The sequence below is a fragment of the Lynx canadensis genome, chromosome C1, assembly GCF_007474595.2.
Source record: "Lynx canadensis isolate LIC74 chromosome C1, mLynCan4.pri.v2, whole genome shotgun sequence".
Taxonomy (NCBI): domain Eukaryota; kingdom Metazoa; phylum Chordata; class Mammalia; order Carnivora; family Felidae; genus Lynx; species Lynx canadensis.
Window position 1 is genome coordinate 154,431,579 of NC_044310.1, and position 72,089 is coordinate 154,503,667.

At 37.2% G+C, this 72,089-nt stretch overlaps 1 protein-coding gene across 4 annotated transcripts; it reads right to left on the bottom strand.

The window, feature by feature from the left end:
* Window positions 1-5,582: 5,582 nt before the first annotated feature.
* Window positions 5,583-50,111, bottom strand: GALNT3 (polypeptide N-acetylgalactosaminyltransferase 3). 4 transcript variants are annotated; one of them, XM_030326490.1, is made up of 12 exons: window positions 49,362-49,623; window positions 39,132-39,222; window positions 29,799-30,422; window positions 25,543-25,715; window positions 20,840-20,989; window positions 18,957-19,191; window positions 18,355-18,472; window positions 16,644-16,844; window positions 14,327-14,458; window positions 14,014-14,115; window positions 8,278-8,430; window positions 5,583-7,181 (listed from the first exon to the last, which is right to left on the bottom strand). In XM_030326490.1, exons 3-12 carry the CDS (start codon window positions 30,311-30,313, stop codon window positions 7,059-7,061), a joined length of 1,902 nt encoding a protein of 633 aa, XP_030182350.1. In that variant the 5' UTR covers window positions 30,314-30,422; window positions 39,132-39,222; window positions 49,362-49,623; the 3' UTR covers window positions 5,583-7,058. The 4 variants fall into 4 exon arrangements, with proteins under 4 accessions (XP_030182350.1, XP_030182353.1, XP_030182352.1 ...); XM_030326493.1 differs by lacking the exons at window positions 39,132-39,222; window positions 49,362-49,623 and adding an exon at window positions 49,681-50,111; XM_030326492.1 differs by lacking the exon at window positions 39,132-39,222.
* Between the last annotated feature and the right edge of the window lie 21,978 nt (window positions 50,112-72,089).

The window sequence follows — 72,089 nt, forward strand, 5'->3', positions numbered from 1 at the left end:
TGTTTCCCAGTATAAAAGTCCCATCAGGTCACCCTGTAAGAAAGACCACAGTCAACAAGTCCTCTCCATATACAGATCTTTCCAGTAAGCATTCGATATTCCTTTGTTAAAGATAAACAGGCAAGAAACACCAGACATTTGAGGAAAATATCTATTATGAAATTCAGAGAGTAAAACAGATAGGAAAAAACTGCAGGTCAGAAGAAACAGTTATGCAAATTGATGAAAACTTTAAAATAAAATTTAAAAAACTACCATTAATATCCATACAAAGATGAAGGAAAAAAATTACATTCATATAGTATAACAAAATCTTATACAGGAAGCATTCAGAGAACAAGAATGTGTTCATGGGAATTATAAATGATAAAAATTTTAAAATTCAATGGAAGGCTTAGAATAATATATCAAGAATACCCCCTAAGAAATAGAATAGGCAAAGACATGGAATAAAGTGAGCAAAGGACCCTTCCAAGTATATTAGAAGATCAATATATTAGAAGTCTGATGTAATAAGATTTCCAGAAGGGAGGAGTTAAGATGGCAGAGCAGCATGGAGATCCTGAGCTTGTCTTGTTCCTGAAATGCAACTAGATCAGCACCAAACCATTTTGCACACCTAGGAAAGGGATGTAACAAAAAGCCACAGAACTTGGCAGGTATGCAGTGCAGAGGTGTGAACTGGGAAAACTGGGGGAGAGAAAAGCCACAGAGGAAGGGAGCTGCTTTCGCAGAGAGAAAAGAGAGAAAAAGAAAGGAAGAGAGTGCAGCACATCGGGACCTTGCAAGGAAAACACTCCGCACTGACAGTAGCTGGGAAAGAGTGAAAACACTCGCAGGGGACTGAACAAGAAATCTGTTTCCCAAAACCATTGATGGGGAGAAAGGAGAGGGTTTCAATGCCACCAGGACTCTATAAATAGTGGAGTGTAGAGTCTGAAGTTTCGGAGCTCAGTGCCTGGTGATGCTCTGATGAAAAGTAGGGCAAATCTCCAGAAGCAGTGAGTCTGATGGATCCGGATCCATGTAGCACACAGGGAGAAGCCAGTCTGCTGCTTAGAGTACATTTGGTAGAGGCCATACGGCCTCAAAAGATATAAGGTGACAGAATGGATAAGAAAATAAGACCCATCTATATGTTGCTTACAAGAGACTCATTTTAGACCTCAAGACACCTGCAGATTGACAGTAAGGGGATGGAGAACCATCTGTCATGGCAATGGTCATCAGAAGTAAGCTGGAGTAGCCATACTTCTATCAGACAAACTAGATTTAAAAAAAAAAAGACTGTTAATAAAAGATGAAGAAGGGCATTGTATCATGATTATGGGGTCTATCCACCAAGAAGATCTAACAATTGTAAATATTTATTCTCCCAATGTGGGAGAACCCAAATATATAAATCAATGATCAAAACACAAACTCATTGATAATAATGCCGTAATGGTAGGGGACTTCGATACCCCACTTACAACAATGGACAGACCATGTAAGCAGAAAATCAACAAGGGAACAATGGCTTTGAAAGACACACTGGACCAGATGGACTTAACAGGTGTATTCAGATTATTTCATCCTAAAGCAGTAGAATACACATTCTTCTTGAGCGCACATGAAACATTCTCCAGAATAGATCACATACTGGGACACAAATCAGCCCTCAACAAGTACAACAAGATTGAGACCATACCTGACATATATTTTCAGACCACAACACTATGAAACTCGAAATCAACAACAAGAAAAAATTTGGAAAGACCATGAATACTTGCAGATTAAAGAACATCCTACTAAAGAATGAAAGGGTTAACCAAGAAATTAAAGAGTAAATTAAAAAGTACATGGAAGGGGCGCCTGGGTGGCTCAGTCGGTTAAGCGTCGGACTTCAGCTCAGGTCACGATCTCACGATCCAGGAGTTCGAGCCCCGCGTCGGGCTCTGGGCTGATGGTTCAGAGCCTGGAGCCTGCTTCCGATTCTGTGTCTCCCTCTCTCTCTGCCCCTCCCCCGTTCATGCTCTGTCTCTGTCTCAAAAATAAATAAATGTTAAAAAAAAAAATTAAAAAAAAAAAGTACATGGAAGCCAATGAAAATAAAAACACGACAGCCCCAAACCTCCGGGATGCAACAAAGGAGGTCATAAGAAGGAAATATATAGCCATCCAGGCCTTCCTAAAGAAGGAAGAAGAGTCTCAAATATACAACCTAACCTTACACCTAAAAGAGTTGGAAAAAGAACAGCAAATAAAGCCCAAAGCCAGAAGGGAAATAATAAAGATTAGAGCAGAAATCAATGATACTGAAATTTAAAAAAGAGTAGAACAGGTCAATGAAACCAGGAGCTGATTCTTTGAAAGAATTAACAAAACTGATAAACCCCTAGCCAGGCTGATCAAAAAGAAAAAGGACCCAAATAAATAAAACCAAGAATGAAAGAGGAGAGATCACAACCAACACTGTAGAAATAAAACAATAATAAGAGAATATTATGAGCAATTACATGCCAACAAATTTGGCAACCTGGAAGAAATAGACAAATTCCTAGAAACATACAAACTACAAAGACTGAAACAGGAAGAAATTGAAAATCTGAAATGACCCATAACCAGTAAAGAAATTGAATCAGTAATCAAAAATCTCCCAATAAACAAGAGTCCAGGGCTGGATGGCTTTCCAGGAGAATTCTACCAAACATTTAAAAAGTTAACACCTATTTTGAATCTGTTCGAAAAAATAGAAATGGAAGGAAAACTTCCAAACTCATTCTACAAGGCCAGCATTACCCTGATTCTAAAACCAAAGACCCAACTAAAAAGGAAAACTACAGACCAATTTTCCTGAAGAACAAGGATGCAAAAATTTTCAACAAAATACTAGCAAACTGGATCCAACAATACATTAAAAGGATTATTCACCATGATCAAGTGGGATTTATTCCTGGGATGCAGTGCTGGTTCCATATCCATAAATCAATCAATGTGATACATTAATAAAAGAAAGGATAAGAACCACATGATCTTCTCAATAGAGGCAGAAAAAGCATTTGACAAAATACAGAATGCTTTCTTGATAAAAACCCTCAAGAAAGTAGGGATAGAAGGAACATACCTCAAGATCATAAAGGCCATATATGAAAAGCCCACTGCTAATATCATCCTCAATGGGGAAAAACTGAGAGCTTTCCCCCTAAGGTCAGGAACACGACAGGGATGCCCATTATCACAACTGTTAATCAACATAGTGTTGGAAGTCCTGGCCTCAGCAATCAGGCAACACAAAGAAATAAAAGGCATCCAAATTGGCAAGGAGGAAGTCAAAATTTCACTCTTCATATACGACATGATACTCCATGTGGAAAAACCAAAAACTACTAGAACTGATACATGAATTCAGCAAAGTCACAGGATATAAAATCAACGTACAGAAATCGGTTGCATTTCTATACACCACTAGTGAAGTAGCAGAAAGAGAAATCAAGGAATCGATCCCATTTACAATTGCACCAAAACCCATAAAATACCTAGGAATAAAGCTAACTAACCAAAGAGGTGAAAAATATATACACTGAAAACTATAGAAACCTTATGAAAGAAATTGAAGAAGACACACAAAAAAATGGAAAAATATTCCATGCTCATGGATTGGAAGAACAAATATTGTTAAAATGTTGATACTACCCAAAGCAATCTACATATTCAATGCAATCCCTATCAAAGTTTCTCTCCAAAATATCATTGGTACAAAACCTCATTTCTAGCCTGTAAACTTCTTGAAGATAGGGACCATTTTGTGTATCATTAGTCCCTGGTGCCTACTACAATCACATAAACACACAAAACAATTCCTAAATATTGTTGAATATTAGAGAGCAACAGTGTCTACATATGTGTGCAGGAAAAAAACTCTTCTCCAGTGCAGTTAGACTGATAAGTGATGCATAATTTGAAAAATGTAGTTAAAATAGAAGACCATAAAAAAGATATGTATCAAATATTTTTAATTTAAAACACATACGTCATTCCTACATTTGTATGCATATTAGTTTCTTCACAAACATTCTATTGTAAGGCCTTTTGTGTATATTAATTTCTTCACAAACATTCCATTGTAAGGCCAAGGCCTTTTATTTGAGTATGAACTGGCTTATGAGAATTATGCAACATCTTTCATGCACAAACCACACTAAAAACGCATCATTTGAAGATACTTTGTTTTGTTTTTTTAAAAGTAAATTGGAAGCAATTTGAGTAGACTCTTCTGAGATTTTTGTTTTCTCTAATTCTCATCCAAACATAATGTAGCAGCATTTTTAAAATAATTTTATTATTTTTTAGTTTTCCCATTCAATCTTGTTTTCTTAGAAATAACAGTTCCCTATATTTTCGGATGGTGTACACAGTATTTATAATTAAACTGCCTATCAACAGTAAGGCCAATTCTCTGGTAATCTAGTGTCTTAAAAATTCATCGTTATTGATTGTAGTAATAGGCAAGTTTAGTATATTGCTTATTTTCTCTCGTGGCTACTCACATCCAGTTGTAAGTCAGCTCACCCAACAGGTTAACCCTGGCAGGTTTGACAGTGTAGAGTTCTTGGGACTTGGTCCTCTGGAAAAAAGGCAGCATGCCAGGTTTTGTAAAGCAACTATACCATTTGCCATGGTCACTTGAAACTGAACAAAAGCTCCACAATTTCACACTTGTGTATATTCAAATCTCTCAGGTAGATGGCAACCAGACTCCATAAATAAATGCTTGTTACCACTGTTTCAAAACTGAGACTTTTAAAAGCAACTACCTCTATCTTGAAGGGTAAATCCCTAATGAAATTAGTTATGTGACACCTGAACAACAGTCTAAGGCTTCCAAATTAGGTAAGAAGGACTCTCCTTTGATGCATTTAATACAGCCATAATAAAATCAACTAAATAGATTTTGGGTGAGTCTTGACATGACAACACATGACTAATACACAGAGTGCACTCAGATTTTTCTTTTTAATTTCAGATTTGTTTTGTGAGATATAACAAAATAAGAGCAGTATTTCTTACTCTAGAATAACAAATTGAGAAATTGTGCATTTAAGTGGGCATCAGTGTGTACTTCACAACACATATTAGTTGTATTTAGCTACAGTAATAAAAATAGATTTACTTTTTAAAGAAATATCAGATATGAATGGCAAGCTGTCACATCATGAAATATAAGTAACAATGTCACTATGCTATTTCAAAATTATTTGTCTGTCTTTCTGCTCCACAAGATCTAAGCTTAAAGGCAACATAAGATTCATTCTGCCTACCTTAACTTTGGGTACAAAGTTAGATACATGATAAATATTAGTTGAATTGGAATATAAGTTGCCATTGTAATACATTAAAGAGTGCAGGTCTTTTTTTTTTTTTTAATTTTTTTTTCCACGTTTATTTATTTTTGGGACAGAGAGAGACAGAGCATGAACGGGGGAGGGGCAGAGAGAGAGGGAGACACAGAATCGGAAACAGGCTCCAGGCTCTGAGCCATCAGCCCAGAGCCCGACGCGGGGCTCGAACTCACGGACCGCGAGATCGTGACCTGACTGAAGTCGGACGCTTAACCGACTGCGCCACCCAGGCGCCCCAAGAGTGCAGGTCTTTTAATGTAAGTTCAAAGTTACAATGAGGTGATGGGACCAATAATTTTAAAACATTTTCTTTTGTACAATTGAGGCTCAGTAAGGCTTAAAATATGCAGCCAATCATACTTTACTTCTTAAATAAGAACATAGGAGATCTCTATATAAAATGACTGAAAGGGAAAAAAAAAGTGTTAAATCTCCTAAGCAGGCATCACATTTTTTTTAAAAAAAATTACTCTATCAGATGCTCAAGGAAAGTTATCAGAAGTTAGTACAAAATGTTCGAAATATCTAACATAGAATCTTCTCCATTCCCCATTTTTTATACGATTACCATGAAATATTTGAGTATTCCTTAAAAATATCTGATGGCTCTACGATAGGTACTTAGAAATTAAATATACGAAATTCATGCCCTCCCCCATCCAATATGAATTATATATTTTATCCAAAAGAGGAAAGACATTTAAATCAAATAATTACAACAGTGATAAGGATTCATTTTATTGTGTTTTCCATATAGACAGAGGTTTTTTTGATGAAGAAAAATCTTTACAAAGATCATCTATAATTGAATCAGCACCAAATAAAATTTAGCTTTTAAATGAGTCAGGTATTCTACATTTGGAATTCAATTTCACAAACATTCAAGGTTAGTGACTTTTGGTAAGAAAAAAAGACTAGCAGAAAGGAAAAAGACACCTTTTCAACAGATAGTAACATAGTTTTTTTTTTTAATTGCTCTGGGAAAACACAGTATAGTTATTTAAGAAATGTCTTTTAAGCAATATTTAAGTGCTTCAAGTCAAGAGGTCTTCAGACTAAAAAATATTTTAAAATTTGCCAAGATACTGCAGCATCAAAAATATTCTCCTTATTCACTTAATTTCATGTTGAAGGAAACATTTGACAGATAAGTAAACAAAAGGCGAAAAAGGTTACCTGCATTTTTATATAATAAATTTTAGATCTATAAAAATTTCCTGGTTTGTACACAAAGGCCAATGCTTGACCTTCATTGATCCATTTCTATGTAGTTAAAAAAATACAGTATCAAATCTTTCTCCCTCCCCCCAAAAAACTAGAAGAAATATTTTAAATTGTGTGTGAATGTAGCTATGCATATCTTTAAGTGCACAAAATACACAAATATCACTTTACTTGGAAAATTATTTTCATCATACTGTAAACATCTCTTTCCCTAAATCTGGACATTTCAAAATAGTCTTTGGTATTCTTAGCTATTGTGCTTTGAAATGGAAACTTAAAAGATTTCTGTAGCAGTGCTACATAGACATTTTAAGATATAAATAAGAAAAATGCACTTGGAATAAGTTATAATTAGCTGCTTTTGCATAATTTTCAACAACTACAGTGTATGCTCAGTCACAGTTTTATGAGAAAGAATATCTTCTTTTTCAACTCCTTAATTTTAAGGAACACTTAATCATTTTGGCTAAAAATCCATTTTTGCAGTGGATCTGACGGATTGCATGACACTAAGCTTGGATGCTCTCCATTTGCTGAAAGGCACATTTTTAAGAATGGATTATATAGAAGTTGATCCTACAATAAAAGGAAACACAATAGGCATTAAATTTCAAGACTCATAGCTAACTGATAAATATGGAAACTACATTATGGTCTCATGGAAGCTAAAGGGAGACTCACATACCAAATGTACATTGTTCTTAACTTTTAATCTTCCTTAGATCAACTATGTCATAAAATCTTGTTGGTTTTTGGCATTTTGGCATTTATGCCACTACTGTTCAATTCACAGAAGGTATTACATAAATAAAGAGATGTAGACAGAGTGAGGGCTGAATCAAGTTTTCAAACAAGAAACATTCCATTGGGATATCCGTAAGTGACAAACTCTTTTAAAATATTATGTTATAAAAATCAGTCTCTTATAGTGTTCTGGTAGGGCACAAAACACTTTTTAGGTAAGAATTGCTATGTTCTAGCTAAGCCTTAAAACAAAAACAGAGGGGCACCTGGGTGGCTTAGTCGGTTGAGCATCCGACTTCGGCTCAGATCATGATCTCACAGTTTGTGAGTTCAAGCCCTGCATCAGGCTCTGTGCTGAGCTCGGAGCCTGGAGCCTGCTTCGGATTCTGTGTCTCCCTCTCTCTCTGCCCCTCCCCCACTTGTGCTCTGTCTCTCTGCCTCTCAGAAATAAAAAATTAAAAAAAAAAACAACAGAAAACCAGAAAAGATATTTTATATATTCTTTCAATTCTAAATTCATAAAAAAGTTCTAAAACAGGTGAAAAGAATTAATTACTGTAGGTGAGGAAAATATAATGATTTTTTTTCTTTCTGTCAGGATAAAAAAAATGTGGCTGTTGTCAGAAGCCTTATAAGAAACTCTTAAAAAGACAGATATGGGCAACTATTATTAATAATTCACAAAAGTGTTGATCTGTATAAATCATGCTTTCACTAAGCAACTTTACTATTATTTTGCTTCTAAGAGTATTTAATTCCTAGATATATTCTCTTTATCACATTGGTAGATATACACAATAACAAAGTTAACAAAGAGAAATTCTGATAGATAACATTAATATGCTATGTTTCATTCATTTTCTCAGATAAGCAATTAGAGCTAATCAAAGTAATTACATGGAGAGGTGAATTAATTGCACTCAGTTACCTTTTGGATCTCCCATATCTGTTCTCCACTGGCCACTGTCTTGTGACCTTTGTAGGCACATGCCCTCAGCTGAACAAGACCTTGAGCAGCATGAAGACATAATTCCTTCTGGATGTTATGGCGAATTTCACGTTGAGCCGAGTATTCAAAATACTGTGAAAAGAAGAATGCTATTACTGACTTGTATCCTCAGTTGCAAAATAATGGTCCAATAGTAATAATAATAATAATAATCATCACTGAATAATGAAGTCATGTGTACTGAACAAAATAATACAATAAAAGTAGGCATTAGAAACATAAGCTGAGCTTTTATGACAGAAGATGCTAAATGCTTTTCCAGCGTATCAGCAATAGGTAGTTACTTAAGAATGTATTGTCTTCCTCTCATGTCAGAAATAGGAGGTTATCAGGTGGGATGGAGGCTAGCTAGGACAGGTACAGCATGGAAAAGGATCTGGAAACTTCTAGCAAGCATATTAATTGCCTCTTCCTCTCTGCAAAGTGTTCCTTTTCTCTTATTCCTCTCAATTAATGGCATTTTCATTTACATTAGGAACAATTCTCCATGTCTCAGTTTCCTTGCCTGTAAAATGGGTAATTTATTTATATTTTTTTCTTTTTTTAGAGAGAGAGAGAGAGAGAGAGAGAGAGAGAGAGAGAGAGAGAATCCCAAGCAGGCTTCACACTCAGCATGGAGCCTGACACAGGGCTCAATCTCACGATTCTGAGATCATCACCTGAACCCAAATCAAGAGTCGGACGCCTAGCTGACTGAGCCACCCAGGCACCCCTAAAATGGGTAATTTAATAGTTCCTACCCTACAGTGTTATGAGGATAAAAGGGATAATAAGTGTAAAACACTCAGAACAATAACTGGTACATGGTAAGCTTTTAATTCATTTTAGCTGTTATTACTAGGATTGATGTTTCTCTCTCCCCATATGTCCAGTTACATAGCTTCTTAGCTCTACCAAATTTCCTTCTCAGACGTCACCATCCCACTTTCCTTGGTACATCACTTCTCTTATTCAGGCACTCAGAATCTTTACTGTAATACCTCCAGAGACCTGCAGTCTCTGCCCCCATAATCCAATTCACCCTGCTGCCAGTCTCTCATAACACTGATTCAATCTCCTACCTCCCTTACTTGAGTGAGTCACTAATGCTGCTAAGAGAAGTCTACACTCCTTAACTGGTACGTGAATTCTTCCGTTTTCAATCTTATATCAACCAATGCCTGAACTGTATGCTATATTCTTTCCACACAATTCTACCAACGCAGAGCATATGCATCCATAACTCTAAGACTGCTTTACTGTGCTGTGCCTGAAATATCCTTCTGGATCCTTCTCTGCCTAGCTAATTCCTTTTTAGCCTCAAAAAGCCAATTCAAATGTTACTTTGCTTCTTTAGTTTCCCTGAACTTGTCCTACTGAACAAAATTACACCCGTTTCAGGGTTCCCGTGGCATATCAGAAATAACTTGTATTGCACTCTATCGGAATTGTGTGTGTAGCTAGCTGGCTTCACAGACCAAAGTCAGGCAGTGTATCCAATAATAACATCCACTACAAATCAAATATTTCACAATGTTGACATTCCAAAGATAAAATAAGTGAACATAATGGATTTTTAATAATGAAGTGATTAGTCTTAGCACTAATATTTATTGAGCCTTTATTATGTGCTAAGCAGGGGCTGTTTTAAACCCTTTATGTGTATTAGACTAGGCACTTCACAAACATTAGCTGAATTAACCTTGAGTTCCCCTGATCTTGGCCTCATGCTTAATTTAGCTCCTTCCATAAATATATCCATCATTTTTATAACTGATAGTTCTTCAGATGGAGACACTGAAAGAATAGGAGTATAGATCATGAAAATAGTACTTTGGCTAACATTCCTCAAGAAAGATAAATCTTAGAATTTCAAAGATGGTGTGAAAAGTTGGTCCAGTATCTTAGTTTACCCATGTTATATATTTTTTAATCATTAAAAGGTAGTTATAAAGAATAGGAAAGAGTTGAAGATACTTAAGCAACCAAAAGAATGTATAATTAGCTAGCTGGGGATAGTGGAGAGACATAACTTGGAACCAGGACAAATGCCCTGGAGTAGAAAGTAGCAGCAGCAAAGCATTACGTGTTACAAAGCCATAATGACTTACACGGCATTATTGCACCAGTATATTTGATCAATATAGTCACATTATCAAATTACTTATTTTTAAAATTTTTTTTGAATGTTTATTTATTTTTGAGAGAGAGAGAGACAGAGCATGAGTGGAACAGGGGCAGAGAGAGAGGAAGACACAGAATCCTTAGCAGGCTCCAGGCTCTGAGCTGTCAGCACAGAATCCAACGTGGGGTTTTGAACCCACGAGCTGTAAGATCATGACCTGAGCCAAAGTTGGACGCTCAACTGACTGAGCTACCCAAGCGCCCCTCAAACTATTTATTTTTACTTGGCATACACAAATACTGTTATAATGGAGTTTTTATGTTATAAAATTGTCATTATCTGGTCAAAATAGTAGAAGGGAGCATGAAGAAATGATTAAGTTGGATGACAGATCAAAAACACTTAGCACTAAAGGAACTAAAATTTGCAATGTAGTTTAAATGCAATGCTTGACTTAAAATAAAATTTAAAGGAAAGAAACCAAAATAAAATCGACCACGGTGTTACAGTGCTAGAAATCAGAGTCATCTTCTTAATATTTAAACCAGGACCCACACCTGGGTGGCTCAGCCGGTTGAGCATCCAACTTTGGCTCAGGTCATGATCTCACAGTTTGTGAGCTCATGAGGCTCACTGCTGTCAGCACAGAGCCAGGTTAGATCCTCTGTCCCCCTCTCTGCCCCTCCCCCACTTGCATGGTTTCTCTCTCTCTCTCTCTCTCTCTCACACACACACACACACAAATAAACATTTAAAAAAATGAAACCAGGAAATATTATTCTCCTTCTCAAAACTCTCAGATGGCCTCTGTCATATTCAGAACTAAATCCAAGTTCCTAGGGGAGGTCTGCAAAACCTTCAATGACCAGGCCCTTTATCAATGTCTCTGACCTCATTTACTACCCTGTCTTCCTGGACCACTCTGCTGCAGCCACACTGACTTGCTGACCGCTCCATTTACCTGCCACTGGCTTCTAGCCTTGCACCCCTTCTGCCAGGATGCCCCCTTCCTGGAACACGGTTCCTCTCCAATTCCTTTAGGCCTCTGCTCCAACATCACCTTTTCAAAGAGGTCTTCCTGAACCTCTGAAAACAAATCCCCCCTCCACCCTGCTCCTCACATTCAAATCACCCATCCACCTCACTTCATTTTTCTTTATGCCCAAAATTACATATGTTTATTTCTTCTCCTTCAAGAACACAAGATCCACAAGGTAGGATTTTTCATACAACAGTGCTAGTTACATTATAGGCTCTAAACAAATATTTATTGAAAGAACATGTGAACTACTTCTCCATCCCCCAAGTTTTATGATTTTTTAAATTTATTTTTATTTTGTTAAGATTATTTATTTTGAAAGACAGAGACAGTATGAGTGGGGGAGGGGCAGAGAGAGGGACAAAGAGAAACCCAAATAGGCTCTGTGCTGCCAGTGCAGAGCCCAATGTGAGGCTCAACTTGGGAAACTGTGAGATCATGGCCTGAGATCATGGCCAAGAGTCTTATGCTTAACCAACTGAGCCACCCAGGCACCATGCCTTCCATCTAAATTTTTAAAATACATCTATACTGTATTTATAATTTACAAGTTATTTCAGAGAAAAGACTATAAAAACATCTTTATGGCAAGGACAAGAGAAAAACAGATAAACAATGTATAAGATATTTTCAACTCTTATGATAAAATAAATGTAATGGTAGAGGAAGCTTAGGAAAATTTGTAAGTATTTACATTTAGTGATAAGGTTTTTACAAATGACTAAATACTTATTGTCCAAAAACTTAATTTTAACTAGCATGGTCCAGTATTATTTCCAAAAAAAAAAAAATACAATTATTTATTTTTCTTCTAATATATAGAAGGCAATGTTATTTTAAAACGTGTGTGTGTGTGTATAATATATATATATATATATATATGCATGCACATATGTAGATATATGTGTGTATAGGTATATATGCATGTGTCTATACCTGTGTATATGTGTGTATGTGAATCTCCATCACATTCTATAATTATATCTCAATCACTAGCTATGACTTCTGGGCTTCTGTGTTCTCTACCCTCAGTAGATTAGTTGGTTTGATGAGAAGGGATTAGAACTAGAGTAAGCTGAGGTTAATGACTAGGAAGAAACATGGAAGAGGATGGACCAGGAGATAAACTGATAGTTTCTTAAAGCTGACATCACCAAAGTTCCATCCGCTTAAAATAAGACATCGTGAGTATTTAATAGTATGAAAATCCTCCACACACATCTTGAACTCTACACCAAAATACCTGCAATTCACAGAAGAAAGACATACCAGCTCTCCTCCTTAGAACCCCCCTTCACATTCTTCCCATCCTGTTCTCACTCCCACCAGCCATCTCATAACTCCTATGTACCTTTCAAAAAATGTTTTCAAATGTCATCTTTCCAAGGAAAATGTATGGGCACCCAGTCTAATTCATTCAGATGCCCTCCCCCATACTCTGGAAGCACTCTGAATGCTTTATCCCAGACCTTATCATGCTGACGGTAACCATTGGTTTTGAAATATAGATTTCTTGAGGGAGACAGAATCTAAATTTCTTGAACGCAGCAGAATACCTGGCATGGAGGGGTCACTCAATGAATTTGTTGAATGAACAAATGAGAAGAGTTCAATCCTTCCAGGAGTTAACTTGTAAAAGGCAAGGCAAAGAAGCTAAATGCTAAAATTGTATGTTAATAAGTTCTCTACCCATAGTAGGCCAAACAGTGACACTTGACATTTGTCTTAATTGCTAAAACAGTCAAAGCGTGGTAACAAGCAGATAAATCATCAGTCAAGGATAATCAAGAACATGCCTTTTTTTATTAAAAAAAAAAATTTTTTTTAATGTTTTTTTTAAATTTATTTTTGAAGGAGAGAGAGACAGAGCATGAGCAGGGGAGGAGCAGAGAGAGAGGGAGACATAGAATTTGAAGCAGGCTCCAGGCTCTAAGCTGTCAGCACAGAGCCCGATGTGGGGTTCGAACTCACGAACTGTGAGATCATGACCTGAGCCGAAGTCGGACGCTTAACCGACTGAGCCACCCAGGTGCCCCATAACATACCTTTTTGTAAAGAACATATTGAAATAATATCATGATCCACAAAAATAACTTATAATACCGCTCTTCTGGTATCACATTTAATATAGTTTGCTATCAAATGCAGTTAAATATAGCCTTTATGTATAATTTTGCAAAAGCACCTTGCCAATAGTCCCAAAACATCAAAGACCCACATACAAGATCCTGTTTTTTTTGTTTTTTTGTTTTTTTTTTTAATTTCAGATGGCATGACTCTATTATTTTCTCATTTGCCTTTCTACTGAATGGGTAGGCAACTTCAAATTGTTTTCCGAGTCAGGATGAAAGTCAAAACAAAGTATGCAACAACTTTAATATTAATTGCCAAACATTATTAACCTAAAAGCATTTTAAATACCAATTTATACCAAAATATAAAGCTGATTTGGGACTTCTGACAACTTATTTGTAAGAGCCAACAAAAAGAGGATTTTTAGCGCAGTGCTCACCTGGTTTCCCCCAAGTCCATGGCATGTATACAAAATTAATGGTTTGCCTCCTTGATTATTTTCTCCAACATCCAGACACAAAGGCTGACCAATGCTTTTAATCTAAAGGGAAATTTTCAAGTTATAAGAATTTTTTTTAATCTATGTGGTTTATATATTTTTTTTCAGTTAATTCCAGGAAGTAGTATTAATAAATAGTAATGTAAAATCTCAAAAGCAATAAACCGGGAAGTATTTCAGCAATTTTCACTGAACCACATAAATGTTTGTGGCAAGGCATAAACCAAGTAAAAAGGAGGAGGAAAACACTCACATATCCAGATATAACAGGATTAAGGTCTGGCACATATGCTTCTGGATAAATAGTGTTCAGATACCACGTAAAATTTTTACATTGAAGGCGGTGCTTTATTTCAAATCTTTTTGAAAGATCACCAAATGATTTCTGGAGAAAGAGAAGAAGTAAAAAGAATGCTTAATCAAAACAGCACTGATAAAGTAGTTTAAATGCTACTATTTGTGTTTACATTTGGATCTTAAAGAAAAAAATTCTGGGCCAAAATGCAAGATGCAATTTAAAGTATCCACCATTTATTCAGGCAACAAGTATGCCTGCCTGCTTGTCTCTGCCTTCAAAGAAAGTCACGTTACCACTGTGGTGCTGACGTAATACTATTTTATTCTTTCTTTGTGGTACCAGACGTCCCCCATGGGCAAAAGGTCTCTAGAGAAATGCTGTGGGCCAAGAAATGGTAGTGGGGGCATCCAAAATGGATCTTAATTTTATACCCAAAAATGATCTGTAAAGTGAGGTGTGAGGAAGCAGGTATAAAGAAACAGTTGCCAATACAATGTAATTTATATCTCTTCTCTAGTCAAGACTACAAAAAACAACACAGTTGGGAATATTTTTTTTTTCTAGTTTTAAATGGGTTACTTACTCCTAACAAAATCTTAAACATAATAATGTATTAGTAGAAAAAGGCAAGTTTTTAATAACTGCATTTTATTTTCCTTTATCGTGAAAGGACTAGGAAAAGAATTTTAAAGAACACTATTAAACTGAAAAGGTATTTGGTCTATAGGCAAAATTTTAAAGGAAAATTATATTTGGTACCTATTATATAGAAAGTTTAAATACTCAAGCTTATCATTTCAGTTAAGAAAATATTTTCTCTGCCAACTTTAATGTCTTGACCAGGGATTTTAGCAAAAAATATAAACTCTAAAGGACTTCTGACTAGCTTATTCATTTTATCACAAGATCTGTTTGCCTTGTGGTAAAAATAGGGGTTTACTGGCTCCCCTGCCCAATTGTGGGAGATAAGCAGTTAGCGCCCACTTGCCTGCTTAGCCAAGTACACAATCTGCCCAATTTGTCCTGGTGGCCTTAGATAAAAAGATAGCCATCTAACCCAGTAGTGCTCTGACTTTGCATGCCACTGACATGTTACAGGAAGTTACTGGAGACCACAGAAAAGCTGGAAAGAGGTAACCAGACCTTTCTTTATGACAGTCAAAATGTTGATGCCCTTTAATCTCAATATATACCCTCTGCAAATCAGCACTGTTTCTTAACAAGGGGGTTGGATGCCATTCACTGAAGCATGTTCTTAAAATGTTGAGCTTGTGAACCACACCCAATATTGAACCTGTTGGAGCTCGGTTCTAATGTCTTAAGCATTACAATTCTGCACAGCTTTTACTATGACGGGTCAGTAAGAATAGTGCCATACATTTGTGAGCACTTACTTCTTTATTTCATAGCTACTCTGGGAGACAGGCAAGTGTTTCATCTCTGAAAACAGGGAAGCAGAGAGAAGCTTGGCTGAGCACACACCTCATGTTGGGCCAACTCTCAACCACCTTATGAAGTGTCATCCCATTTTACAGACTCAGAAGGCCTTTGCAAAGGTAACCCCTCCAGTGAGCAGTGGAACCAGAACTTGAAATAAAAAAGCCTTGATACTTCTGGTTTATTCTCCTACCACACTCTGACATTGTCTCCATCTCCAGTTCAAAGAGCCACTTAGCACCTTTATTTAGGTGTTAATCACATCACCTAAAACCAGTTAAAAGTGGTTCCACTTAACCATATTCTTTGGGTAAAATACTACACCAAAGCAGTTACAAAAACTAAATATCTTCCATACTTAAAGAGTAACATCAAGTGGAATGCCTAAATTTTTAAAAAGGCATTTTACTTGATTTTTCCTCAAGAAAAAAAAACATTGGCATCAGTCAGTTATGTGTGTATGTATACACACACACATACACACAAATATATATAATATATATAAATTTATATATATTTAATAAATATTTAATATATAATATATATTATATATATATATATATATATATATATATTTGAGAGAAAGAGCACGTGCGTGTGCACACGAGGGAAAGGGGCAGAGGGAGAGAGATGACCTGAGCCAAAATCAAGAGTCAGACACTCAACTGACTGAGCCACCAGGTGCTCCAATAAGTTATATATTCTGAGTTAAAAAACTCAATTTCAAAATTAACTTTTAAAAATGTTTTGCACTTGAACTGACACAAATAAGTAAAAGAATATGTGAACTTGATGTGGATTTTTATTGTAATTTAATGATTTAGCTCTAACTTACTTGTTTAACAATTTTTGCTGCATCTGTGTTTCTCCTATAAAATATTTCCTTGTATTCATCCATCCAGACTTCTGCAAGGCGAACTTGGTTGCGAGCAATCACCTGAGTGCCTTTTGGAAAGGTATGAGGGCTTTTGCTGCGAAAGACATGTCCAACAACAGAGCAAGGCATAATCTCCAACTGCCCACCACATTGCCATACCTGATAATTAATGATATTTGTTTAAATTCACAGTATTTTTAAAATATAAAAGTGTTGCTTTTAAATTCACCTTTAAGATACTAATAAAAACAAAACAAAAGATTTATAATAACTTCACAAATAGTCTCTGTCCTCTGCCAGTTCAACTTAAATTCTTAAATATAAAAAAACAACTTTATGAAATGGTACAAATACTAAAGACAACATAAGTATACTTTCAGGAAATATTTCAACAAAATAGTGATTTCAGATCTCTCATAAAAATAAAGCCCCACATTTTTTTTTTTTTGGAAACAATTATGCAAGCTCTCTAATATATACAAAAGACCAAAGACTCTTCTGTATTTGAATTCTATGTTCTTATACAAGTTATATGGCCACTTCACTTGAACCAGATTCTCTCTTCTCTGGCATGAACTAGCAGTCTTGGAGTAAGTGGACCCAGACTCTATTTACTCCTTGCATATTCAATTTTCTAATTTAGAAAACAATTCCAGATAATACCAAAGTACAATCTTTTAAGCTTGTGAAGTAGTTGGTCATTATTAAAGACTCATACCTATTTAGAGATAGAGGGACAAAAAAACTTATTTGCATTATCTCTAAATAAAATGAAAAATTATTAAATCAATACTTGCTCATTTAAAAATCTTAGCAATCAGTTCTGCCATAAACAGTCACTAAGCAAAAAATCGAAAATGAAGACATGCTTAATAATCTGTGCTAGCATTAGGGCAAGAGATCATATTCTCTCTCTCTCTCTCTTTTGTTTTTAAACAAATGAGAAAACTCAGTGGTATTTTTAATTCAACAAATTGCGCCTGAGATCTAACACGCGCTAGGGGTTCGGAATACTTAAATGGATATAATAAGACCCCTCCCTTGAGCAGTTCAAATTTGGCTAAGATCATCATTGCCATTATGTAATGGAGCCAGAGCTAAAACTTAAATCTTCTAACTACTAGTTCAGTTCTTTTCCCAGTACCTTCCAGTCTAAAGGATGAAAGATGAATGATAGAGTCATTGCAGAAAATGAATCATGAAATGAAATAAGTGTATGTGGAGACCATCCAAAGTTTTTGTTTTTTCTCATATTAACTTTTAATATGTATAGGGGGAAAAAAAGGTCATTTAATCCAAAGAGTTAAGGTCTTCTTAAAATTATACATAAATGTTTTTCCATTCTGACTCCCTTGATAATCAACTCATTTCCTGAAGCACTAGATTGAATTGTATTTATCTTGGCTGGAATTCAGTTGCTACAAGTGCATTAATTGGTGCTATTGGCTGGACACAGGAGTTTAACTGATTCCTCTTGTTACACTGGCCGCAACGAGTAAATATATTAAGCTAACATTTTGAAAAGAAATACCCGTATTCTAAAAGTTCTAGCAATTGAATTTTAGAAGCACAAAAAGTAGAGACTGCACACATCTAGGATAATCATATCAGCCAATTAGAACAAAATGTGTATTTTATTGTCTAATATGCATTATATTTATAAACTTACTCTGAAAGACATTTCTATATTTTCACCTCCCCAGATTTCCATTTCTTCATCATAAGTTCCAATATATTCAAAATATTCTTTTGATATGGAAAAAAGGCCTCCTGCAAAAGTGGGTGTTCTGAAAAATAATCCATTGTCAAATTTTGTTATAAAAATAAAATAAGGAAAAACAAGTTATTTAAAGAGTGACTAAATCAAATCACAAACAAATTAGATCACAATTTCAAGAAGTTTTATATTGGTTAATAGAAACTAAAAATGCTACCTTCAGAGTCAAGTTTTATGGGGAAGCGGGGAGGGAAGTACTTTAAATATATTTTCCCAGAGAAACAAAATTATTAAGTGTCTTCTAACCAACTCTAAAGATTCTTTACTAATGATTATGAGAAGACAAAAGGCCTCACTGATTCTACTTCCTATTTGGTAACATCATGTGTAAGTATATACATAAATGGCTTCTCTATTCCCAACATAGGATGTGTGTGTGTTTCTTTATTTCATTAGTGTGAATTACCTTGGAGGCAAAAACTGTAAAAAGCAAAGTGTGAATACATATTCAAATAACTGAACTGCATATAAGACTTTAGGAGCAATCGTCTTACTTAATTGGGTAGGTTTCATCTTTCCTTCTTTGCCTCTCGTGATCAGGAAGCGATTCCCAGCCAAAGGAAAGGCTCCAGTCAAAGTTTCCACGGTTGTGATTGCTTCCATAAGGAGAGGGTTTGTTGAATTCAAATGTGTTCAGATCTATGGATGCAATATCCGGACTCACCACGGCAGTGTAATTCTCAGCTATCCTGGCCAACAAAGGTTCTAACCAACCATAGAAACACTCACCTGGAAGGGAACACAATTCTAATTAACCCAACGAAAACACTGAGGGTTTTCTCTTTTGTGGTTTGAAGATGATTTAGAGAAACAAGAATAACAGCCATTCGTGTTTTGAACATTTACATAGGGGAGATTTCTTAAAGGTTTCTGGTGATAAGATGAGGGTTGGATGAAAAAGGTAAGGCACAATTCAGCATAGTTAGGAAAATTTATCTACAGAGGATGATTTTTTTTTTTTTTAACGTTAGAGAGGAAATAAAATGATACTGGTGTATTTAAATTTCAGATGATGTGTTTTCCTCCAAAATGGCCTTGGATCAAAGGTAAGTTTTTGCTGATCCATTCCACCTAGCCCCAAAAGTGTTCTGATTTATATAAACTTGTCTCCCTCAGTAAGGTATAGTAACAAAATCTTCATTTCTCTGAGTCTTAGGAGAAAATAAGCCAACAAGTCAGAATATTCTGATGTCAGCAGTTGGAGAAGGACCAGCCCTAATGGAAAGTGGGGGCAAAGGAATGCCATACAAAGTCTGGGTCCTGGCTGGGGGCCAGGCTCACTTAATACACAGAGTTCAGGAGACTCAGTCCTACCCAGGTCTCCCCATCAGGCAGAGTTTGGCAGTTATTAGGAGGACCACTTGGCATCAAGGAGGATCATCAGATACATTTGCCTCAGAGGAAGAATGCCCAGTGTGACATAATCGGAATTTTGGACCAGGAGAGGAAATATTGGAGAATGAACCATTTCCTTTTCAAAACACTTCCCTTGGATTACCTATAGACCTCTCTTCATTTGAGGGCCAGGTATTAAGGGAGTACTGGATATGAAAACTCTAAAGAGACTCAAACAAATCCAAAAGTCCTCCTAGAAAAATTAGCGTATGACCAAAACCATTTGCTGGGTCAAACATAATCTAAGGGCTAGTCAGTTCAATTCAAAACAAAACAGTCATACAAAGAGTATAATCCACTAAATCTAAAGCTGAAGGACTAAGGGACATTTTGGTGATCCCTAACATGCCCATTAAAATTTACTCTAAAAATACTTTCTAAATACTTTAAAATCATTGACACTAGAGAACAAAACCATTAAAAATAAAGGGCAAAAAAAAAAAAAAAAGACAGTAGCAACAAAAACAAAAATTGATACTATTCGTAGAAAAGATAACAGAAAAAGTTGGAAGGGGACACCTCTAACTTAGCACAAGAGGAGTGTGCAAATCTTTGAAAAAAGAATGGAAATATAGAAATTGAAAAATATCAGTACCAGGACAAAGTTTAAAGATAAAATTGCTTACACTTAAAACTTTCATTCATTTTAAACTATAAGAATCAATAATAATAAGGAAAAACATTTGGGGGGGGGGGTGGACACAATGAGTATCTGAAAAAAATCCCAAGCAAGGATAACTCGCTGGGAAAGCTGGTCGCTGAAGGAAAGCTACTGAAGTTAAGGAGCCTAACTCCATGTAAGTGAAAGGAGGCTCCTACCCAGAGCTATAACCTGCTTAGGCTTTCATTGCTATAAGCATCAGCTGAAAATGATGTTAAAGAAAATACAATTAGTTATTTAAAGAAAAGCCTTCTTCACTTTTTAAGTTAGAGGGAAGCAGAGGGGAAAATGTTACAACTACGTCTATACATATATACTTACAGTGAGCATCTAAAAATGTGAGGGTTTCAGCTGTTGCAACTGTTGCTCCTAGCAACCTGGCAGTGATCAGACCTTTTCTCTCTCTTTGTCTAACTATTTTTACTATAGAAAATTGTTTTATATATTCCTCTAGTTTATCATGTAAGTACTCTGTAAGAAAAAAAAATATCAGGATTAACTCTTCCTAAGTTTATTTTCATATATGAACACATGAAAGCAAATGAAGAAACCACAGGGCAATGATATCTCCACATTTGTCATCTTAACAGTTGCACACATCCTTCCATTAAGACGAAATTGTATCTTTAACTCTTTAAAGAAAAACAATAGCTATATATGCAAATCTTAACTTCTGAACAACTATAACACATACTGTGGTAACACTGACTTATCCTGTACATGCAATATCAATAAATATATTTTGTGGGGAGGGGAGAGACTTCAAATGGAGTAGACCCAGGAGTTAAGAAGGCTCATTTAGGGGTCTGAGAAAACTAGCTAAGGGAGTGAAGGAAACTGAATTTGGCCAAAAAAGATATTTGACACATTTTAAAATTGGAATTTAAGTCTGGAAATTCAAAGAAAAATGCCAAGTATCAAAAGGATTCTCTGATACTTAGGCAGTGATCATAATAATTTAAAACAAAAATGATGAGGAAAATGGCAAATAGGAAAGCCCAAGCCTACAGCAGTTTAGGAATATTTTTACAAAGAGTCAGCATAAAATTTTTGAAAGCTTTGGAGTCTGCTGACACAGAATTTTTTCCAGTAAAAATATGAAAGAAGAAAGGAGCATGTAGGTTAGGAATGGAGCTAAAAACAGGCTAAATCTTATTAATGGGTATATAATTTAAGATATTCAGCATTCCAATTTGGATGAGACATGATAAGCAAGAGTTAAAACAGTAGGTAAAAGAAAACACATTAATCATGTCAGTCAAGTATTGTTCATATTTTGAAACAACTTCTTAAGTCTGCTTTTTTTCACCAATAAATTCTTGATTCTTTGTTGAGTATACAATGTGTTTCCTCAGGTGGCCTTCTTGGGCCCATAGCACAGCCTCAAAAAGATCTGGGGATGCTGAGAACATCAGTAAATGTCCTAGGGTAGATGTTTGCTTCTGCCTGATTCCAGAAGCAAACATAGATGACTTTATCTATGATTATATATATTTTTTTCAGTTCTCCAGTGGTACAGATAAAAGAGTTGTTTATTCAAAGTTTAAACATTTATAAAGGAAGTGAGAGTTCAGGAACAACTTCTGTGGACAATAAATCTAAGCATTGCTGCCTCAAAATAATAGGCTAACTTTTTCATACCTTCTAAGAACCTCAGAATTAATTCTCTGAAAGACAAGCAGGATTGTAACTTGTCTTAAAATATAAATCATGGATATTTCTGCCTTAATCGTAGATTTATAAAATAGAAACTTGTATAAAAACATTTCAAAGGCTTTAATGGGGATTGAATCTTTTTTAATGGAGTCACTATAGATTCCTTCAATAAACTGTCCCACTGTTTGAGTCGTTAAAGAATTTTTTATTGACCCACAACTTCCAAACTTCCTATAAATTTTTATCTGCCCCTTAAATTCAAGCCCCATCCATACCTGTATTTTTGCAAGGTTAAGAGCACAAAGCTGTGAAATCAGACCTCCTGGGTTTATTTATTTATAGCACCATTACTTTTAGCTGAGTGACTTTTGTTAAGTTATTTTATTTTACTTGGACCTCAGTTTATCTATAAGATGGGGATAATAGCATTTACCCTTACAAGGGATTGCTGAGAGTATAAAAATGAAAGATTGCTGTGCATTTAAGACAAGGCTTACCACATGGCCCATGCTCTGAAAACGTTGACTGTCTTGTTTTGCTGTCACTAGGACTTAACTATCTCTTTGTCACTTTATTATCCACATATTATGCTGCTCTTTCCTAAACCAATTGAAACCAGGGACTATAGTTTCTACATCACAAGCTCCTTTACAACAACTAGGAACACATTTTCTATAGCGGGTACTCATTAAATCTTTGATTCAATAAGACAAATTAATTACATTAGGATGCAAAAAGATTCCTCACCAAGAAAACTGTTGCAAATTCATTGCCAATGCTATAAAGAATTAAAATATTCAGACCCTTTGACCAAGCAGTCTAACTTACCCAAAGATACAATTCAAAAGAAAGGATATTCATTACAGTGTGATATATACTAACAGGGTGGGGTGAGTGAAGGTGAATGGCAAAATAAGTAAAATGCATCTAGTCCATCATGGTCATTAAAAATAAAGTTTTGAAGGTAAAAGAAATGGGCTAATAATAATACTATATGAAAATGTCAGATTTCAAAATTGGATTTCTGACATGGATGTAACTAGGTAAACATTCTATGTTTATTTAGACAGCGATCAAGAGAGAAAAAGCGAAATTAAAATTAAATAGGAAGATTATGATTGGATATCACTTTTCTTTCTGATTTCCTTTAATTCTATTAATTTTGTTTGAGCAATAGAAGTTACCTTCAACTGAAGGCTTATTACAAGTAGCCTTACTGTGACCCTAATTTCTCACTGCTTGAAAAATCAAACAAATAAAAACCATCTGAGAAGGAAGCTCAAAAAACCAAAGAGGGATTTTTTTTTTCTTTTCTTTTTACAATATAACATATGAAAGGCATGCAGAACTTTTTTTTAAAATTTTTTTTCAACGTTTATTTATTTTTGGGACAGAGAGAGACAGAGCATGAACGGGGGAGGGGCAGAGAGAGAGGGAGACACAGAATCAGAAACAGGCTCCACGCTCTGAGCCATCAGCCCAGAGCCTGACGCGGGGCTCGAACTCCTGGACCACGAGATCGTGACCTGGCTGAAGTCGGACGCTTAACCGACTGCGCCACCCAGGCGCCCCCATGCAGAACTTAATCAAATGTCACTTAAAACTCTATGGATGCAGGGGTGCCTGGGTGATTCTCTCAGTTAAGCGTCCCACTCTTGATCTCAGCTGAGTTCATGATCTCATGGTTCATGAGATTGAGCCCTGCATCGGGCTCTGTGCTGCCAGTGCAGAGCCTGCATGGGATTCTCTTTCTCTCTCGTTTTCTGTCTGCCCCTCTCTTGCTTGTGTTCTTTCTCTCTCTCTCTCTCAAAACAAATACATAAACATGGGGGGAAAAAACACACCTCTATGGACTACAGACCAAGAATTAAAAAAAAAAAAAAATTAACATTTCAAGCAGTAAATAAATCAGTTGGTTACAATTAAGTGGTGTTATAACCTGGGTAAGAGGACCGGAGATTCAAATCTCTGATCCAGCACTGTGTACCCATATGCAGGGAACTTGAATTATAAAACTTTCCCATTTAGTGAATACATTTCACATCCATGTCAAACATCTCTGGAGATAAGCAAACTTATTCCACCTAGATGATACTTAACTTGAAAACAATCTCAATTCACTCATGATATTTTATTTTGAAGTTAAAGACATGTTTAGGATTGTATGTAGAAAATTAAATAAGTCAGGTTAGTAATTTTATGCTTTATTCACTTATTATCATTTCTTAAGTCTGGATACATCTTGTTATTGATGACATGCCACTTAATAAGCAGTATTTTTTTCTTTTTTCATGGCACATAAAGTAATGGTTTATCTTAAAACAGATGTTGCTTTTGGATAGATGGAAGAGTATCACTATCCCCATTTTACAGATGAGGAAACAGCTAGTTAGTATTGGAGTGAGAATTTGACCTTAAAGAATCAGGCTCCAAAGTCAACTAATTCAGGAATAAATTTTGTGATCATTGAAATAATCTATATCTGTTTGGTATTTAAAATACTCGTAATGTTTGAAAACTTAGCAAATTAGGGCATTTGTCTGATTAGCCTTGCAATTCCAATTTAAAATGTACAATTTAGTGACCATTGATTTGTAATTTTAAGTAGAAATTCATTATTCAGCTAACTTTGTAAACAATATTGAAATACTTAGCAGCCAACATAAAACAGGATGTAGTGACTCTTTAATGATTTTTAACTACTCATTTATATTATTAATTAATGTATTATTTATATTAACTCATCTAATCTTCAAAACAATTCTAGGAGTTATGTATCATTTATGTATTTCCTCAATTCTAAGCTGCACCATTAGATACTTATTATAATCAATGGCATCTTAGTGTAATTGGTTGTGAGGGTTTTTTTATTCTAGCGGTATATAAACTAATGATGAAAAAAAGATAAAAATTAAAAAAATAAACTAATGATGTATTGTGCAATAAATTCAATGAAATATGGCATTTTCCCCATTTTACAGATAAAGAAACTGAGGCGTAAAAAGGTTAAGTAATTTGTCCAAGTTACACAGCTGGATAGGACCAGAACTGGGATTCAAACCAAGGCAGCCTGACTCAAGGCTCAAGTTTGTGTTCTTAACCACTATGCCTTACAATAAAAGTCTCACATTGAGGACCACAAAGTTAGAAGTCATGGTACTTCAAACACTTCTGAACTTTAAAATATTTAAATATAGACACCTTTGAATTCTACTCTCATCCATCATACCCATCATCCAAGGTATTATATTCAAGCTGCGGGGGCGGGGCGGGGGTGCATACAGAGAGTACAATACAATCAAATAGACTTTGGACAACATCACATGGATTAACTTGGAAAACAACCTAATTTGCATGTGCTTTCTTACCATCTACACTAGCATCATCCACCAAAATGATTTCCTTCAGCAGTATGGCAGGGGAAGAATAAAGCACACTGTGGACAGTTCTAAGCAGCGTGGACCAGGCTTCATTATGAAAAACTATTATGACACTGGTGGTAGGCAGGGGAGGACAGCGCTTAAATTTTTGTTCAATACATCTAGAAGAAGTCAAAGAAGTAGAACAATTATGAATTTTATTACTTTATTTCAGAGCTATGCCATTACTAAAATTATTATTTAACCATTATCACCATAGAAACAATAGCAGACAATTTTTTTCTATGTAAGTTGATCTTAATGCTATGCAAATGCAAATCAAAACAAAATTTTTTACACAGAGATCATGTCCACTGATACAGATTCCAGGTCAAGGATTAAAACGTGCTATTGTAAGTTTTCTCAACAATATAATTTCAAATACAAATAGCATTTTAAATAGAAAATATAACCTACAAGTGAGATAACCTATAACAATTGCAAACACTTGTAATCACTCAAATAAAAACCAATTTTTCTCCCCCCCTTGTAGAAATCATCCATTTTTCTTATTACCTCCATTTTTTTTTTAACAGTGCAACTTCAGGGGCACCTGGGTGGCTCAGTCAGTTAAGTGTCCAACTCTTGCTTTCAGCTCATGATCTCGTGGTTTGTGGGATCAAGCTCCGCATTAGGCTCCATGCTGACAGCATGGAACCAGCTTGGGATTCTCTCTCTCCCACTCTCTCTGCCACTCTCTGTGCATGTGTGCACGCACACTGTAGCTCTCAAAAATAAATAAACTTTAAACAGTGCAACTTTATTAAATGAATATTCATCTTCGTAGAGATTCTTACTTTCCTAAGTATGTAATATTTTTCAAGTTTTTAAATCAATTTACTTGATATCTACTTGAACCAAAAGGGAAAAAAATGGCTTACTATAAAATCTATTTTTTTATGATGCTCACGATTCAGCAAGACTTACTAAGTTGCTACCATATACCAACCATGTTGTGTTAAAGATTTTGCTCCAGTAACCTGATCTATAGTTTAATTAAATAAGACCTAGCATTTTAAAATACTAAACTTAAAAATTTTACATAAAATCCTAAATCCCTGTTAAAAGTCATGTGATCTTTTTGCCATATGAAACATTGATAGGCACAAGGAGATAGACCCTAAGTCGTTTTTGGCTGATTAATGGTACTAACCATTAGCTAAACACATTAGTTACAAATTGATCTTGAATTTATTTTTATAATAATATCTTCCTCAATGAAAATAATCTTCATAAGAAGCTGTTGGGTATGAGAGGATCTGTACAGTCCCCAGCCTTTGAGACTGAAGCTGACCACAGTCCCTCACCTACTGAGTTGAGGTGAGGATCCAAAGATATAACAGAGTAGAGGGTTTCAAAACACTGTAAAATCAGAGTAACCCTGGGACATAAAATATGTGTGGTCTATGGTAAAAATAAATAATCTTTAAGTTCACTTAAAAATCATAAATGGTTATACAATTTTAGACAGCAGAATATAAAATCCTCCCACTCAAAAGGCACTATAAATACAGCGTGTGAACAATCAAACAGTGCTGTTCAAACCCAAAGATAGGAAGTAAATCATTCACTTATGGAGATAAGAACCTAACACACTTCAAATGCTCTGTGAGGGAAACAGAGCCCCCAGTATGACCCTAGAGGCCTGGGAAAGCCACCCAAAGAAAGATATGCTGTATGTTCTCATTCACTTTTATAGCCATACCTCAGTTTGAATGTTTCAGATACTATTCTGAGAGGCTGTCTTTAGGGTGGAATATTAGTAGGGATAAACAAGGAATTAGGTTGAGGATAAAGTATTAATAGAGTGTGTCAACACTGTTGAGTAAGAAAAGGAAGCAAAGGTTATGAGTGAAAGTGGTTTTGCTCTCTTTGTGCCTTCATGATTTCAAATATACATGCATAGTCAGAAGCAAATAATGACATTCATCCTCACTGACAGATGAAAGCAAATGATATATTTTAAAGTGAATTTTGGATAAACTACCAATTAGAAGTAAGGTCCAAACACAAACTACCTATTCACAATTAGTCTTGACTCACAATTACACAGAAATGTATGACTAAATATAAGCTTGTATTTTTAAGACATAAAGGTTTGCAAACCAACATAAATTAAAAGTAAAAATTATTTAAAAACTCCATGCTGTTTTTCTTAAAAAACAAAAAACCAAAAACCTTATGATTTATTGTCTTAGAAGCATTTGTATGGGGTGTTGGGATTAAAAAAAAAATAACACAAAAAAAACCTCACATACATTTACTTGTCATGTGACTAATATTAATAATTACAAAAAGGTTTTGAAATTTTAAATTCAAAAATTCACAAAAATTCACATTAATGAAATGTGATCACTTTAATCTTACAAAGCTTTCCTTAGTTCAAGCTAGGATTTCTTTGCTTAACTGATAACTGCTAACATCAAGTAAAGGTGTCATGTTATAGCATTAATGAAAGTGATACAATTTCACAGTATGATTTCATAAACCTCATTTATTCTGAAACAATAAAAAAATTAAACTTAGGCTTTAGATATTGTTTTACATGTCACTTAAAGTAGTGAAATTAAATAACTTACCAAACTGACTGCTTATACTCAAACCATTTGTAAAATTTGGCATATAGATATGTACTTAAATTATCAATCACATGACCATCTGACTTTGAGAGACACTGGATCTATATTTTCAGTGAGCATGGAAATGACCAGCAATTCTTCAGAAAATGTGTTCCTTGCTGATATAAGTTAAATTTAAAGTAAGAAAGTGTTAAATCTTTACCAATTCTTCACAGTTCTAGGTATCCAATTCTTATCCAAAAAAGGTTCTTTACTTTAAGTACCTCATTGTTTTTCACTTACAATGAGTTCATTATTGAATATTATTGTAGCTCCTCAATGCTATATTGGGGGAAAAAAAACTTGTCTTGAGCTGACATTGACTGTCATGTCAAAGAATAAAAATTATGCTTCTTGATTTGTGATGTGGATTGCTTTTCAGTCAAGACCTCTCCCCAAATCAGTCAAATGCAATACTGCATTTTAACTATTAACATAAGAAAAGAACTATTCTGTGCCTTGTTATAAAGGTAGAATATTTTATAGACATTCATTTGTTTCTTCACACATTCACTTAAAAATGATTAGCACCTTAATCTTGAATCACACAGATTACAATAGAGAGACAGAAATCTAATCTACCCAACTTCAATATTAAGGGACTCTTAGTTAGAGCAAGTATTCATGATCATACATCTAGAAAAATAGGAGTGAAGCCATCGACCTAAGTCTATCAAAGTTCTTTTCTTCAGATGCATTTCCAAATGTAATTCTATTATAACCAGGAAGCAAAATATGTAGGCATGGCTTGCTTACGGTTTATCTCATACTTTCAACAAATCAACAAATGGTTTGAAAACTGCTGGAATTTATTTTAGTTATTTGAATTCAAATAGAACACTTGAACACTACCTCAAAGATAACAATGGACAGAGCATAGTTGGAACTGGAGGGAAACTAGAATAAAAATACTGTGTACTTGAGATACCATGTAAACAAAGGGACATAAAAGGCAATGTTGGCCTCTTAGAAGCTAAAGAGAGACAAGTCTATACATATGATAACTTATTCAACAAAACGCTAGAGAAAAAAAATCATAATTGAATTAGCAATTTAACAATATTGTTCTTTAAAAGAAAGATTACAAAAGGTTACAAGGCATTCTGAAATACAATTACAGTACTGAAAGTAGCCACAAAGTCTGTGACTTAGTTCATAGAAAATTCTTATCTAACAGCTCCAAAATCTCGGCACTTTTTAAACATTTTTATTCTACAGCAACACACAGAGGAACAGAAACAGCTCCTCTGCCTCCCACATCTCCCATAAAATTGCCCAATATTCCCTTCTTAATAAATTAGAAAACTAAAGCATCTAAGAATTAAGAATTTCCTTGTGGTTCTACAGAAATCAGATCTAAAATTTAGTCTCCTAATTTGTAAGGTAACAACCTTCTACATCTGCAATGCCTCACCAAGCATAGATATGGAAGCCTCAATAATAATAAGCAAACATAATTAAATTAAACAGCAATTGCTGATATTTTGCCTCAGAGAGTGACTACAGAACAAGCAAATCCCTTAGCTAATGCCCCTCCCCTGCAAATTCTAATGTTAAACAGTAAACAATGAATATTCTTTAACATACTCAGGAGGTCGAGTGTCTGGTCCAAGATCTCGGTGTAGAGAAATCCTGTCACTTGCAAAAGCATTAAAACAGTGTTTTGCTTCTCCACGTTCTTTTTCCTTCTGCTCTTCAATACTTAAATTGGTTGTCTTGAATGCTTTACCAGAAGCACCAGGTGCATTAGAATCCTGAGGTGGGCGGTCAAGAACAGGTTTCAATTCTGCTGCTGTATAATATCCTTGCAAACAGGGTCTCTCACCAGCATCAATGTTTTGCCTGACCGGTGCTCCTATTTGCATTTTTGGCATTGCATCTTTAATATTGTTTACAGCTTCTATCATTAAATCAAACATCTTGTTTTTGTTTTTTATGTTTCTTTCCATCCGTGATTCCTCTTTGGAATATTGAACACTTACTTCTCTTTGCATTAAAATCAAAAATATTATAAAGAAAAAAATTACTGCCCCAAGTTTCCAGAACTTTTTATGATAATGTCTTTTAAGATGTAATTTTACTAGTCGTTTTAGGTGAGCCATTCTGACATTAAAAGCTTCCCACTTGACAAATAACAGTTATAGTTTCCTCTGTTACTTATATTTTTTATCATAGATTTGCTGGCAAGAAGGTTTCATTAAATGGTAATACCTATAAACGGAAATGATAAATGGCATTAGTAGCTAATCATTCCTATAGGCATGGTTCAATTGATTCATTCAACCAACAACATAAGCTACAAACAACTGTACTCTTATGGTTAAGAAAAATACAAAGATATCTTGCCCTCAAGAAATTGACACTCTTGGAAGAACACATTTGCTATAATTAGCTATAATCTATTGAGGATATATTAGAGATTTCTCTCCAATAAAAAATACCTTGTAAACTGTGGCTAATATTCATTATATGATATGCATACAATTATTTTTATAAACATATTTAGAGTTTCTTTTAAAAAAAAAAAAGGTACCTTAACTCAATGACCAAGGGGCCAAAGGACTTCATTGCATTGATTATAAAGAAAGGGGGAAATCCGTAAGAAAGCGTAGGTATACTGATAGGTACTGTTAGGCATACATCTAAAATAGTGGCTTTTATTTTATGGAGTTTGTCCTCAACTTATGCACCTCTATTCCAACTAAACCAGTTAAGATTATAAGTAGTTTTAACAAGTAAACTGGCACACTCTCAAATTTATTCACCTGATAATACTTGTGAATCCTGACAGAACCACTGAAGAGTAGAAAATTAAGAGTGTCTAAGGTGTTGTTATACCACAGCTATTTTCTATAGTTCACACAAATAATAAAATCTAATAACAAAAAGAAGATGGCACTAAGCTTTTTACTTGAAGTGACTCTAAAGAGGCAACAGTGTCTACCCTAAGAATAGACAACATGTTTACTAAACTCTAATATGGGCCACCAGAAGCAAAAGAAAGGAAAAGGAAAAAAGAGAACATTGATGACAGCCTGATTTTCTTCACGATGTTTTAAAAAATATAATATGAAGGGGTTTCAGTATATAATTACATACCATGCACCATTATACTCAAATTTGCAGGCACAAAGGGGAAGGAGAATGCCTGTTCTCCCTACATTCTAAACATATTTTAAGGAAAATTTAATTTATAGATGTGAAAACTAACTTTGACACTTTATTCAGTTTTTCTTCCAAAGATACCGCTAAATTCAAAATTAAAAAGCCAAGTTTTAAGATGGATTCTCTGGCCTTTAGTAAAAAATGTTAAGCTAAATAAACAGAACAGGCAGAATTTGAATAGTTAGTTCTGTATACTACTTCTAATTGGAAAGATACGTATGTATGTATGGAATAGGCACTTTGGTTTCAAAAGATAATTCAATTATAATGTATACTGCCCAGAAAAATGAGATTCTAATACATCTGAGTTTTGGTTGCTTTCAGAGCCTCATGTAAGGATTAAAATGACCTCGTAAACTTTTTATATTATTTGAAGACACAATGTAGTTTCAGAACCATACAATTCTTGCTGTGTATGCATGTAAGCTAGATTAGGCATTTGAGAAGGAATGTGCTGGTCTCCTTAGGATGTTTTAATACAACATAAAACAAGAAAGGGTCCAGGGAAAGCATACAGTAAAGGGAGATGACAAAACTAAATATTTCCATAGCAGTGATGGTTTTCCCAAGATACTATATGCCCAAAATCATATTAGATGGTAGGCTGGGGAATGAGAAAGAAGAATGGAATTCTTCACCAATAGGGCAATAATCCTATCATTGTGTGTGTGTCTATCTGAAGAAGTCACTCAATTAGCAGGTTTTAGTTTAGGATGTCTCTAATGAGGGAGTCAAAGGAAGCTTATGAAGGACACAAATGATGTCTCCCTTCCTCCTGGTTGTTTTTCTGGCACTCACGATGTCGGTGACACAGTGAGCACCCAATAAATTTTTTTACCAGGAAAAGGAAAGAAGGACCAAGATTTAATTTATTAGAAATAATAAAATAATAATTTACTTTTGTTAAATACTGATTAGGTCCCCGATACTTTAATATTACACAGGTTCTCATGTAGTCTTCCAATAATCTTGAGAAGTCATTCCCATTTTGCCCACAAACACTGAGCGTCAAATAGATTCAGTGGCTTGGCCAACATGATTCAGTTTAAGTGGAAAAGCAGTACTCTCCCAACTGTGTTCAAACTCAGGTCTGATCTAAAATATTAAGCTTTTTGGGGTGCCTGGGTGGCTCAGTCAGTTGAGCGACCAACTTCGGCTCAGGTCATAATCTCAGTTTGTGAGTTTGAGCCCCACGTCGGGCTCTGTGGTGACAGCTCAGAGCCTGGAGCCTGCTTCTGATTCTGTGTCTCCCTCTCTCTCTGCCCTTCCCCCACTCATGCTCTGTCTCTGTCTCAGAAATAAACATTAAAAAATTTTTTTTTTAAATATTAAGTTTTTTACTCCTGAAACCAATATTGCACTGTATGTTAGCTAACTAAAATTTACGTTGAAAACAATACTAAGCTTTTAGTTGAAGTTATCTGAAATAAGATCTTCAAAGGTCAAGAAATGACACTCTAAATGTAAGGAGATAAGGGGAAACCCTAAGGAAAGAACTACAAATAGCTTCATACCACATAAGGTTTTCTGGGCAAATGAGTCAAATAAACACACACACACACACACACACACACACACACACACACACACACACTGGAGCACTGGGGTGGCTCAGTCAGTTGAGGGTCCAACTCAATTTTGGCTCAGGTCATGATTCCAGGATCCTGGAATCAAGCCCCATGTCATGCTCCTCACCGAGAATGGAACCTGCTTGAGATTTTCTCTCTCTCTTTCTGTCTCTCTCTCTCTCTCTCTCTCTCCCTCCCTCCCTCCCTCCCTCTGCCCCTCTACCCCACTTGTGTGCGCTTTCTCTCTATATAAAATGAAAATAAAAATAAAAAAATAAAAATAAAAACCACACAACTGTTTTCAGAACGTGTTTTTGGAAATAAGGCTGAGGATGAGATTGTAGATTTTAACAATGGAGGATTAAGAGACTGAGACCTTTTAGTGGCAGAGTTTACTAGAGTAGGAACATGACGCTTTGCTCTTTTCAGATTATTTCAGAAGGGAATAGTCTTCTTTTATCAATTGCTGATCACTTGAAGATTCTGAAATGAATCTCCCAGGGATTTTTATATGACTTTTCTGTCCTTTGCTGCTAATGTGCAATATTAGGCTTCCATTAATGATAAATTACACTCAACATTAAGCATCTCTATTAGCGGTCTTCAACTCTGGATACACTTAGCAGAAAGCTCTTTAAAAAGAGTGCTTTAGGCCTCCCCTCTAGAGAGTTTGATATAATTGTTTTAGGGCCAGGGCCCAGGTCCTGCTTTTGTTGTTATTTTAGGCTCTCCAGATAATTCTAAAGGGCGGCAAGGGTTAAGAATCACTGGTGTAGGTCACGAGACTTTAGGCAAATCAAAACTAGCATTTGATAGGGAAATGACTGCACCTAACCAAAAGCAACCACACTATTAATTTCTGATACTCCAAAGACAGGTTTTTCAAAATAGAATGCTGATATAAAATGAGCAAAAGTTATTCTGACATGGAGAGATAAGATGAAATCCAAAGCAAGAATGACCCAAATCTTCCTGAAAAGGCTCAGAGATTAATGCTGATATAAATGACACATTGGGGTTTTACTACAAATTATGGCATTGTAAAATTACTTTTAAAATATGTTATTCCCATCACAAAGATGGAAAAACTCAGATTCTGCGCAATAAAACACATAATCCAAAAGCCACACAATAAATGAATGAGTTAAACAAAACCAGGATTCTTAACTCCTATTCCTGGAAATAACATCACGTTCCTAAGCCTCACTACTTACCAAATGTCAAGACCTATGTGAAAACAGCCAATGAAACAAAACAAATTTCTCTTAATTTCAACTTCCAATTAAACTCAGAAGTTTCAAAAATGAAAAAAAAAAAAACCCAGCACAACAGCAAATTCAGGATATAAAAATGATTAGCAGGTAGAGGTCTTACTGTACTTTCTAAAACCTTTAAACACACCTATCTAAAATGTCATTTGCTAATTATTAAAGGTCAGATTCACAGGAGAGATTAATATCATGAAATAGTTTTTTTAAACTAGAAAAAAATTAATTTAAATTCAAAGATCTATTCAAAGATCTCTAAATTATTATAAATTTCTAAAATTAGAAAAAAGTTAATATTCAGAGGCCTTATCAATCTATATGCTAGAATATATGTAGACATTACAAAAAGGCATTAATAATAAATTAAAACATGCACAAAATAATGATACTTTAAAATGACTAAAACAATATGCATGATTCTAACAGTCTGTGAGATTGGGTTAAAAATCAGTGGGTTATTCTCCAGGGTAAAAACATGTTGCTATCTGAACAGAAAAGACTGAGATATCACAAATCAAAATAACTACAGAGCTGTGGCTTTCAGTTATGTAGACTCTAGTTTCTCAAACTTTAATGTGACAATGAGTCACCTGAGGATGTCATTTACATGCAGATTCAAACTGGAAAAGATCCATCTTTAGTCCAGTTGTCCCTTCCAGGTGGAAAAGGACACATTGCAAAGACATTAGTTAAGTTGTTAGTTTAATTTAAATATTCCAACTGAAGCAATCTTCTAAAGCAGTGAAAAGCAGAACGTTTCATAACCGCATGTGAAAGTAACATTTAATAAAATAAGAGGATAGTAGTTCTTTCCATTTCTTGTTCCTATATTTGTGACAATAATCCTTTACAGCTTCAGGGATTTAAGGTCTGGTTCCAGGTGACTTTAACTGGCACAAAGCCTAACTGTATATGAAACTTTCTTGCTACAGCATGAATTAAAGCATGCGATAAAAAATTAAGGGTAATCACAAAAAACAAAACATTACAAAATTATATATCCAAAATGTAGCATAGATTGTAGAGTAAGAAGAGTACACTACTGTAAATTAATTCATATTTGATCTTTGCCACACATTATCTAGATCTCCTAATCAAATCAAAACAACAACAAAACTTGCTCTAATAATAAACCTTACGTGCTTGGGCAGAAACTTTATTAAGCACCTCTCATCTACTAGTTAGGGAATGGAGGGGTGGCAGGAAGTCATTTCTGCTTGTATTTATTGGTAAAACCAAATTTCACAGTGACTTACTATTATGGTTGGCTAGTTTCGGTTATGATTAAGTCCATTTCCACACCCTTGCCTGAAATTCTTCTAAGCAGGAAGTGACCTGTGGATGTATGACAAGGGACAAACACTGATACAAAGCAAACTGCCCTGAGATGGCTACATACTCCCTCACAGGAGGAAGCAGCAGACATATCCCAAATATCCCAGCTGAAAAACAAACTGGGGTTGCTCTGGCTGGCTGGAAAATGCCACCAGTGAACAACTAACTGCATGTAACTGTCACAGAGTAAGATGACTTTCTGAACAAAAGTCATCTGCAGGTTATGTGACAAAAAGTCTAGTAACAGAGCTGAGCTCCAACAACTCAGAGGCACTGCTTTTATTTAATACTGAAAAGGGTGTGGTCACACATCCAACTTCTCAGCTAAACCTGGTCAGATAAGCATCTCTATTGACAATATTATCTTTGAAGGTGAAAGGTTATGAACAGGATCTTAATTTGTAGAGCAGCCAACTCTACACAATTTGGAGCATACAAGTAATTATGGAACTGCACTACCCTTTGCAGGGGAGGGTAATATGGTGGTGAAGGCAAGCTCACGTATTCTCTCCTGCTACTGTGATTGAATCTGCACCTGTGAAAAGTATATACTGATTGGTTATGGCATAATTTTGAGGAGTGAACTGAGTGGTCCCACAGATTACCCACTTAACTAGTACTTCTCCTGGGTAGAAGTACTACCTTTTAAAAGATTTGTCTATTTACTTTGTAAACACAGTTGATGGCTCTTGGATTAGTAAAGAGACAGAAACTACATAGTGATTTGAAAAAGGAAAGTATAATATATTATTCTGAGAGGACTGGAGTAACAGGGAATTGGTTAGTGAGAGTTAAAAAGAATTCAAAATAATATAGGAGTAGTAGATATAAGGGGCAATCACTACCTACAAGGCTGAGATGAGAGCCCAAGGAAGAACCTTCCCCTCACCAGCACATAGATCCAGAGATCTCTACAGAAAGAGCAGTGTTGGCTCCTTGACAGTGGAAAAGTTATGGAGGTATCTCACTAGTGAAACTTGCCCAAAATCTGACCTGTGGAGTCCCACAAGAAGCCATTCATAGGAAGATGTCAAACCCTGGAATTTGTTAGGTGCCGATGCTAACAGCTGGCTGCTGATGGCACCTGGAGTTAAGAAGCTGTGCTCTGCAGGAATGTAGTGCACTTTCATGTATAGCCTGGGCCAATATGGTGCAGGTTGGTGCCTAGGATAAGATTTGGGTAGTTGGTGCCTTGGAAACCCAGTTTTGTGGGGTCCCCAATGTGCACATGTATAAGGCTAAACAAAAAATGTATGGAGCAGTGACCTGGGCTGGGGAACAGGTCCATGATGTCTATGACTCCAGGGTACAACCCTGCTGTCCAAGTCAAGCTCTGGAGAAAGTGCAGGGGGCAGAGGTGTGCCAACTCTAGAGAAAGCTGTGCCATGCAGTTACCTAACACTAGAGAAAACTATGTGGAGGCCTAGAAGTAGAGAAAAAGGTATATGCTCAGTAAGAGCCTAGCCAGAAAGTCACCCTGAAACCAGTAAGGAAAAGTATCTTCTACTTTCAGTATCCCTCCAGTGCCCTCTACTGACAAGGCTTAATTAACATCGTGCCAGCCAGCAAAGGAGAAATATTTACAGATTTACAGCCCCCCCCCCCCCCGCCCCGCTCCATTATTACAGAGCAGGAGAAGAGAATGAATTTACAGCTGAGAGACAATAAGCAGCATAGTCTACCCTTTTGACTGCTCAGTTTCCATATGCACACTTTCTCGCACATTTGAACTCCGGTGGAAAAACAAAACAAGCACCTAGCAAGATGCAAGCATCCTACTTACAAGTGAAGAGGAACCCTGGAATGAGACACAGAATGCCAACAGCCATTGTCTCCAGTGACAATGGGAATTACTTTTCAAATTCTGACACAGTCCCAACATAATATTCAGTTACCTAAAGAATAAATTGTAAACTTAGTATATAACAAATTCTATGCAATATTTTGTTAAAGAAAGAAAGAAAGAAAGAAAGAAAGAAAGAAAGAAAGAAAGAAAGAAAGAAAATGGGAAGGAGAGAAGAAAATATTGCCTCCAAAACACAAAAAACAAAAACCAAAAAACAAAAGGCCTATTAAGTACAGTGACAACTGAATGCCCAGAAATGTTACCGAGGCACCCCTAAATTTTTGTGAGTCTGATTACCCGCTGGTTCTCATATGCTTCACTAAGATACCTAAAGTAATTGCTACTTTCTGCTCATCAAATACAATCAGCATAATATTATCAACATAGTAAACCAATGTGATATCTTGTGGGATGTTGGGATAATTAAGATTTCTAGGACAGGAGAACTGACTTGGCCCTGAGACAAGACTGTGAAGATACAATGCTGGCCAAGCTAGATAAGAGTAAATTGCTTTGGGGTGCCTGGGTGGCTCAGTCCATTGAGCGTCCGACTTCAGCTCAGGTCATGATCTCACAGTCCGTGAGTTCGAGCCCTGCGTCGGGCTCTGTGCTGACAGCTCAGAGCCTGGAGGAGCCTGTTTCGGATTCTGTGTCTCCCTCTCTCTCTGACCCTCCCCAGTTCATGCTCTGTCTCTCTCTGTCTCAAAAATAAATAAACGTTAAGAGAAAAAAAAATTTAAAAAGAGTAAATTGCTTTTGGTGGTCCTTGTAAATTGGTACAGAGAAAAAGCAGTTAACCAAGTTGATAGCTACATACCAAATGCCAGAGGTAGTGTTGATTATATCAAGTAAAGACACCACATTCTGTTTCAGCAAGCACATTTGGAATCATCCAATGATTAAGTTTACAATAGTCCATTCATTCTTTAAGATCCATCCAACTTGGGCCCAGGACAAATAAGTGAGTAAAATGAGATGTGATAGATAACTCAAGTCTTATTTCAAATCTTTGATGGTGGCACTGAGCTCAACAATTCCCTTCGATATAGTATTCTTTCTGATTTACCATCTTAGAAGGAGGGCAAGTTTTAAGGTCTTCCACTTAGCTTCTCTTATCACAATGGTCCTCAACCCATGACACTTAGAGAACCAATATAAGGATTTTGCCAGTTATCCAGGATGTCTACTCCAATTATATATTAAGGAAATGGGGAAATAAGCACAGGGTAGATCTGCTGACCAGCTGGACCCTCCTGTGAGTCAGACTTTGGCTAAGACTCCACCTATTACCTAAATGCTATAACTCCACACGATGACTAGAGGGCCACAAGTGGTATTTTGGCTCCATAGGAATTGGTACAAAAGGTCTGAGTGTATTTTCTTTTCCCCAAAGCATAGCCTCTCTAATAAATGGCTATAGTTCCCTTTGGGGAAGGCTTTTGAGGAAAATTTGTGGTGTATGCTTGAAGCAATGGTGTAGCCTTCAAGACTGGCCTCAACTTCAATCAAAGGGCTCTGGACCTGTAAATTGACTTGGGTTTGGAAACTGAGTGAGAAGTAATGATGTTCAACTGTGGCAACTAAAGCCAATGCTTTTTGCCACCAAGCCTAGAGTTTTTTCTGGTATATACAACAAGTGATACTGTAGTACTGCCCATCTATTTCATTCATCACATTTGCAAAACAATGCCTTCTGATTATATCTATGTCCCAGATTTCCATTATGGTAGATACCTACTTTGTCCTTGGTGGTTAAATGCTGCGACTTGTCTTCTGCTACTATGGAATCCCATCATCTCCAATGAAACCAAGGAGCCAATCTTAATGGCCTACAAAGGAGAGCAACCACAGATTTTTTTTTTTTTTTCACTAATGCAGGGACTTCTCTCACTAATGTTTTTCTCAATATCTTAGTAAAAGGGAGAGTGTACTGGGCCTTGACATGGAATATAATTGGAGGATGGGCACTCAGGTTGCAAACAGGTAAGTCCAGTGAACATTCCTTTTATGAAAGAATCCCAAATCTCATGAGTAGTAGACAATTTCTACTCATTCTCCCTTTTGAGGCCCCAGAATTTAAGGGATAGGTGAATAGGGGAGCAAGTGAGCAATTGCTCAATTGCTATCACTTTGCATTCACCTTTCTACAGGCTTAGCTATAACTCACTGGGTACATACTCATCCTCTACCTCTCAGCTTCCATTCTTCTCTAGAAAAAGTGTCAGCAAACTTTCCATAAAGGGCCAAATAATAAATATGTTTTGCTTTGTGAGCCATATGGTCTCTATTGCAACTACTCTATTTTTGTGGTGCAAAACCAGTCATACACAATACACAAATGAATGGACATAGCTAGTTCCAATAAAATTTTGTTTACAAAAACAGGTGGTGGATAGAATTTGGCCCAAGGTACTGTGGCAATCCCTAGAAATTCAAAATGGCTTCAATCTCAACATTTCTTTATTTCCCTGTGCTTACCTCTTCTCCATTAGCGTCCACATTCCCAGATGTAAAAGAACAAAACAGTTCTTCACAAATCCATAACACCATTTAAAAAAAGTAAGGCATAAAAGCAATGTCTGCCTTTATGATTAGGCTATTTTTGCACCTATTTTGAAACATGCAATATCCCTCCACTTATCTAGTCACCATCTGAAATTCCTGCATTCCCCACTCCTCATGGTTAGAGTATGAAAAGATCTTATTAATACATGTTTCAGTTGGAAATAAATGAGTGTCAGACTAAACTTTTATTCTCCTTTCAAAAGCCAACTTCAAATAGGAAAATTTTCCTCATACATAGACAATTACCACACAGTGAGGTCTATGAGAATACTGAATGCCCAGATCAATATAGGGAAGGAAGGGGTACCTAACTCTGTGGGGTTTGTACTTAGCTCTTCTGGCAAAGGGGAGAAGCCCTAAGAGGTATTAAGCAGGGTGATGACCTAATTACAACTGAAATTTAATTAAATTTAATTAAATTTAATTTAATTCTTGGGGCCCTGGGTGGCTCAATCAGTTAAGTCCAGCTTTAGCTCAGGTCATGATCTCCCAGTTCGTGAGTTCAAGCCCCATATTGGGCTTTCTCCTGTCAGCACAGAGCCTGGATCCTCTGTCTCTATCTCTCTCTGCCCCTCTCTGACTGGCACTGTACACACACTCTTTCTCTCTCTCAAAAGTAAATAAACATTAGGGGTGCCTGGGTGGCTCAGTTGGTTGGGCACCTGACTTCGGCTCAGGTCATGATCTCACAGCTCGTGGGTTTGGGTCCCACGGTCAGGCTCTGTGCTGACAGCTCAGAGCCTAGAGCCTGCTTCAGATTCTGTGTCTCCCTCTCTCTCTGCTCCTCCCCTGTTTGTGCTCTGTCTCTATCTCTCTCAAAAATAAATATTTTTTAAAAAGTAAACAAACATTAAAAAAATAATATAAAATAAAATAAAATAATTATTCTTGAAGCTGTTTTTAATATGGATTTGGTGGTGAGGGTGGTGAACCAGAGAGGAGACTGAAGGTGATTAGCAGACTATTAAAATTAATCCAGGTAAGAAATTGAGAAGGGGTGTGGAGGCTTGGGAAGAGATCCAGGAGGTAGAGTTGGCTAAATTCAGCAAATGAATCAATGTGGAGGCTGGAAAGGTTGTTAAATTGTGAATTGTGTAAGGATGGGTTCTTGACTTAGTGAAAAAAGACCAGCTAATGAGTGCTCTCTGTTCTGGATTATCTGCAGTGGAAGAGCTGGAGTTAAAATAACAGGGTAAGGGGCTATGAATGCTAAAAGACTAATGACAGAGGGTAAAGGATATAAGAAGGAGACTGAGGTAATAACAGCAACAAGTCTTAACCAGTTCAAAAAGATGGGTCATATCTGAAAGCTCAAATAAAACAACGCAAACAATAATTTGCATTAGAAGCCCTCTCTGTACTATGAATTGCCCCTCACAAGGGTCCACTCTGCCATGAGGTATTTACTACCAGGTATTCTTCTGCCCTTTACCCTATCCATCTGACTCAGAATTATCAAACTTGCATGGTCTCACACTACTCGCCTCCAACAAATTATCAAGCAGGTATGAGGATAACTTCTAGAAATTTATCCCACAGATATGCTAATATGCAAGTAGAATGATAACCTGTAAGTCTGCACATTAAAGCATCATTTTAACATCAAGCACTAAAACAACCGATAACTCTACCAATAGGGAAATAAATTACAATAAGTAAATTATGATACAGTCATATGATGGAATATTATGCCAGATTAAAAACAAAGAAGCTACTTTATATGCTGATATGAGGTTATCTCCACAATAAGTTAAGTGAAAAATGAGATTCATTTGCATTTTTATGTATGCAATTTATATATATAACATATACTTTGTTACATATACATATACACACACACATAGACACACACATGTATATATTACACATATGTAACATATATATACGTAAAAGGAGCATTGTTTGCTCATAGGAAAACCAGGTATTAGAGGGCAACAGTTAAAAGAAGACTTATCATATATACGTCCTTAGTTTTTTTAAATTTTGGACCATGTGGATAGAGTAACTACTAAAAAAATAAGCAGGGAAAAAATTGAGAGTAGAATAAAAATTTTCGGACAGGTAACATCTCAAATTTATTAATTCCATTCATCATTTCTCAAGAAGCTACTGGGGGATGTGTTCCATCTACATGAGAAAGTAAACAACAAAATCATTGTATCTAAAAAATAGGGACTCCTTCAAAAATGTCAGCAAAGAAAAATCCCAAACAACTGCCATGAAACAGGCTTAGAAAGCAATAGGCCAAATTGGAACAAGAGAACAGAGAGCTCCAGAAGAGACCAATAAATCTGATAGGTTTGATTATGTGGAGGAATCATACTGAGAAGATATTGGAGTATATAGAAACAGAAATTGATACTCAAAAAACTAAGCTATTTTTTTTTCTTAAATGAATTATTAACTCTATGGTTCAAAAATTTTTACTCATACTCATAATACACTTGCTTGGCTCAGCAGTAAACAATATGTACACAATAATCATAAGTAAATACCAAAATGCAAACAAAAAATGTGAGAATTATATTCAGAGATGGAGGGAGAGCAAGAGGCATGTGTGCGCAAGAGCTAAATATTTATCTACTTTAATGGGAAGTCAGTTGATAATGTCAAACATTGATAAATTAAGGAATAGTAGTATAAGCACATTATTGCAAAAGGCAAATAGGAAGCAACACCTAAAAGAGGTTAAAGCATTCCTAGACGCAGCAGCACTGGGGCAAATGAGAGTTGACTGGATTTTTGTTGCTATCGCTGTTGTAAGGCTTTTAATAATTCTTTTTAGTTTTATTTACGTTTAAGTAGGATAGAAGTACAGGACTTGGAATCAGACAGCTTGGATTGGAATATTGGCTCCGACATTTTACTGCCTCGTAGACAGAGGCAAATTACTTACTCTATTTTCCTGTCTCTAAAATAGGGAGAAAAATACCATGCACCTCATTGAGTGGCTTTGAAGATTAAATGTTTAATTCATGAAATTGTTTAAAATATGCCTGGCACATAACTGCTTAATAGTAAAATAGTAAAGAAGGGGTAATACTTATTAAGACAACAAATATTATCTTCTGTTACTTGATAAAAATGTAAAGGCATTAATAACTGAAATCTAATTTTAAATATATGAGCCACATATTAAAGTCTGCTCCCTTTGTCAGGAAACTTTAACTTTTTTAAAGTTAATACTCCCAGGTACTAAGTGGGAATTTGTTTCTTGAGGCTACAGTCTTCAATTTAAATCCATAGGCAGAAGCAAGAGGTCGGGGGGAGGCGAAGACTGGTGAAAAATTCTAGTTAGTCCTGGAAAAGGGGAGCTCAAACTGGAATCTGAAGGATGAGTTTTTAGCTAGATGGGCCAAAAGAGGAGGGAAGAGAGTTCCAGGCAGGGATGATGACACTTGCAAAGACCAGAGGCAGGAGGAGCGCATGGTCATAAAAAGGGCCAGTAGAGCTGCAACAGAGTAACATGACACAGGTGTGTGCAGTAAACAGAATCTCAATCGTGCCAGGCCTTTAGGCTGAGTGAAGGAGTTCGTCTAATCCTAAGGCAACGAAGGGCTTTAAGCAGTTTTGAATGTTTTGAAAAGATCCCTCTGGGAGCAGCGTAGGGAACTAACCAGAAGGAATTCAGGTAATCAATAGGGAGGCCATTTGTAAAAATCCAGGCAAGAGATGTTGACAGTGACAAGAGTGGAGAAAAGTAGATGGATTCCAAAAATATTTATTTAAGAGGTAAAACTGACAGAATGACTTTTTTTTTTTTTTTTTTTGGTCTAGTCTGATTAAATTACATTATTTAAGTAAAAGTTGCCCCTCCGGTAATTCCTCACCAATAGCAATATACTCAGTTGTACAACATTTATAAACTAAAACTATAAGACATTTCAATCACAAAGTTAACTTTTCACTTGTAAATGGTAAAACCCAGATCTTGGAATAAAACCAAAAGCCACAATAATATGGAATTCAAAGGAAGAACATGGAAATAACAGCAATCTAAATTAAATAGACTAATTAAGTACAGTGAAACAAGTTTCCTAAATCCTCAATTTCTGTGGTCGCTGCCCAATAGGAAAGCAAATATACTGCCTGCCCAATGCCTCTCCCCTCCCTGTGCCACTTTTACTCCAATATTTTTACTCCACAATAGACTTAGAGGAAAGAAAAATATTACATGCTTTGCAAATATCTAAATGGGTGTGTATGTGTACACAGGCACAAAAGCAGACTATATTAAATCACATATGTAAAGTGCATGATAGGAGTATGCATAAGACATCACTCCTAGCCCAGATGTATGTAAGGGGGGGGGGATACAGTTTCCTAAGTGAGGTGAGGCCTCAATTGAGTCTTAAGAGCTAAAAGGAGGTATAGAGGTAACATCAATGGGGGGGTTAAAAAAAAAAGCACATAAGAAAAAGCATTGAAATCTGTTGTTGGAACATAAAATTTGATTTATGGAGTAGAAATCCATAGGTAAGCACGGGTCAGATTCTGTGAGACCATTTTAAGGACCATGGGTTCTATCCTGAGTTATGTGAAGTTATTAATAGGTTTAAGCAGAGGAGAGAGACATCCAGGTTTACATTTTTACAGATCATTAGTGGAGGGGTTCTGCTGAGGATGGATTTGAGCATAACACCATCTGCTGAGATATTAGGTAGCAGGTAGCTATGGTACCCCATTTAAGAGTTGATGAGGCCCTGAACTGGAGCAGAAGTAGAAGAATTTGTGGGGGAGGGGCAGAGGAAGAAGGGCAAAAAACGTTAACAGATTCAGTGATATGATAGCTGTGGAGGTTAAGAAAAGAGAGTTAAAAAATGACCTCTGGATTTCTGACATGACACCTGGATAGTGGAACAGATCCATAACCCATTCTCCAAAATACCTGGAGCCAAATATGTTTTAAAATTCAGAACATTTCGGATGTTAGAAAGGAGATATGGTTTACACACCCAATATAACAGTGTACCCCCAACAGGGCCTGGAACAGTACCATGTAATTAAACACATTCCACCAAGTGGAATAGATGATAAAGAGCTCCCTGACAGTAAATTTAGGTTTTGTAGCAAATTGAGTTCAAGTGTTGCTGACAAAAAAGTTATCAAAAACATTTTGGTTTTCCAGGGGTTTTTTTTTGTTGTTGTTTTTCTTTGGTTTGGGTTGGCTTTGGAATTGTGGACAAGAAATGATAGATGTACTAACACCTGTAAATAAAACATAGGAAGTAAAACAGGCTGTTTTTGTTTTTGATGGAATGAAGGTTCTGGTTTATTCAGGTAAGATCTCAGATAATTATGATATCTTAAAGATGTCTAGGAAGCAATGGGATAAATGAACAAATTAGTTGGGACAGTTTGAAACTAAAACAATTACAAGGAAAATGTACACTCAGGGAAATATTCTCTATTTGGTGCCAAAACTATGAACCCAACTCAGAGAATGACTCAAGGAGACTTCATATCTGTCAATAGACACTAATGACCTCGAATTGAGAGTCCTATTTGTCTTTGCTTTACCACATAAGTTAATGCATTTTGGTCTCTTGCCATTGTTGGCATTGATTTGAATTCAATGTTGCTATTAACAGTACATTCATTTTGTTAAAATTACTCAAATTATATAAAAGAATTATTCTGGTATTAACTAGATGCATAATTAGGTGATTGGAAATATGTCCTTCTCAATCAGATTTTCTAACCATAAAAGATCTGTCATAACAAATGCATTTCTACACTTTACGAACCAAAAAACTGACTATGTTCTGAAGACGATTTGGGGGTTGATCATTTCCAAAATATTAAATATACTAATTTTCTTTTAGAGAAAAATTCCTTCTACCAGGAATTAAAATTAAATTTTTCTATGGAAGGCTTAATCATCCCATGAGAGTTTCCAAGCCTACATCCCTACAGATCCTTAGAGACCCAATCTAATCTCTCAATCTCCCAATCTAATCTCTTTAGGGCATAGGGGTCTGATTCCTAGAATTTGTTTCCTGTTTCACAGTAAAAGAAAAATATATACAAAATCTTAACAGACTACAAACCAATAATAAACTGGCTTATGTTTACTCTAATAGTTTTTTAAGCCTCTGTCTAGCACTATTAACATAGCCATAAAATTTAGAATTTGGAATAGAGGTGGGCAGAATTATTATGTTTTTTTTTTTTAACGTTTATTTATTTTTGAGAGACAGAGAGAGCCAGAGCCTGAGCGGGGGAGGGGCAGAGAGAGAGAGAGAGAGAGAGAGAGAGAGAGACAGACAGACAGAGTGACAGACAGAATCCAAAACAGGCTCCAGGCTCTGAGCTGTCAGCACAGACCCTAACGTGGGGCCTGAACCCACAAACTGTGAAATCATGACCTGAGCCAAAGTCAGAGGCTTTGAGCCAGGCACCCCAAATTATTTTTCACTTTCAAACTTTCACTTGATAATTGCTACCATCAAAAATTCTTCAGAAAAACCCTTCCAGTTTTCCCTGTCCCTAAACATACTGCATACACTATGCTGAGGATCCATTTAAAATACAATAATGTACAGTGAGGTTTCATGCAGTTCCTTATGTTTGAGAAATTTAGTCTAGCACCAGATCCTAGAGTCTAAAGCCCTTCAATAAAAGTTTAATGAGGAATGATGGTATAATTCTACATTTTTAAAATATACAGTTTGTTTTTCTTTCTTTCAAGTATGTGTGTGTATATGACATAGTATGCTGATAGAAAAATCAGCCTTAAAAGTACAAATTCAATAGGATACTGCTATTTGCATTATAGGTTCTAGCCCAACTGTGGTCCTAAAAGTCAACCAGTGTGTTGAGATCAGTATTTTAAAAATAAGATAATAGAGAAAATCTGCGTTATGAGCCTAAATATTGTTTTGTGAGCCTTGTTTCATATATATACACAGAGAGTATACTGCATTGAGGCATGGAATTCATTTCTTATTGAGGATTGCAATCCAAAAAGAAGTTTTAAAAATACTAATGTTGAAGAAGTATGCTTGCCAGCCAAAACTCTAGAGTGTTGCCAATGGAGGGATGGCCCTGGGTTACTGCCTTATAAAATATATTTTAAGCCAATACAATAAAAGATCAGAAGACTAAGTTGTGTTGTCCATGTTGACTCAAAAAATTAACTGTGGCTCTGAAAAACCAAGAAAGGATTAAAAATCTCAATCTACATGGCATCTTCAATACACATGTGAGAAGAAGAGTGACATCCTCACTCACTCTCCCTGGAGTCCGGCATCCTCTGGACAAGTAGAAATTAGGGTAAATCAGAGCTGGACAAAGAACAATGGAGTATTCTGTACTTACAAAGGCCTTACAAATTATACAAAAGACAAAAAGATAAACATCTTATGATAAGTGAGAGTGAGGGTGGTGAAAAGTAAAGATAATATGACTCTTGAGTCAAGTCTTTGGAATAATAATAATGCCACTAACTTGCTGGGTGAACTGAAATTAGAATCTCTCCCTCAGCCTTGGTTTATCACGAACTGGATGGATTGACTATCCAAACTGAGAAGAGGATCTTGAGATTGGTAGGGGTAGAGGAGATTCCTGATTTAAGGCCTCATTACCTTAATCTAGGGAAGTATATTTTTTTTCTATTTTACAGATAATTTAACTGAGGCACACTGTTACTCTAATGCGAACATGTCACATTTCTCCCTTAAGAGTAAAGGTAGTCTAGAAACATCTGGCTCAATAATTGATGAGGTTTAAATTAATACTCTAAACTCAGGGAACAACACCTACACCTAATTTGTAAAGAATATTTAGCATAGGTATTTCTCTGTATGGAGATGAGATTAAGAGGGCAGGCCAGGCTCTTTTGACATAAGCAGAAGGCACTGGTTGAAAATATCATTAATAATCACGTCCTGTTTGTGTGGTTGTCATGTATCTTTAATTGCACCTCTATGAGTTGTTAAGGCATTTTGTTAAGTGTGCAGTTTGAAATACATTTTTAAACCTCAGTGAAGATAGAAGTAAAATGCAGGCAATGGAATTGCCATTTATTATGAGAAACTTCTATGTAAAAATACTAGTTAAAGCGATATAAAAAGAAAGATGCTTGGTACAAATAAACTAACTGTTCAGAATGTTTAGTGCATATGCTAGACTTCAGATATTAAAAGTAAAAGTTAAGTTTAAAGAATTCTAATTGTAGGGTATGACTTTAACCTCATGTGTTTTAACCACAGACTCAAAGAAAACGTACACAGTAAATGAAGCAACACATTCTCCCACAAGCAGAAATTCTCAAATGAAAACGCAGCAACTTTCTTATTTTTCCACAACAGTATTTGAACGCAAGTGTCTTCATTATATGTATTATAACTTTTATAACAAGTTACGTTGGCTTCATAACATTTTCTAAAAATCAGAAAAGCTGTTAACCTATGGGGTTCTAAAAACAGAAATAGTTATTTGAAGAGTTTGAAGTGAAGTGTTTTTGAGGAGTTTTGAGGGAGAAGGAAGCAAAAGGCTATAAGGTAAGCACCAGTTTCACCCTCAATTCTTAAGCTTTAGAAAAGCCTAATTAGGCAGGGAAAGGAATTTGGGCCTGGCACACCCAGGTTCAGACGTGGCAGGATCCTGAAACAAAGTTTTTCTGAACCTTTGAGTCATATGCCACAGGCAAACCAGAGCCGCGATATGCAGGTCGTTAAGTCAACAGGTCCTTTAACGAGATGGTGTGCGGTTGGTGAGTGGCAGTTGGATTTCTTCCTGCCACGAAGAAAATAACTCTACTCGATCAAACCGGAAAGTGGGCGCAGCTCTGGCTTAGGGAGTGCACCAGGAAAAGTGAAGAGAGAGAGAAACAGACAGAGACAGAGGGATGTCCGCGTCCCGACCACAGAGCGCTTTCCAAACCACTCGGAAACCATTTAAATGGCTCGGGCGGCCGCGGTTTCCAGCCTAGGACTGTCTGGGGTCCGGCTGGGAAAGTTGCCTGGTAAAGCCATGCCCTTTCCCGTCGCGGGTTTGCTCCCCCCACCCGGCACGGGGGCGAGAGGAGACCAGCAACCTGTTAGCCCGCGTGCAAACGCGGCCACCTCGCGCCTGGCCCGGCCCCTCCGACCCCGCACTCCGGGAGACTCTCCCAGGGTCAAGCTGCGGGCCACCAGGACTCGGGCCCCGGTCCGGATCCTCTGGAGCCTCCCTACAGAGACTGTCAGGGGCGACAGGGCTACCCCCGGAGCGCCACCTGCCCCGGCCTCGGGCGCCCCTTTCGGCCCCTCCGGAGGGGCAACTGAAACACCGCTCTCGAGACCACCCCCAACCGGCCACCGGGACCGTACCCCTCTCCCCACCACGTGAACCTCGGCGTCCGTCTGCCCAGGGTCTCCCGGCCCCCGCCCCCGGCCCCAGCGCCGGCCCGCCCGCTTACCTGGCGGGTGGGCACAGCAGGGCGGCGGGAAGCAGCGGCCGGGCGGGCGCTGGACGTGGGCCGGGCGCCAGGTGCAGGTGGCGGCGGCGGCGGCGGCGCCTCCGGTTGCTGTCGCTACTGTTGCCGCTCAGTCCAGCTCCTCCTCCGCCGCCGCCGCCTCCTGCCTTCCCGCTGGGCCTCCTGCGTTGCCAGGAGAGGCCGAACCGAGGCTCCGCTTCCTCCTGGAGTCTCCCAGGTGAGCTCCAGCCTGCGACGTCGGCAGGGGCGAGGCCCCCGTCCCGCGCCTGCGCGCCAGCCTCCTGCCCCGCCCAAGCCCTACCTGAGCGCTCCAGGTGAGGACCGAGCACCGCGCGCGCAGGGTGGGGGCGCCGTCCGGGCGGAGCGCAGCCGCCGCGCGGCTTCCCTCTCCGCAGACGGCGAGGCTGGTTCTCCTAGAGGGGCGCGTGCCTCCGCCCGTCTACATTTGAGGAGTCCCGCACGGACCTGGTGCCAGTGGGCACCTTGTAACCAGAACACGGTCTGGGTCCTTGGGGAACCAGAGGGTCTAGATTGCCCTCACACACGTCTTCCCTTCTCTAAGGTTCGCCAAAATGAAGGGGTGCACCGCCCGGAGACCGGGGGGTGGGGGGGCCAGTGCCCCCCGAGAGCCACCTCATGACGGCTGCAACTGTTGTCTCGTATGGTTTCCTCGAGCAAGGTTCAGCAGCTTCTGTCACCAGTTAGGTTCGTGAGCTATTGGGTGAGCTTCCTTCCCATGTACTAGTCTTGATTTCATCACTTGACTCACTTCAGCGCAGCTAGTGGTTTCCGTTTCTGTAAGCGCGCGCTCTGGTAGGGGCGCCTCCCGTCCAAAGGAGGAGCCTCCCTCTTCCAAAGAAGAGCCTCTGGTATTTGGCAGAGCCTTGCTAACTTGGGGCGCACCACCCCTTCCTGGGCTGCTATAGAAAGGCAAACCGATTCCCAGATGGGAGAGCGAGCAGCGACAGTACAGAGAAACCTGCTGTCCTTGTTTGCAAAGACACGGGTTTCCTGAAGAGGTTTTGCTTCTCCTGGAGGTTTGCTTGAAAGCTCATCTACTGGGAGGGTGACGATGCAGACTCTAGGGAGATAGGGGATTTTGCCGTTGTTTTTAAAGACATCTTTTTTTTTTAGACAGTATTTTTTTTTCCTTTTATGATATTTACAACTTTGTTTCAGCCTGCCTTCTTCTGTTATGACAAACATTGACACACCCAAAACCAGGACTTAAAAATGACCCCTAGGGGCACCTGAGTGGTTCAGTCGGTTAGGCCTCAGACTTCGGCTCAGGTCCTGAACTCAGTTTGTGGGTTCGAGCCTGGCGTCGGGCTCTGTGCTGACAGCTCAGAGCCTGGAGCCTGCTTCAGATGCTGTGTCTCCCTCTCTCTGCCTCTCCCCTGTTCGCACTCTGCCTCTCTCTCTCTCTCTCAGGGAAAAATATTAAAAAAAAAACCACAAAACTTTTTTTTTTTTAATTTTTTTTTCAACGTTTTTTATTTATTTTTGGGACAGAGAGAGACAGAGCATGAACGGGGGAGGGGCAGAGAGAGAGGGAGACACAGAATCGGAAACAGGCTCCAGGCTCTGAGCCATCAGCCCAGAGCCCGACGCGGGGCTCGAACTCACAGACCGCGAGATCGTGACCTGGCTGAAGTCGGACGCTTAACCGACTGCGCCACCCAGGCGCCCCAACCACAGAACTTTAAAAAATGACCTCTATACCTTCTTATAAACTCATCCAGTATTTGGCTCTATCTTCAATGTACATAGGAATAGAAATAGAAATAGCCGAAAATGTTTTAGTGGCATGCTTAATTACATGGTGGCAGGTTTTTGTGTAGTTTAGTTCTGGCCTTCCTCCTGTATTTTGACACATACACTTATGGTTTCTATTTATTGGCATATTAGTGTTACATATGACCTAAAATTAAAATTTAGAAATACTGGTTAGTATAGTATCAGTAGGTGTAACTTTAGAACGTGGCTAGTCTGACACTGGGCTTAGCATCCATGGTACTATTTTATACCACAGCTATGAATCTGATTTAACACTTTAGTTTTTTGTCTTGTATATTGTAGTTATTTTGCAAGCATCAAGGAACCTTTCTGTGCTTGTGATATTTTAATATCAGTACCTGCAAGCAGTTTTTAAGCTTTCCCTCTCTCCCCCACAAAACATTCAGGAACTGCTTATGTGTATTACCATATTAACTTGATAATATTTGTCTTTAGATCCAGAGCTGAAAATACTACCTACCCAAATCCGCCCTACCTCCCCCCCGCTTTTTTTGAGGTTCTGCCATTTTCTTTGTTGTTTGCTTCTAGATGGAGATTAAAGTCTCAGTCTTTGGGAAATTTGGGAGAAATCCTAAATGTATAACCACGGAGTCTGTATCTCTTGTCTTGCACCACCCATCTCTGAATTAGGGAGGAGCCAAAGACTATGAGAGTTTCATGTCCCACCAGGCAAAGAGCAACAATTTTCACCAACAAGAGCAGAACGGAGCAAATGGATATAGAAAAGCAATTTGGAATCCAAGGACTGAGATTCATTGACAGCAAGACTAGTACAGTCAAATAATAACTGTAAAGAGAAGCTAGAGCAGATCTACAAAGAGAGAGAGCAAGCAAATAGGACCAAAATACTGCATGAGGGGTAAAAAAAGAACAGAACAAATATAAAAATCAGGAGTTCCTAAAAATTGACTGCCAGCTTTACAATGGAGACAGATAATTTAAACAAGGAAAGCAGTGTTGTTTGGGTCTGGCATATCCACTAGCATTGCACATAGTATTTCATTTCATTCCAAAAGCAAAGTCTTAAAACTAATAAAAGTTTTTTACTTTACAATAAAATTCAAATGCTGCAGGCCCAGAAAAGAAAGCATGATGCTGCAACGTTTAATGCCCTAAATCCAGTGAGATGAAGGGTTTTTGAAAGTATCATCCTATTTAAAGATTATGAAATAAAGAATTTGTTTTATAAAGGAGAAATTAGTATTTCTTTATGAAATAAAACCCAGGAAACTTAGTGTAGACATGCTTCTCAGAAGCAAGGTTGTTGTAATTCTACATGTTTGGCATGTGATGGCAGCTAAAATAGAAAATTAAGATGATTCATACAGGAAAGAAACATTTCTCTCTCTCTCCACACATACATACACACACACACACACACACACATGGAGAATTAGCTGTAAAATTCTTATGTATATAGATTTAAAATAATACTGTTTAATAATTTTTGTCAACATTTAAGTTAATGCCAAGACTGGTATGTAACACTTAGTAGGTACTCAATAAATATTTGTTAAATTAATAAATTGATCCATTAAATACCATGAAAAACCCATTATGCCTAATGTCTTACACAGAGTACAAGTCCAAAGAATGGTTTAACCAAACAGTATGGAGAAATAATCTAGGGCAAGTAAGAATGATAGACTAAGAATTTGAGGGACAGCATCTAGTAACAATAGCTATCAGTTATCATTTATCATCCTTTCAAAAGTCACTACACAAAGCAACTTATACTCGTACAAGTTACTTTACTTCTGGGCTTAAATTTTCTCTTTCTCAAAATGGTACAAGGTGATCACCAAGTGCCTTTACACACTGATGCATGTAAATTCCATGATAATTGTCATGCAAAAAAATCCTCTGGATATAAGAATAACAATTAATGGAAAACAAAGATGAAAGAATGGGAATCACTTAACTGAGAAATTTTAATTCATAAAATTAGTTATAATATACAGTGTACTATTAAGATTCACTAAGTCCAACTTTAAATGTTTTTAGTTTGTTAATTGTTTAATTGTTGGTTACCCTGGGCTTAGCAACTTGAGCTTGAAACATATTGCCTGCCTGATTTAGCCTTTAAAAACAATTTTGCCTTATGTGGAAACTGGAGTCTCCAGTCAGGATCTCAAAGTCAAATTGAGAGTTTTGGCTCAAAGACTAAACAGATTGAAATAATTTCTACTAAAAAAATTGAAAGGCTATTGATTTAAAAGGAGAATAGTGTTGGTATCATAGTGAAGAGCCACAAATATGTGGGTTTTTTTTTATAACTGTTCAGCATAATTCTGCATTGAGTTTAAAATAAGAGTTAAAACAGTAAAAACATGAAGAGATTATTTTTAGTACGAACTTTTTGAGACAGTATCTTGTATGAAGATGACCTATGAGGGTCCCCCCCGCCTCAAGAATAGCAACAGAACAACCATCTGGGACTTTCGAAGAGGTACACATTTCTGTGAGTGTGCTTATTGACTTAAATTGCAACAGAACTATGTCTTGTTACTCTTGTATCCTTAATGCTTGGCACATAGTAGGTGCTCAATAAATATTTGATGAAATGGATTGGGTAGAGTGCAGAGTTTCAAGCTTTTAAGCATTAGCATAAGAGCAAAAAGAAATACCATGCTGAGTCAGGCTAATATTCAATCTAGCTAGCTCAAATTCTGACAGTGGCATCAAAGGATTTTTTCTGGGAAAAGATAGTGATAGTCCTGCATGATGTTGACCTTAGATATGTACTCCAGGTGTCCCTGACTCACTCTTTCCTAATTGATCTTTTTCTGTAAAATGACTTTTTAAATTATAAATCAATTCATATTTATTTTAGAAAAATGAGAAAATACAGATAAACTAAAAGGAGCCAGTTGGAAACATCCCCAAATTCCTCCCATGTAGATGAATCAGTGCTAACTGCCAGACCCTTTTTTTTTTCTTCTGTTTATCTCTCCAGATACTTTTGAAAAACTAGGGAGAGTGGAATGGAAGATATAGGGGGAGACAGAAACATGTTTTTAAAATAAAAACTAGGTCATATTGGGATCTTGTTTGGTAGACAGTTTTCTACTTAACTTATCTTTCCATGTCAATAAATTCATTTTTTGCAACATGCTTTCCTTTTGTATGAATGTATTTATTCAGTCACTTATTGGATGATGAAGATTGTTTTCTAATTTTGCTATTGCAAACCATGCTGTGATGATCACATTCTTTAGTGTTCTCTCTCTTCATCTGTTGAAACGTTTACAATGATATTCTTCTGGCTCTATTAAACTATTTTGTATCAGGCATCCAAGATCCTAAACAATGATGATAGCAGAAGAATCATATCACAAAGACAAATCATAGGAAATATATTAATGATTTAACATTTCCTATTTGTAAAAATATTAATCCTTGTTACCAAAACATGCTTTATGTAAAGCATGCTTATTTTGATTAAAATCTTGACACTTTAGAAATAGGGAAGTAGAATGTGCCCTTACTATGGAAAAGTCAGATCTCTTACCTTCTCCTGATGATACCACATTCAGATTCCTACTTCTGAAAATCTGTGTGTCTCACTTCACTTCTCCAAATCCCATCCAGCCCAGCTGAAGGCCCTAGCCTCCCATGGAACCTCCTAAATCAGCCCAGATAACCTTGATATTTCTTAATTCCAGTGCACTGTCATAAAATAAACTTCCCTCCTCCCTTGGTCCTTGCCCCCCCTCCTTACTCCAATATTGTGAAGAGAGAACTATGGAGAGACACTACCTGCACATGATATCATTTGTTGCCCAATAAGTTATGATAAACTGTTAAATAACATATCATAGAAGCTAGGGATGTTCTTGTAGCATAATAGGTCTAAAGCATTAGACCAAAAGAAATAGCATCATTGTAACTACAGAGAAATGTTGATTTTTCATGCATATTAGAAGGAGAATTTTGAAGGAAATTATGTTTTTTTGGTGTCTTTGATTTTTTTTTAATTTTATGTTTTTTTGGTGTCTTTGATTTTTTTTCAACGTTTTTTATTTTTTATTTTTGGGACAGAGAGAGACAGAGCATGAACGGGGGAGGGGCAGAGAGAGAGGGAGACACAGAATCGGAAACAGGCTCCAGGCTCCGAGCCATCAGCCCAGAGCCTGACGCGGGGCTCGAACTCACGGACCGCGAGATCGTGACCTGGCTGAAGTCGGACGCTTAACCGACTGCGCCACCCAGGCGCCCCGGTGTCTTTGATTGTTAATTTATTAACAGAAAAATAATTTGCTACCCGAGATAGGATCTCATCAACATACCTCCTTCTCTACATCTAGTCACAAAATCAGAATGTACCTGTTCTCCATTCCCAACAGTTTCAGCAGACTCTAAGACCACATCACACTTTGTGCCTCTGCAAAGTTTTAGGGACAGGGGTTCCTGATATGTAACGACATTTGGGGTTGACACAAAAAAATCACTGCTAGAAAAAAAAATCACTGCTAGGGAAGGAAGTTTGTTTATTTCAATTGGAACAGTTGGTGAATAAAAGAGAAAAGGGGAATGGGAATGGAGATACCATAGAAAGAGGTTAAAGGGCTTAGAAACGACAGAGAAGGAGAAGAGTAGAGGACAGAGGAATCACCTGTGTGGAACATCTTCTCAAGGATTAAGGAGAATCTTTGGGGACACATCCCCCCAAGGTCTGGTAATGTGGCTTCACTTCTGAGAGTGAAAAGGGAGAGGAGGTAAACCAGGAACAACATCCGAATTCTTTCCCTTTCCCCTTCTCCCCACCTCCCCCCCACCCCTGACCCCCACTGAAAACTCTGTACAGCTTTGGAATGATTAGCTAACTTCTGTGATAAAGATTTTAGCATTCATTGAGATACGGTATATATTTGATTCACAGTAAGATCATATCCAACAGGACCTCTCTTAGCAGCCTAAACAGTATTTTGTGTAAATTAGAAAATTTCATCTATGGGCAGGAAGAGTCCACAGGCACCTGGGTTGGCAAGTGGATGACCCCTTCCTCATAGTAGATGCAAATCTACTCCAGAGCATCCATGAGCTGAATGGATCCCAGTCTGCATTTCAGATCTACTTGTCCTTTGGCAGGATACTTTTATGCAGGGCACAGCATTCACAACCTGGTGTCCAATCAGGTAAAATCTGTTTTCTGGAGTATCTGGGGTAACTGTGCCACTTGTATTGACCGATAGAATATAGTGGAAGTAATGTTATGTCCCTTCCAAGGCTATGCTTCTTCTGTGAAGAAGCCTGGAGTGAAAGACCATGTAGAAAGAGACACCTAGCTGTCCCAGATGTTTCAGCTGAGCTGAGCACAGACCCCAGCCAACAACCAGCTAAATGCAACTTTATGACTGATCCTAGGCCAATACCAGCAGAAGGGCCACCTGGTCAACCAACAAAACCATTAGAAATATTAATTCATTGTTGTTTTAAGCCACTAAGTTAAGGGGAAGTTTATTTATTTATTTATTTAACTATTTCCTCTAAACTTGGTGTCTCAACAAGAGCAAGAACATAAGCACCTTTTACATTTGTGCACCCTCTGTATTCTCCCTGTTCATACAGAGAAAGCTTTGAGATGCAAAAGCTTGGATTTATTGGAATTTTGCAAGTCTAAGCCTTGAATGATTCTGCACAAAGCACGTATTATTAACTATATATTTTAAAGAATATGTGCTCAGTCTGAATCCATTTTCTATCCCCACCCCAAATCTTGATAAAATTTGTGCAGAATGGGGAAAAAGAAGAAGAGCCAGGGTGGATTAGAGACAGGGGCATTGGCAGCATGCCTGAGCCAGAAGCCCTATAACCTCACCATGCAGGAATGCTATATTGCACAACTATTTGGTCTACCATTCATAGAAGAAGAGGTACAGGAAGGCAAACTTGATCCTAAAAAACAGGCTGTGAAGGGACTCTGAGAGCAAAAAGAAAAAAAAAAAACTCCCCTGGAGAGCAGTAAGACCCCAGGGTTATTTCTTGCCCAGTGTTGAAGAATGGTAAGAATAGAAAACATTTCTAAATGGGGTATTGAACAGCTCCATAGCCCTCTTGTGCCCCAGGAAGATTTAGACAGTCCCCAAAATGTTTTCCAATGCAGGAGAGAATGATTTCGATTGGAAAAAAGGCATTCCCATTCTTTTACCTATTGTCTATGACTGCTTTGATGCTACAAGGCAGAGCTGAGTAGCTGTGTCAGAAACTGCATGATCTGCAAAGCCTAAGGTACTTATTATCTGGCTTTTTATAGAAAAAAAAAAAGCCAATCCTTATTTTAGAGGAAGCACAGAGAACTGGGAAAACCTAAATTTTGTGGGATAATGCAGACCAAAAGTGAAATGTGTAGACCATGACTAAAAGGTGCATTGGAACCAGGATGTAGTATCAGTAGATCACAGCCTGGATACCTGTGATGGCCTAATGCCAATTGTCTCGCACAAATACATTTCCCAACTCCCATCCCGTACTTGGAACCTCCTAGGAAGGACCTATGGAATGCAGCGTGTTCCTCATGAAACAGGGGAAATCCCAGACTTACTGATAATTATTACTACCTGGTGGAATAGGGACTTGAAAGAAAATAAGCTTAGGTATAAACATAAAAAATAATTTTACATTGAGTTTCTTATATATCTGATTCTGTCTTCAAAAACTAGCACCCTCTACAAAGGCTTCCATAGTTAAAAGCATAAAATGGATGCAAAAGAAATCTATGTTGAATGTTTAGCCTCAGTGGGGTTTCCTTTGGTCTCTTACCTTGTAAAACTGCATGATGGCACTGCCTTTTCATATAGGAAGTATGTATTCACAACTCATGTCTTATATAAGCTTTCTCTGATGGTGATGATGTACATTCCTTTTTAGTTCCATTGCTTCCCTCCATTGTAAGTTTTTGTTTTTTAATGTTTTTATTCTGAGACAACCATTCTCTTGTTCCAAAAGTAAAAGAGAATAGTGGTTGGAAATCATGTATGAAGTGAGTAGGAGGAGACGGTGGGGAGGGGATCCTGAGGTCTGTGGTTTATGTTACAAAAAAGACTGGTAAGATCTTTGGATGAAAAGGAAGTTGCTTATAATCTGTTGCGATCACTTTATGTTCCTGCACTGAGAAAATGTTACTTCCTGCTTTGAGCTGAGATGTGGAGCAGGGAGAACATTTACTGAGTACTAACTTCATCCCAGCAATTATTCCTACATTATCTCATTTAGTCTCCACAAAACTCCTGTATAATCTTTCGGGTGAGGAGCTCAAAGATGTACAGCTAATAGAGTTGGACTGGGCAAACAGGTCTGTCAGACCCAAACCCATGCTCTGTCAACTACATCATGTCATAGAAGTTTTAAGATTGTTTTATCCTGAATCTAAGGGTAAACGATTTTGTATCTTCAGCTTGTCTTGAAGGCATTCATTGACAATTTCTATTTTCACAGTTTCTATTTCACTCGTAAATGATAACATATGGAAAAGTTAAGCAATATATGTTTTTTTTCTTCTACATATAAATCTTACATCTTCAAGTATATTAAAACCAAAGTTGTTAATTTTGTTTCATATAAAGATTCCCTTAAATATAAGATGCTATGAAACCAAAACGCAAACACACTGATTTCTACAATCAAAACATTGAGGATCATGGGAATCCCTAGACAACAAAAGAGGATAAAAGAGAGCATGAAGCTATTTTAATACAGTTCTCTTTTTTAACAAAAGATACAAGAATTGTTCATTTAGACACTTTATGTACAACTTTCAGTGTAACAAAGATTCCCCCCAAAATGGTTAAAATTATGCTATAATTGTATAACAACTGGTAATGTTATATTTAAAACTGTAAAATCCTACAAAGTAATGCTTTGTACTATTTAATACTATAATTTTGTCCATTTAGTTATAACTAGAAAAATGTAAATAAAATATCTTCAAATTGGTATTTTGACGTAAAAAATAAGAGTCTCTGTTTCTTTCATGTAATATACAAACTTCCATTGAAAGTGAAATACTTGTGGGGCGCCTGGGTGGCTCAGTCGGTTGAGCATCCAACTTTGACTCAGGTCATGATCTTGGCGTTTGTGAGTTCGAGCCCCACGTCGGGTCTGTGCTGACAGCTCAGAGTCTGGAGCCTGCTTCGGATTCTGTGTCCCCCCCTCTCTGCCCCTCCCCGACTCACACTCTGTCTCTCTCTCCTTCAAAAATAAAAAACATTAAAAAAAATTTTTTTTTAAAGAAGAAAGTGAAATACTTGTGAAGAATTTGGGACCAATAGTTCTTAATTAAATCAATCTCTTGACAGAAGCAAAACTGTGAATTGAGAAGATACAACAAAACTCACTAATATAAAAAATGGAATTATGAGTTTTGTAGTTGTATTGTATTGTAATTTTGTAATTGTATTGTATCGGAAGCCATCGAAACACACTAGATAGATGTATGGAATTGCAGTGCGTGGGCTGTATTTAAGAAATCATTCTAGGGCGCCTGGGTGGCCTGTTAGGCATCTGACTTCGGTCCAGGTCATGATCTCACAGTTTGTGAGCTCAAGCCCCGCTTCAGGTGAGACAATCTCTCCCTCTCTCCCCCTCGCTCACTTACACCCTCTTTCTCTCTCCGAGAGAGAGATCATTCTAGAGGTACATAATATAAAGATATTCAGTAAAAAGGTAGACCTAAATAAGAATCATCATGTATGAATAATGTTTTACAACATCTGAGTGAGAGAGTTTTCAAAATAACTCTTCATTCCTAAAGATCGTCAAATACATAAGACTTGAGAGAAGCTGTCAATTTGTTATGGAATTTGACCTTTGGTAGCATCACTAACCGTAATGAACTGGACTGACCAGTTTTGCCATATTTTTCCTAACAGCAGTTAAACACTACCATAATCTCACAGAAATCAGGAAATGATGTCCCAGACCACACACAAGTAGCTGAGTTTTAAAGGACTGAAAGATTATGTTTTTAAAATATTTTCCTTAAATACAATAATGGCAATGGTTGTGTAGTAGTCTTTGCTTTTTACTGGTTTTACCAAATACTGAGGAGTTTCAAAAGAACATTTATTGAATATATACTATATATAAAGAATGATTATGCCAGAAACAGCTGTGTACCTACCACCTATTAAAGAGAAACAATATTATTCTGATGCCTTCTGTGGGACCCTCTCGGATCCAACTTTTCCTAACCTTGAATTTTGTATTCATCATACCTTTGCTTTTCTTTAGAGTTTGCCACACACATTTGTATGCCTAAATAAAATACTGGCTAATTTTATACATTTTTTTCCCTCAGGTCAGTTCCTTTTTTTTAATTGAAGTATAGTTAACATTCAGTATTACATTTGTTTCAGATATACAATAATTCAACAGTTCTATACATTACATTGTCCTCATCACAATAAATGTGCTTAGTCCCCTCTATCTATTTCATCCATCTCCCCACCCCCCTCCTTTCACACATTTTTACATTTTATATATGATAAAAATATATGTATAATATTCTGCTACTTGATTTTTTTTTTTTGCTCACGATGTAGATGAGATTTATACATGTTTTCTCATGTAGCTGTTACTAATTAATTTCACACTATATTGACTTTATCCATTCTGCTCTTGATCAACATTTGAAAAATCTCCAGGTGACGTATGAGAGAGAAAGACATCACAAACAATATTGCTAAGAATGTTCTTATACTTGCCTCTGGTACATGTGAAAGAGGTTTTCTTGGATAAATATCTAGGAGTGAAATTGCTAGGTTATAGCAAATTTACCAGATAATGCCCAGTTATTTTCCAGAGTGGTTATGTAACACATCCTTATGGTTTTGATGGCATGCTCCTTTACTGAACTGTAGTATATATGTGTATAGGTGTACACATAGATCTGTACATGCATATAATTATATATGTATTACTCTTTTTAATACAATTTTCTGAAAATAATTTTATATACTAGAAATCTAAGTCATAGTATTAGTGCTGCCTTTTCAAAAGAACCAAGAATTGTAAAAGATGTGGTTGATTGGGAATTTTTGTTATTTGTTGCCAGGAAACAAAATATTAAGGAAAAAATGGGAAGAATGTTTTAGTTATGTCTTAACAGATGGAAAAACAAATGTATTTATCTTTCACTTGCCTTCCATTACACTACTGATGTCTTCATTTCTAGGACTGAAATAGGCATTCACTCCATTCTCAATCTTGGTCTTTGGTCTTCTAAAGAAGTTCAAGGGCTGATTGCTGACATCCAAAATAATGTGTTATGCAAGAAACCAGTTTCAGGGATGGAAGGAAAACTACGCTTCTTTAGCTAGAACTCCTAAAAATCATCAGAATGGGAGTACTGAAAAAGATTTCAATGTCTTTTTGTCTCCTCCATAATTTTTTTTGAACTTTTTTTTCTGCTTGTAACAATCCTCCACTTTAAGTTGAAGAGCGTTCATTAACTGGCCAACTGGGTATATTTCAAATATTCTAAAAGTTTAGACTTTACTTAACTAAAATCCTCTGGGTACAATACCACCAGAAGCACATGCTTCTCATTTATATCTAATAAGATTTCTTTAATCAGCGCAGGCCTATAAAAACGTGCTGTTCTTTGGAACAAACATTTTGTAAAATGTCCCAAAAAAAAGTGTTGTTTTTTTTTTAACTCCGTTTGTGTAAACACTAGTTTTCAAAGCTTCCTAATGTTATAGGAATTCCAAATTATTTAAATTAGAATCAAACAAATGATAATATTATCTTGAAAACTCCTTGAGTGGTATCTCCCAGCTCTTGTGTTCAACTGATTAATGTTTGTGCCCTGATGATCTCTTGCACTAGGACCAGAAACCTATAAAACCCTATCTTGCAATTAAGGTTCAGTTGCTTATATATTTCATAATGTGTCCATTCCAGTGGGGTAGTGGACTCCCTAATATACTTTATAAATACTAAATGAGTAGCCTGAGTTATTTATAAGAAATCATTACTATGAACCTAGCGAGAAATTTATTGAAATTTCTGCTAAAGATTAAATGGAGAACTGCAGAAATTTTCTAAGATTTCCAAACAAAATATATATGGGCCCTAAATGATTTGGTCATTCTTCTAGCTTTGTTGATGGAGAGCTATTCAGTGCTGAGATGCTTTCTAATCTACAATCCAATATTGCAAAGCAAATTAATGTATCGGTCACTGAAAAAATCTAACATAAGGGGCACCTGAGTGGCTCAGTTGGTTAGGCATCTGATTCTTGATCTCAGCTTAGGCCATGATCTCACAGTTCATGAGATCAAGCCCCACATCAGGCTCTGTGCTGACAGCGTGGAGCCTGCTTGGGATTCTCTCTTTCCCTCCTGCTCGTGCTCTCTCTCTCTCTCTCTCAAAATAAATAAACTTAAAAAAAATCAAACATCTTAAGCTCAAGTAACAATGATATTAAGAGTGAATATTAATGAATGCTTATTACGTGTACTAAGCATTTTACATACCTTATTTCATTTAATTTCCACAAAAGCTCTATGAGGTATGTAATAGTATTACCACGTTAAAGATGAGGAAAGTGAGACTTCAAAGATAATGTAAATTACTCCAGTCTAGAAAGCTACTAAACAGCCAAGTGAGGATTCAGCCCATGTGGGTGGATATAGAAGCTTGTGTCCTTAATCATACTGTGCAATTCTAGATAATAGTATGAGTTTCCTATTAGTAGCTTCCTTCTCTCATCTAAGAATTCTGATGGTTCAGGGGCGCCTGGATGGCTCAGGTCATGATCTCACGGTCTGTGAGTTCAAGCCCCATGTCGGGCTCTGTGCTGACAGCTTAGAGCCTGGAGCCTGCTTTGGATTCTGTGTCTCCCTCTCTCTCTGCCCCTCCCCAGCTCATGCTCTGTCTCTCTCTCTGTCAAAAATAAATAAACAGTAAAAAATAAAAAAAAAAAGAATTCTGATGGTTCAAAAACTATATATATATACATATATATATATATATATACACACACACTTATGTGTGAATGAAATGACTACTGTGTACATTGTGCTGTGGGGAGTAATACAAGGACCCATTCACAGTCCCTCCCCATAAGAAGCTTACAGTATAGATGGGGGGATAAAACATAAACACGAATACATATAATCAAAAACAAAATATGACACGTGCCATATGAGACATACTGTGGTGATGCCCAAAGAAAAGAAGTCCTGGAGCGCCTCGGTGGCTCAGTCAGTTAAGCAGCGGACTTCAGCTCAGGGCATGATCTCAAGGCTCATGACTTAGAGACCCGTATCAGGCTCTGTGCTGACAGCTCAGAGCCTGGAGACTGCTTCGGATTCTGTCTTCCTCTCTCTGTCTCTCCCCTGCTCACTCTCTGTCTCTCAAAAATAAATACAGATTAACAAAATTAAAAAAAGAAATCTTTTTGGCTAGAGGGACATGAAGAGTCTTTGTAAAGCGGGTGATAGGAATCTTTTGAGGAGGGTGAAAGGGGAAGTCAGGATTTTGCACAAAGCATGCCCTGCAACCAAAGCTTAAAGCACGTTGTAGGCCAGACAACCTGGTTGAGCTAGGACAGCTTATGTATAAAGAAAACCTAGATGCTGGGATGAAGATTTTGTGTGAAACTATTAGACAGAGGGGAGCCACTGAGGGTTTTGAAGTAGGGAGTGACCGCTTTCAGTATGAAGCGTCAGCGCATGTGCTAGATGCAGGGGTGAACAAGGCCAGGTCATTCCCTGCCCTCATTGCTCTTACAGGCTGATGGCAGAGAAAGAGGCCAATTTTCATCACCGCTAACAGAGTGATGATTATGCACAGAACAAGGGCAGAGACTGAGTAGAAAAGCACTTCGATGTTTTGGTTTATTTCCTCTGAATACCTTTTTTTTTTTTTTAAGAAATAAACATTTTGTTTTAAAATAATTTGAATTCTATTGAAATTTATTTTAAGATAGTATTAAATAATGATGTTTTTCTATATATAAAAAGTACATAGAGTCTGAACTTTACTGATTACATTTACAGATACACAAAACATTTTCTTTTGCTTAAGAGTAGTTTCTAGCACAGGTAATTTACAAAATTCATCTCAATCACTATTAAAATTGACATTTGATCATTTAAGGAATATCATTTGATATTAGAACTCTGTGGGGTAAATCTCAGAAAGACTAAGGCTACTTTCACAGATTGGTTACTTGCACAATACAAATTACTACTGCAACTAGATATACATGTTGAAGGGATGTCTTTGGAACTTCTGAATTTGAGTCGAATCTCTCTAAATATAGCAAATCACAAGGTTCTCTCTGAGTTGGAAAATTTTGTAATGACCAATTACAAATATAGGAAAGCCAACTTAAAAAGAGGTCAATAGGAAAGGTATATAAACTGTCCAACTATAATCTATCACCTTTATGAAAAAAAATTTTTGTGATAAGACCTGCTTGTATTAGAAGTTTTTATAGGCTTAGAAAACATAAAACTCAGAGATTTTTGAAAATGAAAAACTAAAGAAAATTACTGAATTTATTCTAAGATACTAATGTCTCAGTAGAAAATAGTAATAAGGTAAGCCCTCCACAACAGTCTAATTTAAACTGATAATTGGTGGTGGTGGTGGTGGTGGTGGTGAGGGAGGATTAGTTAGGAGTAAAATATCAGATTGTAGCCAAACTTTAAAAAGAATTTAAATATACTGATGTTTCGTTTCCTTTGAACAGCTCAATACCTGATACTGACAAATGTGGATACAGGTGATAAAACTGTGTGTGTTATTGTCAACACCACATAACTAACATTTACTAAAAACAAAACAAAACAAAACAAAAACACAAAAACAAAAAAACCCACTTTATTCCAAATAATTTGTTTTCATCATCAGATATCCATATACATTTAGTATTTTTTATTTATGCTCTGAAATGTATGCGTATTATATTTTTCTTTCTCTTTTCAGGGTTAAAAAATAAAGTTTTATGCTTTTTACTATACTTTAAGAATATTCTAAATATTGAAGATTTTATTTGCTCAAATAAATTGTATTCTTATGACGGAAAGGGCTCCTTATTGTTTCCATACCAGTGATATTTCACTCCAATGTTTACTTGCTCTGAAATTTCATAGCAGCAGAAATTCTACTATATATTGTATTTTTTTTCAACATTTATTTATTTTTTGGGACAGAGAGAGACAGAGCATGAACGGGGGAGGGGCAGAGAGAGAGGGAGACACAGAATCGGAAACAGGCTCCAGGCTCTGAACCATCAGCCCAGAGCCTGACGCGGGGCTCGAACTCACGGACCGCGAGATCGTGACCTGGCTGAAGTCAGATGCTTAACCGACTGCGCCACCCAGGCGCCCCTATATATTGTATTTTTATCTGGTATCTATTAAGAATGTGTTTGGCTGCAGTTGACGGGGGAAAAAAATCTAATAGTGACTTAACAAACACAAGTTTATTTTCTCGCATAACAAGTCTAGAGGTAGGTGGTTGCTGCCTTTGGTTTGGTTACTCAGTAATATAATCAATAACATTTATTTTTCTGCCCCACTGTTGTCAACATGTTGGTTTTCCTTTCCCCTGGTTACCATCTCAGGGCCACAAAATGACTGTCACTGGCCAGCAATACATGCATGCTCAAGTTAGGACGGGATGGAGGGGTGGGCTCCCAGCTACTTCTGTTTCTTTTCGTCAGGAAGACAAAAGCTTTCCCAGGAGCCCCCTTAGCAACCTCTTACAGCTTAAGGACCCCACAAATTTCAAACGAAGCTGGGAAAGCAGGAAACAAGGTTCCCATGATCGAGTTAGATTATTGTGAGACAGAGGCACCTCGGTGACTCAGTTGGTTAAGTGGCTGACTTTTGCTCAGGGCGTGTGCTGACAGCTCAGAGCCTGGAGCCTGGTTAGGAATCTGTGTCTCCCCCTCTTTCTACCCCTGTCCTGCTCATGCTCTGTCTCTCTCTCCTTCAAAAACAAATACACATTAAAAAGATTATTGTGGAATACTGCCCAGAGATGGCTATATTGACATTTCAAGCAAAGCCATAAATTCTCAGGGAAGAAGGTGAAAGAATGCGTATTTGGTAAGGAGCATAAAAGGGTCTGTCTAAATGCCCTAATTACTTGGAATGTAAAATTCTTAAATATGGGAATTGTGTCCAGTCCTTCCCTTACGTATAGGACTTAAGTCATAACGAAAGTTGTTGATGGTACAAATCCTGTATCAGATATAGGTATAAGAGTATATTCTATATATTAAGGCAATTATCACTAAATTTTACTCAGTTGTACCAATGGGAGAGGTACTACACAAAACTAGAGGGTTTTATATATATATATATATATATATATATATACATACATATACATATATATAAAATCTTATATATGTATATAATATATATATAATCTTAGCTCAGACTGCTAAATACCATGCACTGGGTAGCTTAAATAGCAGACATTTACTTCTCACAGTTCTGGAGGTGAGAAGTCCAAGCCCAGGATGCTACCAGATTCAATTTCTGATGAAAGCATATATTCTGGCTCGCAGATAGACTCATGCCTTCTTGCCGTGTCCTCATATGATGGAAAGAGAGTGCTTTTCTTCTAAAAATACTATTCCCAATGAAGCCCAATTTCATAACCTCATCTAAACCTAATTACCTCTTTAGGGCCCTACTTCCAAATACCATCATATTTGGAGTTAGAGCTCAATGTGGGGGTTTGGGGAGGGACAAAAATATACAAGCCATAGCATATATATGTAATATGCCATATTACATATATAAATATATAATAACACACATATATGTAGATTTTTATTCTAAGTCTTCAAGTATTTATTATACATTCCTATGACCAAAAAATTGTAGATGCTGAAAAATACTAACAGCAAAGAGTTCCAGCTTTTAATACGTTAAAGGTAAGATATTGAAGCAATAAATACAGATCCAAGCTGAACTAAAATGTTATATAATCAATATAACAGTATCAGCCTTTTACCTGACGGCTATTATGTATTAGTGATATAAGTATTTTATTTTATCAGAATTTCCCAACAATGCTGCTAGGTAGTCATTGACCTCATCTTGAGGATTAGGAAACTAACGGGCACCTGGCTGGCTCAGTCGGTAGAGCATGTAACTCTTGGTCTTAGGGTTGTGAGTTTGAGCCCCACATTGGGTGTAGAGATTACTTAATTAAAAAAAAAAAAAAAAAACTTTAAAAAAAAAACTAAAAACAAAAAAAAAAGGATTAGAAAACCGAGAACACTGAGAGTTTAAGCACTTGTTCCCGATCACCCAAGTCTAAGCAATGGATCTGAAGTTCGGAATGGTTCTCTTTTTTCCCAACGCTATGTCTACACATAGAGCACACACCACCACAGGCTACTTACTTCATTTTGTGAATAGAAGCTTCCCTCATAATGTTGCTTTGTTTTACCCTTTTTCTTTTCTAAAATTATGTTTTTTATTTATTTTAAGAAAGAGAGAGAGCATTCATGAGCAAGGAAGAGGCAGAGAGAGGGAAGAGGGGGAAAGAGAGAATCCCAAGCAGGCTCCGTGCTGTCAGATCAGAGCTCGATGCAGGATTCAATCTCACAGTGAGATCATGACCTGAGCTGAGATCAAGAGCCACACCCTTAACCAAGTGGGCCACCTGGCACCCCTTACCCTTTTTCATTCCTAGCTTTCTCATGGGTGACTTAGGTAAACGGGCAGATGGAAAGAAGATCAGATTATGGAGATGATAAAGTGATGAGAGATGAGATTATAAAGAGAGAAAATATGAAGAGTGAGAGGTGAACGAAACGGGGGAAGAAGAGCCAAGTTAAACCCTTGGGATTCTGAAGGGAGCAAACAGGAAAGGGGAGAGAAGGGAATGAATACCGACGAGGTATTTCTCCAGGCTGTGGGTCAGCGGGATGGCAGTATCCCACTCCGTGTCCCTGCTCTCTCTGATCTCGAGCCATGCATGTGGCTTGGCATTGTACCTCTAACAGTAGGATTCTGGGAGAGGCTTGTGGTAGTTACTGAATTACACTTTCCCTAGCTATTCTTGTGTTCCAATTCTCCCTTTAAGGTCTTTTATGGTTAATCTCAAACCACATAAATATTTAACTCTCCTTTTAGTTACATTCCAGAAGCCTGTTCTCAAACAAGCATAAGTTAATACTCTAAATTTCAGTAACCACAAGCTGAGATTAATCTGCCCTAATGTCACTGTGTTCCTCCTCTTCAAGTGAGTGTAAAGAATGATGTGCAAAAAGCCTTGACCAATTTGCAACTCCTTTTGCTTCACTATTAATGTAGCACAGAATCTCATATATGGAAAGGAGCTTAAGGTCCTAACCACTCAGCCAACATTTCAATCTACCTACCCTGTTTAAAATCCTCCAAAGTGGTCTTTTAGCCTTATTTGATGCTTCCAATTCAGGGAGTTCAGCACTTCTGCAGGTAGTCCTTTCCATCTTTGGACAACTCTTTTAGAGAGAGCTTTTTTTTTTTTTGTTTGCCAATTGGAATAACAGATATTCCACAATAACAAAGGCCATGAAATGTCAATGACTTTTTAACAGCAGAGACTCATTTCTTGCTTACGTTACATGCCTACCACAGGTCAGCTTGGCCCTGCCCCACATTGACTTCTCTCTGGGGAAGGAGAAAAAGAGGAAAAGAGTTCATGGCAAATCCCATGCTGTACTTTAAGTATCTACATTTCATTAGCCAACAGGAGTCACACAAAATCCTAACCCTGGGTGGGACAAGAGGAGAAATATCTCAGAGAAAAAAATATTTTGAATAATAATACAATCTACCATGTGTTTATTGAGTCAAAATCCTTTTCCAACTATCATCCCACCTGTGGTCCTTCCTCATCACCTTTGCTCTCTACCAGTTCTACAAGAGTTAGAAAATTGCGGTTCTTTGAGCTGTCTCCTTTCTAGTCTAATCTGCTCCAATTCTTTCATCGGCCTGATCTCTATATTTAGTGCTCTCACCTAACATCACTTTTAGAGCCTGTTCAGCCATCTTAGATCCCCAGGTGAGAAAATTGTTGGTTTATTCTCTAGAGGAGGGCATCCCTGACACACTCCCCTTTGGGATGATGGGTTTTGGCTGATGCTGAGTGTACAAGACAAAAAAAAAAAAAAAAAAAAAAAAAAAAACCTTTCCTTAAATAATACCTTATCTAATAGTCCCCATATTTTTTCATCAGCTCAGACCCTTAAGTTTTTTGTTTGGTTTTTTTATTGGAAATTTATCCATTCATTTTTGACAGAGAGAGAAGGAGAGCACACAAGAGTGTGACTGGGGGAGGGGCGGAAAGAGAGGGAGACAGAGAATCCCAAGCAGACTCTGCACTATCAGCATGAGTCTCACAGGGGGCTCAAACTCCGGTCATGACCTGAACCAAAATCAAGATTGGATGCTTAACTGACTGAGCTGCCCAGGGACCCCAAACGTCAAGCCTTTCACAAACTTCCAGGTCCCTTAGCTATTACACCTCAGAATGTAGACTTCTTTGAGCACTTTTTTTTTTTTTAATGTTTATTTTTGAGAGAGAGAGAGACAGAGTATGAGCAGGGGAGGGTTACAGAGAGGGGGAGACACAGAATCCAGAGCAGGCTTCAGGCTCTGAGCTGTCAACACAGAACCCAACACGGGGCTCCAACCCACAAACCATGAGATCATAACCTGAGCCGAAGTTGGATGCTCAACCAACTGAGCCACCCAGGCGCCCCATCTTTGAGCACTTCTGAAAACAGATGTCATATCCCTGACTATAGTTTATTTAACAATTTGAAAAAGGATGTGAATGGAAAAAAGCAGTTGTATTGGCAAAATTGCCCAAACCTCCGCTTGTTGTATAGGACTGGTTCACAGTGTGGACTTTGGAAACAATTGGTCTTAGTTAAAACGTGACTCCACTAAATACTACCTATGTGACCTTGGGCAAGTTACTTAACCCTGAGCTTTTATTTCCTCATCTAGTGAGATACTTTATGTGGTTTTTGAGGGCACTAGACGACACAGCAGTAGAGCTCAATGAATGTATTCTCTTGCTACCATATTGGGGTCCTAACACTCAAACCTATCTCTGCTGTCATTTAACAGGTCCTCTAGCATCTCATATGCTCTCCATAGCTATGCACACCTTCTCTCCCCAAGATGTCTTTCTAGCCTTATGAAATCTTTCATTCCCAATGTTAAAAAGAAAAAAACGATAGGCCAAGATAGAGACTTACCCCTGGACAGTAGACCAAGACTTAATTGCAGTTTTAACCTCTCCAGGAATGGAATTTTAAGACAACCAATCTCAAGTTTTCTGGTTAGAACCAATGAGGTAATCTATCACATCAGCCTCTCCACCTCCCAAAGGAAGATAACGTAATCCACCTAATAAGACCACCTGTCCTTCCCTGGCAAAATTCTTTTTCTTTTGCTATTAACTTCCTTGCCTCACCCTTGTTCCTTCCATTTTGTACAATTCCTCAGAGCCTCTTCTATTTGTTAGATGGGATGCTGCCTGACTCATGAAATGTTTAATAAAGGCAATTAGATCTTCAAATTTACTCAGCTGCATTTTTTGTTCTTTAGCACCAAGATGGCATTATCCAAGCTGAACCAGTATCTCTGAAAGTGTTGTCTGAGAACAAGCTTCACTGAAAACACCTGGTGGCTCACTTGGCCCTATTTCAGACTTACTGACCAAATATGGAACTGGTTAGTCTGCAATGTAACAGGCTCTCCAGGTAGGGTTGCCAGATAAAATACAGGACTTGAGTCAAATTTGAATTTTACATAAAATGTACTTTTAGTATATGTATGAGCCATGCAATATTTGGGACATACTTATACTAAAAAATAATTTGTTATTTATCTTGAAATTTAAATTTAACTGTGTGATATATATTTATTTTTTTATTGAAGTATAGTTAGCACATCGCATCCTGCATTTTTTTATTTTTATTTTTTTAAATTTTTTTGAGAGAGAAAGAGCTTGAGAGAGGGAGGAGCAGAGAGAGAGGGAAGAGAAAGAGAAGATCCCAAGTAAGCCCTTCACTGTCAGTGCAGAGCCTGAGTTGGTGCTCAAACCCATAAACCATGGGCTGAAGTCAAGAGTCGGATGCTTACAACAGATTTGGCGAGGATGCAGAGAAAGAGGACCTCTTTTGCACTGCTGGTGGGGATGCAAGCTGGTGCAGCCACTCTGGAAAACAGTATGGAGGTTCCTCAAAACATTAAAAATAGAACTACTCTATGACCCAGCAACTGCACTACTAGGTATTTATCCAAGGGATACAGGTGTGCTGTTTCGAAGGGGCACATGCACCCCAATGTTTATAGCAGCACTATCAACAATAGCCAAAGTATGGAAAGAGTCCAAATGTCCATCGATGGATGAATGGATAAAGAAGATGTGATATACATATATACAATGGAGTATTACTTGGAAATCAAAAAGAATGAAATCTTGCCATCTGCAACTATGTGGATGGAACTAGAGGGTATTATGCTAAGCAAAATTAGTCAGAGAGAGACAAATATCACACGACTTCACTCATATGAGGACTTTAAGGGACAAAACAGATGAACATAAGGGAAGGGAAGCAAAAATAATATAAAAACAGGGAGGGGGACAAAACATAAGAGACTCATAAATATGGAGAACAGACAGAGGGTTACTGGAGGGGTTTTGGAGGGGGGATGGACTCAATGGGTAAGGGGCATTAAGGCATCTACTCCTGAAATCAGTGTAGCAATATATGCTAACTAACTTGGATGTAAATTTAAAAAATGAACTAAAAAACAAACAAAAAAGAGTCAGATGTTTAATGAGCTACCCAAGCACCCCACCTCCTGCATTTTTAAGTGTGAAATGTGGCAAACCTATCCCAGGGATTCTCATGCTTACTAAATTTGA

Excerpts from the sequence above, each read along its gene's own strand:
- GALNT3 (XM_030326493.1), bottom strand. The coding sequence starts at position 30,313 with ATGGCTCACCTAAAACGACTAGTAAAATTACATCTTAAAAGACATTAT. Across the intron at positions 25,716-29,798 it reads CCAGACACTCGACCTCCTGA|ATGTATTGAACAAAAATTTA; the intron begins GTATGTTAAAGA and ends GACTTCTTCTAG. Across the intron at positions 14,459-16,643 it reads CAGCAAAAATTGTTAAACAA|AAATCATTTGGTGATCTTTC; the intron begins GTAAGTTAGAGC and ends CTCTTTCTCCAG.